This window comes from Euphorbia lathyris, chromosome 9 (genome assembly GCF_963576675.1).
Source record: "Euphorbia lathyris chromosome 9, ddEupLath1.1, whole genome shotgun sequence".
Classification (NCBI taxonomy): Eukaryota; Viridiplantae; Streptophyta; class Magnoliopsida; order Malpighiales; family Euphorbiaceae; genus Euphorbia; species Euphorbia lathyris.
Genome location: NC_088918.1, coordinates 12236640 through 12308728, shown reverse-complemented (window position 1 = coordinate 12308728; position 72089 = coordinate 12236640). Strand labels below are relative to the sequence as shown.

Genomic DNA, 72089 nt, shown 5'->3' with positions numbered 1-72089 from the left:
AGCTGGAAGATTAACAGGTCGACGTGGAGGCAATGGTTGTTGTTGTCTTTGAGGTTGGTTAATGGGTGGAACTCTAGCATCAGAGGCTTCACTATCCCCTATGCCCTCAAGACCCCATCCTAACTCTCTTCTTTCCTCATCTCTACCTCTACCTCTACCTCTATTTAGAGGCGGTCGGCCACGCGGTCGTCTCGGATGCATCTATATGATAAAGACACAATTATAATTATATGTAGATATATGAGATGCATGAATGTCAAGTGTGCAACACAAGAAATACAAAGAATCACATTAGATTACCTATATATCCACTTATGGATATGGATTAAACCTATTCTCTGATACCAAAATGTCAAACCCGACCTAAAATAAGATCAGATAAGACGGTGAGACATTACCACTGACTTATTATATAAACCAGTAGCAGTATCTCTCAAATAAGGAGAAAAATCAGGCAAAAACCAAATTCTAATGTTAAGCTCAAATGACCAACATATGTCATTTCCAGCATAACTTTTTCATACGGAGTCCGATTAAGACGATTCAAAAACCCCTGGAAACGTAAGATAATAATAAAGAACTTTCATTTAGGACTCCATGACAGACTCGGCCTATATCTGGTCGAAAAATGCATCACAAGATTCAAGTACGAATCTGATTTTCCAGCATCACCTATATAGACAAGTTATGACTTACTCATAACCCATATCACAGTATTCCACAAATTCTCAACTTCAGCTAATTATATATATATCTACATGTAGACAGTACAAACCAAACAAAAGGACACTGCCAAAAACAAGTTCTTCAAGTGTCCGTATACTATCCACATATATGTATATGAACAAAATGGATGCAATACCCTAGAGACGACTGCACCTCGTAGCTGTAACCGAACCTCGCCCTAGGATCGAGTACCCCTCTCGGTACCTTGCACTTCTTCGCCTAAAACAAAACATTAAAAACATTTGGAAAACATGAGACAAAAATCTCAATAAGAAACTATCAGCTATAGAAATCAACTTTACTTAACATAACTACTTATATATACATTTATAAAGGATTTAATCAAAACCTTGTAAAATATACTCAAAACTAAAGTTCATAATAGGATCAATGTATTAAACCAAAAACCCAAAATATATAATCTTGTATCCATTCTTGAGTTTATTCCCTGATAATTCAAATCACAATTCAAAACATGTACGAGACGTCTCTTAACATTGCCTATCCCATATGGTCTTACCCAACACTTCACTGACATACCCAATAGGTCTTCAGAGGCCATATTTCTCACTAAATATGGTCTTTAAAATTAAATCCACCATACCGGACTACTCTCAATGGATACCAAACATTTAATTCCATATATATATAGATTGAAACCAAAAACATATATGTATATATGTATATACTTCACTTGATCATAATCAAGTTCACAAGTGTTCAATTCTCCAAAATATCAATCGTTAATCAAATAAAATTCCAAAATTAATCAACCAACGAAACCTCAAATCAATATAACCTAATAAAAGCTGTAATTCATATTTAAACATAGTCAATAGTTCATTTGAACTATAATTTCGCAAGATTGTGAAAAACCTCAATTTTACAAAATTCCAGCATAACCCTAAAATATCAAGTTCTGGAAATTCTTTGATTATATATATATATATATATCTATATACATAAAACTCAAAATATAGTTGATAGTGACTTACCTTAGCTATGAATTGAACAAAATACACCCGTTCAATTCTCCGCTAAATCAGTCTAAGACGTTTCCCCTCCAAACACTTCCGAAATTCAGAAACTCTTCGGTTAGGATTTAGATCTATGCCTAAGGATGCTATAGTTTAAGTTTCAAGTGATTTGGACGGTCGAATCTCCGCAAATCAAAGAAACGGTCGAAGAACGATTAAAAGAAAAAGAAACAGAGAAGAAAAGGAAGGAAAAGACGATGATGTCGAGAGTCTGGAACATTTGGGATTTATATCCCAAATTTGTCAAATATCCCTTTTGGTCCTCCATCTTTATATAATCTTTTAATACTTACCCTAAACTTTTAATTTACACCTAAACCCATCGAATTAACTCCAAATTTTTCCTATAACACCAAATAAAAATCACATACCCCATAATTATCATATATATTAATATCTAGATATAAATTCTAGAAATTTAGACACGGACGTGACAGAAAGAGTCTTGGACGATCTTGAAAAACCTCGCTTCTCAATCCACTCTACCATGGGCTGTAGTCGGGGATTTCAATGATTTACTAAACCATGCAGATAAGAAGGGTTTAGTGGACCACCCCGAGTGGTGTCTTAAGGGCTTTCGAGATACTGTGAGTGCGTGTAATCTGACTGAGCTTGACATGAATGGGTATCCGTTTACCTGGATACGTCACCGTGGCAAACCAAATGAGGTTCAGGAATGCCTAGATCGTGCATTCGGATCTCCTGAATGGATATCCCTATTCCCTACCTGTGTCCTGCTGAACACGGTGGCACCGTCTTCAGATCATTCCCCTTTAGTGCTGCAAATCGAAACAATTACTGCTCAGCCTGCTCACCGTCCGTTCCGATTTGAGAATAAGTGGTTAAGGGAAGAAGGATTGCGGGAGTTTGTCTGTCAGGCTTGGCATAACACCCAAAATTCGCGGATTGAAGATAAGATTGCGTTCACTAGTGCCCAACTTCAGGTATGGGGTTATAATCGAAACAGAAACTTTAAGTTGCATCGTAAACGCCTGCAACAGCGACTTAAACAGCTACGATCTGATCCATCAACGTCTGCAGCAGCGGAGTATGAAACAACTCGAACTGAACTAGTACAGCTCCTTGTCCAAGAGGAGGACCACTGGAGATAGAGAGCCAAAGTAACTTGGCTCCAAGAAGGTGATATGAATTCACGCTTTTATCACAATTTTGCTAATGGGAGACGAAAGCAAAATAAAATCGTACGACTCAAAGATATGAATGGTATATGGGTAGAAGATGTGCAGGGGATGTGTCAGGTTGCAACGGAATACTTCAACACCATTTTCTCCTCTAGTAACAGTGCTTGGTCCGAGGTGACAACTCTACTACCACAATCTGTGTCAGAGGCGGATAATGAGGAACTTCTTGCTCCATTCCATAAAGAAGAATTTCGACAGGCTCTCTTCAGTATGCACCCTGATAAAGCACCGGGTCCTGACGGTTTTAATCCGGGCTTTTATCAACGTTTCTGGGATGAGATTGGCGATGATATTTTTAATGCAGGGAACTCATGGCTCTCTCAAGGATCCTTTCCTATTGGTCTAAATAACACCATTATAACATTGATCCCAAAATGTCAAGACCTGAGCTCTATGAAAGACCTGCACCCGATTGCACTTTGCAATGTTATCTTCAGAATCATCTCAAAGGTCCTAGCAAACAAGTTAAAAAAGATCCTACCTCAGGTTATCTCTGAAAACCAATCAGCATTTATTAAGGGTCGTTCAATTCATGATAATGTACTGATTGCATTTGAAGTGATCCACAGCATGAAACGGAACATTAATCGAAAACAGGGAGATGTGGCACTGAAGATTGATATCAGTAAGGCCTATGACAGGGTAGATTGGAACTATCTACGTGCTATAATGATACAGATGGGCTTCGCTGACAGATGGGTCAATCTCATTATGAAATGTGTTACTTCGGTACAGTATATGGTCAAGGTAAATGATCAATTGGTTGGCCCTATTACTCCTGAGCGCGGCATTAGACAAGGGGACCCATTTTCCCCGTACCTGTTCCTCATCTGTGTAGAGGGCCTATCCGCCCTTCTATTTGATGCTGAAAAAAGAGGAGAGTTGCATGGTTTTCGAATTGGAAGGGGAGCCCCTTCTATCTCTCATCTACTGTTTGCCGATGACGCCTTCCTCTTCTTTTGAGCAGACATCCAGGAATGTCGTCGGCTGAAATAATTACTTATCACATACGAGAAAGCATCTGGCCAAGCAATTAATTATGATAAATCAGGGTTATTATGTAGTAGCAATGTGGCACCGGAGCTGTCAATTGCTATGTCGGCTATCTTGGGGGTCTCTAACTCAATCACAAATGGTAAATATATGGGTCTACCATCTATGGTAGGTAGGAAGAAGAAGGCGATTTTTTCTCATTTCAAAGATAGACTGTGGCAGAAACTTCAGAAATGGAGGGGTCGAACTATGTCTAAAGCAGGAAGAGCTACCTTGATTCGTTCGGCAAGCCAAGCTATACCTATCTACTTTATGAGTGTCTTTTTACTACCTATCTCCACTACTGAAGAAATACAGCGAATGCTAAACTCCTTCTGGTGGGGTAACAAAGTGTTAGGCGATCGGAGTATGAATTGGTTGTCATGGGATCGGCTTTGCATTCTTACACGGTTTGGAGGGCTGAATTTCCGAAACTTCACGGCATTCAATCTCGCTATGTTGGGAAAACAAGGTTGGCGCTTCCTCATGGAACCCAACTCTCTTGCCAGTAAAATCTTCAAAGTCAAATATTTCCCTAAGGGGGATTTCTTGAAGGCCCGATTGGGTCATTCACCTAGTTACATATGAAGGAGTATTTGGTGTTCTCAACTTGTGATTCAGAATGGTATCCGCTGGAAAATTGGAGATGGGAAATCCATAAATGTTTGGAACGAACCATGGCTCAGAGAGGATGGTGATTGGCGCCTACATACCCCTAAAATTGCTGGTCTTGATAATTTGAAGGTGTGTGACTTATTCATCCCTAATTCAGTTGATTGGGATACTGAACTGATGGAAGAGCTATTCTTAGCTAGAGATATTGCAGCTATTACAAAAATTACCACCCCGCGAACAAGGCACACGGATCAGCTTCTGTGGCATCCGGAGACCTCAGGTCATTATACTGTAAAATCTGCATATCGACTGGCTGCCTCGATGGAAACATCCCCCTCTCAGTTCCTCCCTGGGGATTGGAACACGATTTGGAAGCTAAGAGTGCCGTGGAAGATTAGATTCTTTATCTGGAACCTGGTAAGGAACTTGCTGCCAACACGGAGCAATCTTTGCCGACGAGGGATGGTCATTGATAATATCTGTGTACAGTGTGGTGCAGCTGATGAAACCGCAAAACATGTCTTTGAATCATGTACAAACACGAGGAAAGTATGGATGGAGAGTCGGCTGGATTTTCTTCTTAACTCGGGTTTTGATCCAAACGCAGATTTTGGCATCCAAATACTGAATCTTCTCACCCGAATCCCTCAGGATAAGGCGGACTGTTTAGCGGTTATGAGTTGGAGTGTATGGAAAGCGAGGAACGACAAACTCTAGTCGAACCTAGCTACGCCAACTGCTGATATCTGCTACAGGGCTCGAAACACCCTACTCGACTGGCTCCAGGCGCAACAAATTAAAAACAGCAGCAAGCCGCACAACCAGACTCCGCAATCTCACTGTCAGAAATGGCACCCGCCTCTACCGACCTTCTTGGCCTGCGACACCGACGCAGCGACGTTGCCCTCGCCCGCAACAGCAGGTGCCGGTGCTGTTATTCGGGACAACACAGGTCGATTTATCCAAGGGAGAACTGAAATGTTACAAAGTTTGGCTTCAGTGAAGGAATGCGAAGCCGTAGCCCTGCTTCATGCTATGGAATGGACGGCTAGCAAAGGTCTTGAAAAAGTTTCATTTAGAACTGATGCAAAAACAATAGCAGACGGTATCAACCACGGATCAAATGACTGCACCTAATTTGGAGACATTCTCTCGCAATGTCGAACCATTCTCAAGCAACATGACTCCTACTCTGTCAAGTTCATTCTGAGACAAGCCAACGGGCTGGCTCACGCCTTCGCTCGTCACTCCCGATCAGGGACTTGTACTCAATTTTATGATTGTATTCCGAGTTTTGCTTCTACTGTACCTTTGAGTTTTTGCCCAATTGAGGCTCATTAATGCAATTCTCTTTCAAAAAAAAAATATATCCCAATTAGTAAAATTTCACTCAATTTGTATTAAAATTTAACCGAATTTTTATCTCGTACAATATTTTGATACTTGAACTTAATAGATTTTAGTTTAGAATTTAATTTTTTTTTCTTTTTTTACTTAATTATTTCCATATAATGTGGCAAAATTTTTTTAAGAAATATGATGTGTCAAGTTCAAGTATCAAACTTATTTGTCAATGAGATAACAATTCTATTAAATTATCATACAAATTGGGTAAAATTTCACCAATCGGGATAGGTACAGGAGCCAAATATAACTAAATAATAGGTTAGAGGTCAAATGATAAAATTTTGGATTAGATCAGGAATCAAATAATGCTTTTTTTTATATAAAAATGTCATATTTCATTCCATCAAATCACAAAATACAAATACAGCACGATAAAACTTTGCACCCATACAGACTATAAAATGTTTATTAAAAACAGAAATAACTATCTATAACTATTTTAGAAGAAAAGAAAAAGATCAACATATAAGAACAAACTAAGAACAAATAACTCTTTAATATTAGTGGTTAAAGGTTTCAAGTCGCTTAAATTAGATTTTAAGTTCGTGTTCTAACATATGCAGAAAGCTTTAGTTGGGAGAAAGTCCACTTAAAAGGTGTCTGACGAGTCTCGCACCGAGAAATCAGGAAAAAAAACCCTTAATATTGATTCCAGTATAATTAATAAATTGATTTGTTTTATAAAATATTTTTTTTAAAAGAATATTACGGAGTATATAATATAAGTTGTTTGGCTAAGTAAGTGACTCGCAAAACAAGCCAAGACAATTGTAATGAATTTACAAAGGCTTAATACATTGTCTAAAAAGGTTGATTGGCTCCTGAACTTTCAAAGAGTCTCAATAGCCCCCTCAACTTGTATAAAATGTTTCTAGAATAGATGTGAGAAAAAGACTTTCATAAACTTACGTAAAATGTAATCAATTGATCACTCGGTTGCAAAAAAATAAGTTAAATGCGGAAGATGTATTGCACGAGTCTTAAAAAAAGTAAAACGACCAAAATTGGGTTATACAGTTCTAATATTAGAGAAGACAAATTGTATTCATCAAGCAATAACTTCATTTTTAATCTATTTTTGAATTATGTAATAACATTCTAAGATGCGTGTAATACGTCTTCCGTATTTAACTTACTTTTTTGCGACCGAATTGATTACATTTTACGCAAGTTTAGGGGGCTAACTGAATATTTTATGCAAGTTGAGGCAGCTATTGAGATACTTTGAAAGTTCAGGAAGTCAATCAACCTTTTTGGACAAGTTCAAGGTGCAAATAATATATTAGGCCATTTACAAAATATCCACTTATTTAATTATAAAAAATAATGTATCCACTTATTTATTAATTAATTAGTCACAAACTCTTACCTAAATTCCACTGTAAACCTTCATCGAGGTTTGTGGTTTGCCCTGACCTTGGGAGTGGGTAGACCTATCCTTACCTAAACTTTTTCCTACCAAAAAAAAAATAGTCACAAACCCTAAAGTGTAACGGCCCGAACTCATTTTTAAAAAAATTAATCACATCATTCGCTAATCTAGGAACAAGTACTACGGACCATAGAATGAATCGCACCATTCGCTAATTTTGGAAAAAAGCCACAGAAAAATCGTGACAATCACGCAGTAAAGTCCTGATATCATCTACAAAGATACCATACTCTGAAATATCATGGTGTCCCGACAACAAACTTCTCACAATACCTTTAGCGTCCACTTCAAACTAGATACGATCATAACCAAGTGAAAACGTCTATGAAATATTGTCTTTTAGAGCTAACGTTTCAGCCAATTTAGTCGAGACCAATCCCTTTGAAATACCACTGTAGAAAGCCAAAGAATCTCCCTGACTGTTGCGTATAACAACCCCTACCCCGAACTCTAATTTTGTAGGAAAAAGCACAATGTCAATGTTACACTTAATAGTACCTGATATATATATATATATATATATATATATATATATATATATTGCTTGCTCCGTCTTTAAATGAGGATTTTATACAGGGATCAGATCCTCCGAGAACCTCCCACCTAAAATTGATAAGTGCCGTAAATGATGATGTAAGCGACATGTGTTAATTTTTTTATGGGTGGTCCTTGAAGGAGTATGCCCCTGTATAAACTCCGCTTTTAAGAGGAGAAGTTTTAATCATGTAAAATTTAAATAAGTCCAATAGGTATCATTCTAAGCATGTTTAAGGGGTAATAGGACGGTTTAAAAAAAATTAGAGAGTCAATAAGTTAGTTTAAGCAAATATAGGAATAACTAAAATGTTTTAACTTTTCTAGATAAACATGGATCCGCACGGGCGGATCCAGTATTTCAGAAGCTCCACACAACCTTATGGTCCATTTGTTTATAGATTTAAATTTAATAAATACAATTTAATTAATTCTTGATCGAATAATCAACAAAAAAATCAAACTTTTGAGAAAATTTTCAAAAACCGAACCAGTTAACACTTATATTATTATATGATAAGATAGAAATTTAATCCTCTAACTATTGTAGAATGTCAAATTTATCCTCCATTTACCAAATAGTGCACTATTAAGTCTAACATTTACCACGCGGTCCAAATTCAAGCCTCATTAATGAAAGATGAGCTTTTTTTATATGCAATTTCATGTTCTGCCTATCCTCTAATCTCTAGAGTTCTAACCATCTATAAGGTTTGAAATTACACATCTTCGGGGTATCTACTGTTAATGACATTTAAAATTGCACCACCCGATAAATGTTACATTTAAAATCGTACTATTTTACATGTAAAGGCTAAATTCGCTCTCCTCTAATAACTATACGACAAATTTTGTAACTTATTTCTTCCTCCTCCTACCGTTTTTGTTTTTCTGTTTCCGTAGTTACTTTCCTTTCGTTTGTGTCAGTTTTTGTTGGATCCTATATATTTTATCGTACATCTGAATCCGTTTGAACTGCGTCTGTTGGCTAAACTCTTTGTTTTTGTAACTTTTTCTGTTTTAGCAAGGACAGAAACGGTAGATCTTATCCGTAGATCACTGGATCTATGTGGTTGCAAAAGAAAGGACTTAGATCCGAAGGTTCAGAATAGTTCAAAGGCTGAAGATTGGACTACAGTTGCTTTGCGGCGAATTTGGAGTTACGATCTATATATGGTTCAAATGTTGTTTATGTTTGATGTACTTTTAATGGCTTTTTTTGCTTTTAATAGTCATTTTCTTGCTTTTAATAGTCATTTTCTTGCCTTCGTGGATTATGTATTAGGCTTAGCCTATATATATAAGATTTTATTTCTTACTGGTCTTTTGTGTACTTGCAATTTTATGATTTAATGAAATATTAATATTACTATAAAAAAAGACGGTGATTGAAAAACAAATGGAAATAATTTATATTATTGCTGTGGATTTCTCGTTCCATTTTAGAATATATTTTTTGTTTTATATATAATTATTATTAAATTACATACAAAAAAAATACACAAATTAAAATCAAAAGCCCACCTCGTCATTCCTACTTCAGGCCCATCACCTCCATTTTCTTTCCTTTTCTCTTAAATTAAAATTCAATTTTGGTTTATATACCAATATTGTTAGAGAGAGACTCTCTTCCTTCTCTCTAACTTTCTTCTCATTTTTTCTTTTTTCTCCTCAGATCCCGTCCTTACCGCTATCCACCGTCACTTTCTCCATTATAGCTCTCTAAACAGATTATCTTCCTTCTTCCTCCTCCAATTTATGTTTTAGTCTTCGTTTTCGTTTTAAATTACTTTTTCTTGTTCGTTTGAAATCTATATTTCTTCTTGAACTTCTATTTCCGTCAGATCTACAACTGTTCGCTATACTTCTTTCTTTTAGTCTTTTTTCGGTCTTAGCAAGAGCGGAAAAGCTTCATCTTGTCCGTAGATCTATAGATCTGCGTGGTTGCAAAAACAGAAAGGACTCAGATCCGAACATCCGGATGAGCCTAAATGATGAAGCATGGATTACAGAGGTTTTTCAACGGGACTTAACTTACGAGAAGAATATGATTTCTATGTTTGTTGTATTTTTACCTTTTATGGTTATTATTGCTCTTTGTAGTCTTATATTGCTCTTTGTAGTCATTTCTCTTCCCTTTGTGGAGCTTATACTGGCTATAGCCTGTATGGGTTTATTTTCGTACTGTATGTTGTACCTTTTATATCAATGAAATGAGATATGACATTTTTATCCAAAAAAAAAAAAAAAGTTTCAATTTTGGTTCAATCAATTCAAATGTTTCTAATTAGAAATCAAATAAACCATACAAGTAAGTGTCTTTGAACCGTATATTCTTCTCTTAATTTTCAGATTAAAAAATCATTCTCCTCTCTCTTATAGTTCGGCAACACATCTATACGGAACAAAAACCACACTTGGCAGAATACTATAGCTTTAGCTTATGTGTCATGATTATAGAGTTTTAGGCGTAAGTGTAATTTTTAGAGATTTTCTGAATTTTTAAAATTATTATTTTTCTTTGAAAGTGGGTTGATAGATTTCGATCCTTAGGCGATATCTATAGAAAAGAGTATTTGTTGAATCCCTAATTTTCCGCTTTGTGTTTCTATCAATTTCCACCAGTTCGTTGAATCCCTAATCTCCAACTGTTGAGTTTCCATCAATTAAGGATTCCATCTCAAATCTCTTTCTTTCGGTATTCAATTAGGATTTGATCTTTCAGCTCTAACTATCCCCATCTCAAGAGGTAAATTATTTAACGGTTTCTAAATCCCTACTCATTTGATGTTTTTCGGATTCTCATTTTCTCTTTTTCAATTCAAATTCAACAATGTGTTGGCTATTTGTTCACTATTCCATTTCTTCTCAGTTCTTCAATTGGAGTGAAACTGAAATACATAATAGAGAGAAGTAGTGACCAACTATAATTTTGGAAGCTCGGAGAGGCTTCCCAAAGAGATTGCCCTATGCTCCTCATCAGCGCCTCAAGCATTCAAGGAGTCTTCCTTACTGGTAAGTGGCTATATCATCTATAATGGTAATCTCATGGATACTGGAGTTATTCTTAACCTCATGGGTGCATTTTTTTCATTCAAACGTGAAATAAGGTGATTCCGGTGATTCAAAAGTGAAATAAGGTGATCTCAAAAAATGAATACCACCAGAGACGCTCTAATGGTGCAAGTAGAGGATCAGGCTTTGTAGCCTTCTACACAACTCAAGAAGCATCTGGAGCTGTAAGATTAAATTCTATATGTTCTTTTTTAGATTGTTTTGTTTATCTGTGATGTAATTTTATTTATTGTATTTTATCTTTTTAATTATTTCAGCATCCGAGATACTAGAAGCGTTTCTACTGTAAATTCACTTAAAAACATCATAAAGATTTGAAAGAGATTGTAGAAACCATTAAAGAGAATTTCTGTTATAAATTGCTAACGAGTAATTTAGAGTAATTTAGATTTATTACCATGGGATTCCAATCTCTTTTCTATTTATTAAGCCTCTTTTTATTTACGTGTTTTTTCCGTCTTCTCCATCCAGATTTCCATGCTATAGCAAGTAATGGTCTTAATGGAAGTATTAAGACTTGTGATGATAAGGGAATTTGCACTCCTGAAAGTGGAATGGAGTTCTTGAACAATTTCCAGATGGTGTTCTATCATCTTCTTTTATGGTTGGATTTCTTGTGGCTTCACCAATATTTGCTTCCTTGGCAAAAAGGTGAGCTCCTAAATGGTACATGAAGTAAGGCTTGATTAATAGGATAAATATAATTAAGCTAAAGCATCAATTTCTTTCTCAAAGTAAAAGAATAAACCTCCTCACCCATAATAACATAGTAAAGAAATTGGACTATTTCTTACTCAATCCACAGATTTCTCAAATACCTATCGCTAAAACACTGTTCAATTTTTTATTTATTTAAGGTAAAAGATTCCATTCTTTTGTTTTTAGAATGCATTTGAAATTTATATTTCCCTTGAGAATGCATAGCTTATTATCTAAATAGCATGTGTCAATCAGGAGGCGAGGCAGTTTGTCCAAGTTTGTCCAGTTCAGGGTGATATTTGTCCCAAAAAGGTGATTTGGTTGGTTCTATTTGTCCAAGTATGTCAACTTAAGGGTAGATTTTTGTTCCTTTATCCCCCCAATAAAACATAAATATAATGAAACTATCCTATATGATCTTTGTAAGATAGAATCTAAGCTAAATGGAACTCTCGAAAATGTAGAAACAACTATTACATGGGAGAAAAATGGACTGCATGGAATTAAACTGGCTGTTAATATTAGATATTGGAAAGCAAATTTGTTTTTTCCAGGTTTATCTTTAATCAGTGCATAGATGCACTGAAATGAGTCCTTCAGGAACTTTTAACAAAATGAACTCAGCTAGGCCCATGCATTGCAATGGTTCCTGTTGCTTTTCCTAAGGCTAAGGGATTGTGAGCTTTCTGAAAAATCACAAGAAAATAATCAGAGAACAAGAGGTTTATGGAGCAATATGTGCCACTCCAAGTTACAATCTAATGCTGCTTTCTTTTTTCCTATTTTTGTGAAATAGTTATACTCTTAAGTTTTGTTCTGTTGCTTTTTGTATGATTTTTTTTTTTTTTTTTTTGTGATGGTGGAGCTCATTTTATGAGATTTTGTTTGATTTGGTTAGCTAATTTTGTGATGAAGGTGATATATGGATGGATCAAATAATACTATAAAAAAAGAATTCCGAATTAGTCATAAAAAAAGGTTTGTAAAAAGTATATGTTACCTGTATAGGTCCTCCTTCCTTTTGTAGCTTATATATAATGGTTAACATCATAATCATATCTCAACACGACTATTAAGAGGTTATATTTGTTGATTTGCAATTTATATGTTCATTAATTTCTATCCAAGGGCTTTCCTCTTCTGTTTTTCTTCCTTTTATAATTTCAATTTCAGTTGTACCCATCATAGAGCATAGATGAAAACTAAACCTTGAAAGAAATAAAATCAATTTTTTATGGATTTATTTCGTTTGAGGCAACTGATAAATGGGATGCATTAGGTCAGCAATTGGAATAGAGCCTTTCAAGTCAGTATATTTTCAGTAAAATTTTATTTAGTTTCGCTCAAACTTGATTATCTTGGCAGGGAGTGTACTACTAATATCTTTTTTGATATTTTTATAATGTGAATAAGAGATTGGAGTTTATGTTGACCTGCTGAATTTTTTTGGTGCCACAGGTAATTTACGGTGGTTTTTTATTTTCTGAAAATGATGATTTTTTAAGATTTGCCTGTTAACTCATCCTTTTTATCTTTTTATCTTTCCTCAGGCGCTCTACATATTCTTTTTAATTCTGGAAAATCTTTGAAATTTGAAAATAAATTTAATAGCACTGATCTTGATTTAGGTTCAGTTTATCATTGAATGAAGAAGCATGTAGACAGTGTTCTTTGAAACTGGAATTGGATGAGTCTACTGACTGTGAGCTTGGCATAATCATGCTAGAGTTTACGGATATAATTGATAAAATAAGGAATATAGAGAGATAACAGTGGACTGCATGCTAGAGCTTGGCATAATCATGCTAGAGTTTGGATATGAAGAAGCATATAGACAGTGTTCTACTCCTTTTCGGTGACAACAGTGTTATGATTGAGGGCTGAGATTAGAGTTAAGGAATCACTCTCAACAATAAGAGGCTACAATCAAGAGCGAAACGCATCTTTGAAGGAGAGCCAAACCTTCTGTAATTGTAATATAGGAAAAGCAGCAGAAACCATTAAAAGGCTTTTACAATCTCAACAACTAATGAAAATTGTCATGAAGATTTTTTATTTTCTGTAAATTAGATATAAGAATTAATGAAAATTAACAGAATAATTTATAAATTAATTAAATAAAAATATTAATATTTTATCTTCTCCTAAATTTTTAGTATATTAATATTTTAAATAAAAAGTTCACATTATAAAGGACAATAATTACATATATACAAAGTTTACATATATAAAATACAATATATATATAAAAAAAAACAAGAAAAAATTACAAAATAAAGAAGAAAAAACATAAAATTCAAAGTACACATTGTGCAGGCCTTTGACTAGCTTTTACAGTTTTGATTCGTTAATATCAAAAATACAGGAATTTTCACATGCACCTTAATGAGCAAGTGAATTTGCTCATTCACTGTTAGATTTAGGCTTATTAAATCTAAGCTTCAGGATGCTTTGAATCTCCACCTTAGGATTCTAATAAGCTTAGATCTAATGGTGAATGAGTAAATTCTACATGCTTATTAAAGTGTATGTGATCAAGACTGAAAAAAAATAATAAGTTAATTTTAATATTACATGGTTTAATACATAAATGCATCATTAGCTCCTTGAACTTATCTAAAAAGTTTGAAAATTTTCTGGACAAGTTCAGGGGCAAATAATATATTAAGCCATATAATATTTAGCTAATATATAGTGAAATTATATAACCCGTGCAATGCACGGGCTTAAATCTAGTAATAAGTCATGTGGCAAAACATCAATAAAATTAAGGTACGAAGCCAACATTGTTTTAAGCCTATTCTTTTAACAATTCTCAAATTGTATATACATAAAAATAATATTATAAAAAATTTCCGTGCATTGCACGGGTTTAAAGCTAGTGCTTTTTAAAAAATCATTCTCCCTAAAAGTATCATGGGCCGAGTTGGATCAGACCTGTCGGACTTTTAATAAAACCTGACGAGCTCAAACCCAGCTCAGTCCGCAATAAATTGAGTCAGATTTGGGCTCAGACTGGGCTCGGGCCTAAAATATGAATCCCAAGTCCATCCGTGCAAGCTCATCTGTATATTAAAAAAAAACAATTTTTTTTTCAAATTGTGCGCAATGCATTTATATTAAACAAAGAAAAATTACATCAAAGACAAAGAAAAACCCTCTACCCACCCCAACCCATGACCTCTAGGATCATAGATAAGCTCTCAACCAACAGGCTAAGAGCTTCATTAACTAATACTTGATAAGTTTAGAAAAATTCTAATAAACTAATTATCTATCCAAACATCAAATCCAAAATAAATTACAACATAAAATATATAATTAATTTATATTTATAAATTATGAATTATAATATATATATAGTATATCGGGTCGGGCCGGGCCGGGCCGATGAAAAATTCATATAGCCCAAACTCGTCCAGTTTCGGACAAGCTTATACGGATTTGAACCGAACCTGACACCAATTTTATATATCCAAATCCGGCTAAATGGACCTGGGCGGGTCGGGTGGGCTCGCCGGTCCATACCCAAGTCTAAGGTATATAGAATGATTGTTTTTCTTTTTAATTGAAATGAGATTGTGATGCAATTGGCTAATTAGATGGTTATATTCATTAATTCAATACCTATGATTGTGTTTTTGACAAAGAATCATGCATAAAAAAAAAATTCATCGACACATATGAACATAAGATGTTTGATAAAATGTTTGTTAAAATACATGTATATGGGATCTCTAAAATAGCCACCAGATTGCAATTTTGGCAACCTAGGAAGCTTTTAGTTCACCAATTCTTCCTTTAATAAACCTATAGGTTACGGAATAAACAACATAACTCAAAACACTTCAAAACAACCGCATTTTTAATGTAGTGTAAAAATGTACTCTTTAATGGGAAAATGGTTTTTTTTTTTTTTTTATAATAATGCATAATCATTTCATTAGGTGAAGAAGTACAAATACATTATGAAAATAGTAAAGGATAAAACCTTACATAAGTACAGATTAATGTCTAATACAAGATCCATAAAGGAAATAAAAAGATTACAAATAACAAAAATAACTATAAAAGGTACAACTAAAATAACAGGACGATAAATCTTATACTTCTCACGAATCCAACTCCGTATGAAAGCAATTGCAAACCAATCGTCATCATTTAGTTTTTTTCGATCAATCGGATTTGAGTCATTTTTACTGGTGTAACCCCGTAGATCTATAGATCTATGTATAAGATAATACGTTTTCGCTCTTGTTAAACTTGAAAAAAACGTAAACGAAAGAGTTATGGCTGACAAGTGCAAATCTGACGGAGAAAATCCGATGAAAGGTATGGATTTCAACCGAAACAAAAGAAAAACACTGATAAAAACTAGAAAAAGGAAAATAAACCATACATGGAAGGAGGAAAAAGTAAAACAACCTTCCTTCTTTCTCCTTTGAATAGATCTAGTTATGGTTAAACTTTAAAGTTACAAAAGAATTAAGATTTGGAAGCAAAAAGGAAAAGAAGAAGTGAATTAAACAATCCCTTAATATTGATTATAATATAATTAGAAATTGATTTATTTTCTAAAATATTTTTTTAACAATTTTCTAAAATATTTTTTAGTAAAATAACATTAAGGAATATATAATATAAGTTCTTGGATAACCAACTGACTCATAAAACTATAATATTACACCTATGGCCACTAACTTTATCTATTTTAATATTTGTGGTCATTAACTTTACATTTTTTAATACCAGTGGCCACTCAACTTTAACTAACTCCTTAGTTGTGAGCTCCATCACCAGGAAGTCACCTTTTGAGGTTGTATACACAAAGACTCCAAACCATCCGCTTAACCTAAGGGACATTCCAAATGGGTGAAAGAAGAGTGTGCCGGTCCAACACCTAGTCTACGACTACCACCAAATGCATCAAGAGGTGAGACAAAGTATTGAAGAAATAATATCAGGGTCAAGGCTAGGGTGTATGAACACCGAAAGGATCTTCAATTTGAGGTGGGGGACGACGTGATGGTCTACTTGACTTAAGCAAGGAGAGCCTCATGAATGCTCCGAGTAGCAAACTTAAACCGATGGGGTATGGACCGTACAAAGTGATCAAGGTGAACATCAATACTTATCATATAGCCCTTCCAAATTGGCTCAGGAAAATATCACCCTCCTTGAGACGACATGGAACAAGTTGGGGTCCAACTTTTTTGAAGAGGGAGTGAATGATGAGGGCATTTCCGACACGGGCTCGTGTGATGGAGCGAAGGAATACCAAGTTGGAGCAAAGAGAGTCCAAGCAGCAAATGCCCCTCACACGGCGTGCCAGTCAGGTCACACGCCGTGTGAGGCTGTTGCTGGGATTGGGAGAAAACGACTCTCGCACGAGCAAGGATAGAACCTCCTCCACACGTCGAGCCACTATCCCACTAGGCGTGTCACTTGACTCACACCCCGTTTGGGTTAGTTGGCACGGTGTGTGGCCCTGAAAGCTGCACTCCGACCATTTTGAAGGACAATTCTGATTATTACTATTCTTCCACTCACTTTTTACTATTTTGCCATTTGAGATTATTAACCTAAATGCCATTTATCCCTTTTGTTCCTCTATTATCATATACTTTGTTCTTTAGGATGTAACCCTAATGGGGTCTTATTGTCTTTTAGAAGCCCTTAATTTGTAAATGATGCAACTTTTTTTATCAATCAATAAAAAAAATTAGTCTCCATTGAAGCTATTGCTCTTGGTTACTTAGGATTCACTCCTTCAAGTAAAGACTTGAGAATAGCTTTCCTTGTGGAATGACTTATTGGTCCACTAATTTTGCTTACAGTAATTTATTTGTTCAATTAACTTATTTAATACATTTCAATTTGTTCAAATTCTCTCGTGTTCTATCACGTGGACTTATGTCATTTTCAATAAGTTCAGGAGATTAACGAGACACACTATAAATTCATACTAATCAATTTTTTTATTTCTTTTAACTAAGTTGACAGGCTGTGAGTTATTAAGCCAATTAATTACAAGCCAGTTATATATTTATATTTATAGTTTTGGTTTTCCAATTTAAAGTTTTGTTCTTTCTCCATAAAAACTGTACAGGTAAATTCTATTTTAATGAGCTATTCTTAGACTGGATTGCTCACCTTGCCTATATACCCAATCTAGCTCCCACTTTTGTCCAGGTAAAAATGGTCCTTTTCTTCTTTGACAAAACTGCATAGTTTTGAAAATGAATAAGCCATAATGGCACTGATAGACTAAGCAAAAAAAAATTGGCATAATTTATTACAACATCAAGAGGGGTGCTTAGGAAAATGCTCGGTGAAGTGGTAATTATTTGGATTTTGCCCCAAAATAGGGCTCTAAATGAGATTTTATCCTCATTAGGAGTTCGGTTAAACATTTTACCCACTGTGGGGCTTGTTTAACCGGGCTCGAAACCGGAAGATAAATTTCCGGTTTCAAATTGTAAAGAAACCGGAAGTTTATCTTCCGATTTCTAACTTTTATTTTTTTTATTTATTTTAATAATAAAAAATAGAAACTGGAAGCTCCTCTTCCAGTTTCAATTTAATATATATATTTTAAAACCTTTTGAATAGTCCACCTCCACTTTTCAAAAAAATCTCTCTCTCTTTTTTAAACTTTTAATTTAACTTCAATCTTTAACTATTTATTTTTAAATTCATTAATTAAACATTTTCTTACCAAATTAGTTAGTAGTAAATATCTAATTCGGTTAAAAACGTTTATTCTTTTAAATGTGAGTTTGAAATTATATTTTTGACAGTTTAAATTACGGTTTTTACAGTTTTTTTATAATTTCAAACGTCACCGAAAAGTTACGGTTCGAAGTGACAGTTAAATAACAGTTAAACCATTTCAAACTATAATTTAAACTGTTCGAAGTGACAGTTAAATGTTCGAAGTGACAGCTAAATGTTCAAAGTGCAAAAATCATATTTCAAACTGTAATTATAAAGAAACTGTAATTTAAACTGTCACTTCGAACCGTAATATTACGGTTAAGTTTTTAATTTCAAACGTTACCAAAAAGTTAAGGTTCGAAGTTAAACCATTTCAAACTGTTCGAAGTGACAGTTAAATGTTGGCCAAATTTAACTGTCACTTCGAACAGTTTAAATTACAATTTGAAATGGTTTAACTGTCACTTCGAACATTAATTTTTCGGTGATGTTTGAAATTATAAAAGAACTCTAAAAACCATAATTTAAACTGTCCAAAATATAATTTCAAACTCACATTTAAAAGAATAAACATTTTTTGGAAAAACAAAACATTCAAAAAAAAAAAGAATAAACATTTTTAACCGAATTAGATATTTACTACTAACTAATTTGACAAGGAAATGTTTAATTAATGAATTTAAAAATAAATAGTTAAAATTGAAGTTAAATTAAAAGTTTAAAAAAGTACATGGACTTCTTTTTGAAATTTAACTTTAACAATTTTTGAAAAGCGGATGTACACATGAAGCTTTTAAAAAAAATATATATCTATACTATATATAATTACGGAAGCAAAGAGAAATGGGAAGAAGTGTTTTAGAGGTTTTTTTGATGAGTTGTCAACGTAGTAAAAAATCAGATTAAAAATATTTAATTAATTAAAAATAAATATTTAATTAATTAAAAATAACAAATTTATATTTATAATATATTAAATAATTACAAACCTATTAATTAAAATAATAAAAGAAAGCAAGAGTTACGGGAAGATGAAAAAACACAAAGCAAATGAAATCAAAAAGTCACAAATAAACTTCTATATAAAGCATGATAGATAGTATATATTCCACCATTATATTCATTGGTCACGATAGATAGTATTATATTTCTGAAGGTAAATATTCGATTTTTTCATATGTTGTAGTTATTTTGTTCTCAAATATGTTGTTGTTTTATTTTTATTAAACAATAGTTGTTATAGTTTCATCTTTCAGTTTCATTTCTGTTGTTACCCAGGTTCTATATCTCTCGCTATCTTATCCATGTTTTGTTTTTCATTTGTCTTTTTTTTTCAAACTGATAGCTTCAATTGAAGAAATCCGACAGAAATAGAAGATGCATGAACAACTAAAACCGGAAAACACAAAAGTGTCAAAAATTACAAGAAATTCTTATGTTTCTCAAGGTAATTATTCGATTTTTTTCATATGTTGTAGTTATTTTTGTTCTCAATTGTGTTGTTGTTTTCTTTTTATTAAACAATAGTTGTTATAGTTTCATTTTTCAGAGATGAAATTCCATTTCTGTCGTTACCCAGGTTCCATACCTCTCGCTACCTTATCCATGTTTTCTTTTTTATTTGTCTTTTTTTTCAAAATGACTAAAATAATGATTTTGTAAATTTGTATTCTTTTTTAGTATATGTTGCTAGGTGTTATCGTTTCGATTGCTAACTTTTAACTAAAATTTAGATTTTCGGCTTTATATGAACTCAATTTTTGGTTTTCTCAATTGTGCTGTTGTTTTATTTTTATTAAACAATTGTTGTTATATAGTTTCATCTTTCAGAAATGAAATTCCATTTCTGTCGTTATCCAGATTCCATACCTTTTGCTACCTTATCCATATGTTTTCTTTTTTATTTATTTATTTTTCAAAATGACTAAAATAAAGATTTTGTATATTTGCATTCTTTTTTAGTATATGTTCCTAGGTGTTATCATTTTGATTGTTAACTCTAACTAAAATTTAGATTTTTGGATTTTAATGAACTCAATTTTTAGTTTTAATTGAAGTTAGATTAATTTTTCTAATTCGGAACATGTTGAAATCCACTCATTTTTTTAGTTTGAGTTTAGCTAATTGATATGGATTGTATTTTTTATTTTTATGAATTTTAGTACAAATAGATATAAAGTTTCACACGATAGTTGTTCATTGAAGTTTGAGACATATTAAATAAAATATTAAAGAGATATTGGAATATTATACTTACAATGAAGTTTATTTCAATATAAATTATGTTATATTATTATTATTATTATTATTATTATTATTATTATTATCAAGAAGTTATTTTTTCCCAATTTTCTAGACAATGAGATTGTAAGCGTCTAATACGCTTGATAAGATGTTTATTCTTGAATAATGTGGATTATGCTAGATACGAATTCAAAATGAAGGTAAATAAAAATAAATTTTGATGCTCAAAATCCTAAAAATGTACATTAATTATGCATATTGAGATAATTGTTTTTGCAACATTCGCTTATATAATTTTTAACTATTATATTATGGTTCGTACAAAATTGTTAGTATTTCAAGAGTTTTTAACAAATGAAAATGAAATATGATCCTAGGACAAATTATTGAAAAATATTAATTAAGAAAATATTATTATTTGAATCTTTTAAAATTCTCAAATGTTGAGCATAATGATTCTAATTAACATAATTAATTTCACATATTAATTATAAAACGTTTTTTTGTACTGGGTGGTTACAATTGCGATTTAATTCTATTTAACTAAAATTAATTTATGGACTTAATACTTCATTAAGAAAAAATAAAATGTTTAATTAATGGGCAAAAAATATTTTCACTCTCCTCTTTATACGCTTATGTCTCGACAATCTCTCTTATTTTCAAAAAAAAAAAACCCAAGAGGAAGATGGTTCTCTCCTAATTATCTTTTTCGTCCCTTCATTTTTTTTTTCAATTCTTTTGTTTATTTTTCTTACTTATAAAATTCAAGAGTATATAATTATTAGAAAATATTAATGAAGTCAAATAAGTGATATCTGCGAGTCTGGCTGATATTCTATAGAGTGAAAGAATGAAGAACAAATTGATCGAATGTCTTGATGAGATATTACGAGAAGAAAATAGGAGCAATCATCATCTTAATCTGATTCAATTAGATATATTGGGTTATTGTAGTAGAATGAATAATTGAATTCGAATATTTGGTGATCATGAAATTCCATCAACCAAAATAATTATCATCAAGATGAATTTGTGACTAATTCTTACGAATTTTATTTTTTTATATGTAACATATTGAATTGATAAAGTTTCTTCATATGCAACATTAGAAAAGTATTGATTGTAATAGTTTATAGAATAATATATTGATGTTGCTTCCATTTTAACATAGATTGTAATTCTTTTGTATCGTAGATATAATATTTAATTTTAATTGTAGTTTAATTCAATTTTTGTTTAACCTATATTGTAATTCTTTTGTATCGTAAATATTATATTTAATTTTAATTATAGTTTAATTCAATTTTTGGTTTTTTTATTATATTCTAATATATTTTTTAATTAATCTGCTATTTTATTATTATTGTTTCACAGAATATTTGGAATATGAAAATGTATTAAAATTCCTAAAAAGTACAAATCATTGAATTTTGTAAAAATAAATAAATCATTCATTTTTAGTTAAAATTCTATAAAAAAAGTAGTCAATTATTTTTAAAATTAATTTAATTTAAATTATCATTAAAATATATATATATATATATATATTCTACCAAAAAAAAATTAAAAAATATATATTAATTTCAAATATGCATAATATAAATTTTTTTCATAGCATGATATAAAATTATTTAAAAGTAAATATGTCAATTTATTTATTTATCTAAATTATAAAAGTTTCATACCCCGTGCATCGCACGGGTTTTCGACTAGTATATATATATAATAGGAACCGGAAGCTAGTCTGGTTTCTATTTTTTGTATTTAAAAATAAATAAAAATAAAATAAAATTGAGAAACCGGAAGGCTGGCTTCCGGTTTCTTTATCGGAAACCAGCTTTCCGGTTTCGAGCCCAGTTAAACTAGCCCTACAATGGGCAAAATGTTTAACTGGGCTTTTAATAGGATAAAAATTTCATTATAAGCCCCAAAGTGGGGAAAATCCAATTATTTTGGCAATTTTTAAAAGTATCATCGTAATAAAGTAGACTTGTTTATAGGTTGGGTTGGGCCTAACCGGGTTTATCACATAATTACTTTGTGCAAGCTCTACCCAGCCCGCATTATATTTATATCGGGCCGGATCGAGTAAAGCTAAGAGAACTAATTTCCAAGTCCAACCCGGCCCGGCCCAACTAATATCTTTGTATTTTCTAAAAATTAAAATTAAACTAAAAAAATTATACTATAATATAAATAATAAAATATAATAAACTAAATTTCAGAGGATTATTTTAATAAAAATTAATTAACGCAATACTAAATAAAAAATACTCTTTTGATAGTAATAAATAAAACAGTAACAAAAATATGTGCATATTCACTAATTCTAAAAAAATATATGGTTTGAAAATTTTTATGTTGAAGAAATTTAAAATTTTTATTTTTGGAATATAAAGTTATTAAACTATAATTTTTTTTAAAAAAAAATTTACGCACAATGCGTTTACATTAAAGAAGAAAGAAAAATCTTCAGCAGACCCGGGTGTGATTCGAATCCATAACCTCCCTAGTAATAGGTAAGCTCTTAACCACTAAGCTAAGAGCTTCACCACTATTAAACTATAAAATTTATTAAATTAAAGTTATTATTAAAATTTTGGCCGAACTGGACCTCGATTTTGAGCTAAATCTAAAACCCAACTTACTCTGTATTCGGACGTAAGCGGACTTGGATCAAATCGGACCTATTACGAAATATATACGTCTAAATTCAGTTTTTTAAAAACGGACTTGGACGAACTGGGTGAACCAATGGGCTTTTGCACATGTCTAGAATAAAAATAGTTGCTTGAAATTTTCTAATAAAATTGTCACGTTTTTTGCAACTTTACTTTAATATAAAAAGGGTAAATAATTTATTAGTCCCCTAGTTTTTATCTAACACACTGTTTAGTCCCCCTATTTTGAAAAACATATTATAAGGTCCTTATCTTTTACCAATATTAACATTGTGGTCCTTTTATCTATTTTTTTAGATTTTTAACCGAACATATCTTAGCTTTTAGGACAACTATAGTACAATACAAGTTGACTATGTTATTCTATTATTTTATATATATCTATTTATGCTAAAATATAATGATTACAAGTCTAAAAAAACTAGACAAAAGGATCAAAGGGTTAATATTGGTAAAAGTTAGGGATCTTATAATGTGTTTTTTAAAATAGGGGGACTAAACAATATGTTAGGTAAAAAGTAAGGGACTAATAAATTATTTACCCGTGATATGGATGTACTTGATTACTATTTATGCTCTCTTTTTTATAATATTTATAACTAAAATATTTTGTCATTGTGTCAACTTTTTAACTTGATTATTATTGGAGTTTTTTTAACAAAAATTATTAAAAATGACGTGGATAATTGGAGATTAGGATTTGTTAAGTTTTTTTGTACTTTTTAAAGCAAACTCCATTAAAAAGCTGTTAATAAGTCTTGAAAAAAAGTTTAACAGCTTTTTTCTATTAAATTGATATCTGTAATAAAAATTATAAAAAGGATTCACGAAATAACCAATAACTATGACATAATGACATGCTGCAACACCGGTGCCCGCTATGGTTACTTTGCTTTTTACAAAGTACCGTTATTTGGTGTGGTTTTCACCATTGGATGATGGAGCAGAAAATTCATCCAATGGTGAAAACCACACCAAGTAACGGTACTTTGTAAAAAGCAAAGTAACGATAGCAGACACCCTGCAACATCTATTGCAGATTAATTAATTTAAGTTTTAGTTTTCCAATTTAAAGTTAGAAAAATTACAAAAAAAAAAAATGGGTCAAATAGGAGACTCATTTATATTTTTAACTCACTTACTCAATATATTACATATCTAGATTATGTTTGTGCGACTTTCCCAAAATACTCTCAATATGTTTGTAATTTTACGGCGCGGTTGTCTCCCTCCCATCTGACTTCGCGAATCGATGATTTCGCGAAGTATGTGAAGCTAATGTTTGGTTTAATTGATGATTTTAATCCGTATATGCGAAATCTGAACGTGTTTTTAACAAAAATTCGCGAAGTAGGCTATAACAAAAAAGGTCAAACAAAAAGGGATTCTAACATTAAAATCATAAGATTATCAAAATTTACAACAAGATTGTCACAATAACAACATTAAAATCATAACATTATCAAGATTTACAACAAGATTTACAACAAGATTGCCACAATAAACTCCTAACAAATCACTTCAAAGTGAACGTGACGAATCTGCCCGGAAATTTCTCCCTGTAGACTTTTTGGGATGATAAATGGAAATCCAGACCTTTTGGGATGGATGTTTCCCATGGTGCACACCAAGATTGGCACAACATCTCCTAACAAATCATTTTAAAGTAAATGTGGTCAATCTTGAGAGAAATTTCTCCCTATATAGGAAGAAAAGTTATCTCTCCTGCACCCCAGTACAACGCCTTCCAGAAAGGGATGTTATGTATTCAACCACCTTCAGAAAAATTTAATCATGTTAGCCAGAAAAAAGGACGATTTGGCTTCACGAAATGAGGATTCGCGAAGCATGCGAATATAATTGTACAGGAAAGATGATGATTTTACTTAGCGAATCGATGCTTTCGTGAAGTCTGCGAGGTCTGAAACGTGACGATCTACGTCGCATATCGACGATTTCGTGAAGTCTGCGAGTGAAAAATCATGAACTTTTCTACTCGCAGACTTCGCAAAATAATCGATTCGCTAAGTAGATCGTCACGTTTCAGACACTTTCTCATCGCAGATCTTCGCGAAATCATCGACTACGCGAAGTGATTTTCACATATGTAAAAGTCATCCACAATCCATTACTCACTAACTCAAGAAAATAAGCGTGAAAAGTGTCACATTCGGATCTAAATTTCTAGAATTTATACCTTGATAGTAATATATATTATAATTATTAGGTGGGTGATTTTTATTTGGTGCTATAGGGAAAGTTTGGAGTTAATGTGATGAGTTTATATGTAAATTAAAAGTTTATGGTAAATTTTAAAAGATTATATAAAGATGGAGGACCAAACCTGTAATTTGATAGATTTGGATAATAATCCCAAACCTGCCAAGAGGTGGGGTGCGAATATATCTTCTTTTCTTTTCTATGTTCTTCTTTATCTGTTCTTCGTGATTTTTATCGTTCCTGAACCGTTTCTCCACCGTTTCTTTGATTCACGGAGATTCGACCGTCCGAATCATTCGAAATTTAAAACATAACATCCTTATACATAGATCTAAGTCCTAGCCAAAGAGTTTTTGAGTTTCGGCAACGTTTGGAGGGAAATGGCTTAGACAGAATTTAGAAAAGAATCGATGGGGCATATTTTCCTCAATTTAGAGCCAAAGTAAGTAACTATCAACTATATTTTGAGTTTTATGTATATGGATATATATATAATCAAAAAAATTTCAGAAAGTGATATTTTAAGGTTATGCAGGAATTTTGTAAATTGGGGTTTTTCACGATTTTGCTTTTTATTGTGAAATTATGGTTCAAATGAAGCTATTGATTATACTTCTATGTGAATTTCGGATTTTACTTGATTATGTTGATTTAAGGCTTAATTTGGTTGATTTACATATATACATATATGTTTTTGGTTTCAATATATATATATATCTATATTGAACAAAATGAATTTGATGATTTATTACGAATTGTTTTTGGATTGAGAAATCGGTTGCGGTTATTATTGTTATTATTTTGGATTGAAGTCCAAATATGATTTTTATGATACAAAATGGCTAATTGTAGCCAAATGATTTTTGGTTATGAAATAATTTGGAATTTGATTGTGAAAGGATATTTGAGCACGTTATGATTTTATGATTTTATATCCATCGAGAGCTATCCGGATCGGTGGTTCCATATTTGAAGACCATGTTCAGTGAGGGACATGGCCTGTGTACACAGTTTGAAAGACCTATTGGGTATGGCAAAGAAGTGTCGGGTAAGACCATATGGGATAGGCAATGTTAAGAGACGTCTCGATTATATATGTGGTTATGGATTGATACTTAAGGGGAGAAACTTGAGGATGGATACAATGTTTTAAGTTCATTTGGATTATGTTTTACGTTATAATTGATTTTGATATAAGGTTTTACGTTTGATTGATTACGATTTGGTTTGATAAAACGTTTATTTGATTATAATATTTTATAAGGTTTTGAACTCAAGACTGGATACAAGATTATATATTTTTATGGTTTTGGTTTACTACTTTGACTATATATGAACTTAAGTTTTGAGTATATTTTATAAGGTTTTGATTAAATCCCTTTATCAATGTATATGTGTAGCTATGTTAAGTAAAGTTAGTTTTTGTAGCTGATAGTTTCTTACTGAGATTTTTGTCTCACCTTTTTAAATGTTTTGGAAGTTGGCTGCTTATTATTAGAATTATGGTTAGAACTTTGGTATTGCAATTGTAATATAATGATATGTGGATAACTTGGAGAGTCCTAAGTATTGATTATTATCTTTCTATTTCACGCCCGATGCCGATTGAGGTCATTTAGGGTCGGGTGTGACAGTTTGGTATCAGAGCTCTAGGTTAAATTCTTCGGACCTAAGGTTGATAATACTTGAGGAATATCGATATTTGGTAATACCTAAGAAATAATCGATCGTAATTGAGGAATATGAATATTTGGTGATAGCTAAGAAATAATTTGACATTTTTCGAGGATTTCGTGACTAGCTAATGAGGTATAAAAATGAGATTTGATGGTTAGCAATATCTAGGTGTATAAAAATTAGTAAATTATTTGATATTTGGTGATATGGGTTCCATACTTGATATTAAGTATGACTTGGAGTTGATATTTGAGAGTTTAATAGTTAGCTTACAACATATAGCTATAGATATAAAGAATTGTCTATATAGGTACTGCTGGAAAATCAGATTCGTACCTGAACCTTGTGATGCATTTTTAGACCAGATATAGGCTGAATCTGTCATGGAGTCCTAAATGAAAGTTATTTATTATTATTTTACGTGTCCAAGGGTTTTTGAATCGCCTTAATCGGACTCCGTATGAAAAAGTTATGCTGAAAACGGCATATGTTGGTCATTTTAGTGTTAAACCAGAATTTGGTTTTTGCTTTAATTTTTCTCCTTATTTGAGAGACATTGCTACTGGTTTACATGATAAGTTGATCTTCTTAGGAATATGGGAACTTGAGGAAATGATAAAGTGATCAATTGAAGATAATAGAAATGGGATTGAGAAAGATAAAATATGGAGGTTTCATTTAAATGTTTTGGAAGTTGATTAATAATTGGGAGAATCTGAAGTTGAATAAATGAGATCTGAAATTTAAATTACTGTTTTGTTGGTGAACTTCATGGAGTTGAGGTTTAGAATTATTGAGAGTTATATAAATGATGTTTAGAGAGATACCGATGTTAGCGATCAATGAAAAGTAAAGTGGGAGAATATATTTAGAGTTCATGATTTGATGAGTAAATATGAAAATTTGGTAAGCTTAAATAATGTTTGGGGAAATAATTAAGAGATGAATTTTGAGGACAAATTTTACTGATCTTAAGCACAGTTTGAGGTAGGAAATTGAGTGATAAATATGATATAAGAGGATATATATGTTGAGAATTGAAGTTTTGTAGTACATATATTGTTAATAGAAGTTATTCTTAGTTGAAGTTTGTGTGATTATGGTTTAAGTTTATATAAGGATCAAATTGAGTGTTTATAGGTCAAATAAGAAAATCGAATGATTTATATTTATTGAATTTTATGGGTGTAAAGATATTATTTGGAGTTTGGAGGAAAAAAAAACATTGATTATCGTAATTTAGGTACTCTATCTTCCTTGGGTATACGGTTTTATGGTTTGGAGAAGAGATTGAAGTTTCGAGGATTATAGTCTCAATTGACATAAAGATCAAATTGAGTAGTTATAGATTAAATAAAGAAATTGAATGACATTATAAAAATTTTAGGCTTTTATTGTGTTTGAGGATATTGCTTGGAGATTTCAAAAACTTTCACATTGCGATTTAAGTAAATCGTATTTGTTATCCATATAGTTTGATGAGAAACTTAATTTATTTGGAGTTATGAATGAGATGTAGGATGATGAGTATAAGAATGATCTATATTGATTTTTCTTATTATAAGGATTTGATTATAGAGGTTTTACGAAAATAAATAAGTCAAGGTGTTATTCATAGAGGAAATATGTTATCGATATAGGGTTTATATTTGATTGATGATGATGATTGAAGTTAATGATACGAATCATGATTGGAGTGAAAAATTATAGATACAAGTATTATGATTACGAGGAAGTAAGATTCTATCTGATGCAAATCATTGATTCGAATTATGTGAAGTTTAAGGAAAATATAATATCGTACATATTAGTGGTTCAAAAGTGATATTTTTAGAAGTCTATAGAACTTGGAGATAGGTGAAATATATTGGATATATATGCAATTGATGGAATCAATTGTGATTTCGATTTATTAAAGTGAGATTGGGTTTAATGCTAGCAAAATACGACTATAAAGTGTATCATATATCAAATATATGATATTTGAAGTTTCGAGTTATATATCAAATATGATATTTGAAGTTTTATTGTGGATTTATTGTTGATGGAATTAACTAGGTTGAACTTTAGAGTTACTAAGAGTTATGTATAAATAATTGTTATAGTGATGTGGATACGGATAACTCATGGAGTTAATGGAGGGAAACATTAGAATTTGTGGTCTTATGATGATTATGAGAATTTTGATAATGTGAAATAATTTTGTGATATTGGAGATTATTTGAGGAAGAAAATTTAGATTAGAGAACGTGAATTTCGAGGACGAAATTTTTTTAAGGTGGGGAGAATTGTCACATCCGGATCTAAATTTCTAGAATTTATACCTTGATAGTAATATATATTATAATTATTAGGTGGGTGATTTTTATTTGGTGCTATAGGGAAAGTTTGGAGTTAATGTGATGAGTTTATATGTAAATTAAAAGTTTATGGTAAATTTTAAAAGATTATATAAAGATGGAGGACCAAACCTATAATTTGACAGATTTGGATAATAATCCCAAACCTGCCAAGAGGTGGGGTGCGAATATATCTTCTTTTCTTTTCTATGTTCTTCTTTATCTGTTCTTCGTGATTTTTATCGTTCCTGAACCGTTTCTCCACCGTTTCTTTGATTCACGGAGATTCGACCGTCCGAATCATTCGAAATTTAAAACATAACATTCTTATACATAGATCTAAGTCCTAGCCAAAGAGTTTTTGAGTTTCGGCAACGTTTGGAGGGAAATGGCTTAGACAGAATTTAGAAAAGAATCGATGTGGCATATTTTCCTCAATTTAGAGCCAAAGTAAGTAACTATCAACTATATTTTGAGTTTTATGTATATGGATATATATATAATCAAAGAATTTTCAGAAAGTGATATTTTAAGGTTATGCAGGAATTTTGTAAATTGGGGTTTTTCACGATTTTGCTTTTTATTGTGAAATTATGGTTCAAATGAAGCTATTGATTATACTTCTATGTGAATTTCGGATTTTACTTGATTATGTTAATTTAAGGCTTAATTTGGTTGATTTACATATATACATATATGTTTTTGGTTTCAATATATATATATATATATATATCTATATTGAACAAAATGAATTTGATGATTTATTACGAATTGTTTTTGGATTGAGAAATCGGTTGCGGTTATTATTGTTATTATTTTGGATTGAAGTCCAAATATGATTTTTATGATACAAAATGGCTAATTGTAGCCAAATGATTTTTGGTTATGAAATAATTTGGAATTTGATTGTGAAAGGATATTTGAGCACGTTATGATTTTATGATTTTATATCCATCGAGAGCTATCCGGATCGGTGGTTCCATATTTGAAGACCATGTTCAGTGAGGGATATGGCCTGTGTACACAGTTTGAAAGACCTATTGGGTATGGCAAAGAAGTGTCGGGTAAGACCATATGGGATAGGCAATGTTAAGAGACGTCTCGATTATATATGTGGTTATGGATTGATACTTAAGGGGAGAAACTTGAGGATGGATACAATGTTTTAAGTTCATTTGGATTATGTTTTACGTTATAATTGATTTTGATATAAGGTTTTACGTTTGATTGATTACGATTTGGTTTGATAAAACGCTTATTTGATTATAATATTTTATAAGGTTTTGAACTCAAGAATGGATACAAGATTATATATTTTTATGGTTTTGGTTTACTACTTTGACTATATATGAACTTAAGTTTTGAGTATATTTTATAAGGTTTTGATTAAATCCCTTTATCAATGTATATGTGTAGCTATGTTAAGTAAAGTTAGTTTTTGTAGCTGATAGTTTCTTACTGAGATTTTTGTCTCACGTTTTTAAATGTTTTAATGTTTTTAGGTGAGAAAGTACAAGATATAGAGAAGGTTACCGCCCGATTAGGCGAGGTTTGGAAGTTGGCTGCTTATTATTAGAATTATGGTTAGAACTTTGGTATTGCAATTGTAATATAATGATATGTGGATAACTTGGAGACTCCTAAGTATTGATTATTATCTTTCTATTTCACGCCCGATGCCGATTGGGGTCAAAAAGAACTGATCAATGAATTGAGCAAAAATAGGAAGAGTCAGATGAAATTAAGTAGACCTGCCCATTGGTCATGATGGGCCGGGTTTGTGCCGGGTCTACCAAGTTTTCATGCAAAAGTACTCAGTTCAAGCCCAACCCAGCTCACTATTAATTTAGACGGGCTCGAACTGGGCTGGACTCGGGCTTAAAATCAAATCTCAATTCCAACCTATGTAAACCCACCTAATAATTATAAAAAATAGAATTTATACTTAAAAGTAAATATTTAATATATAAATTAATATTAATAGGCGGACCAGGCTGGACCGGCCTGTACTATTTTTATCAATCCCAAGTCTGCTAAAAAATAGATGGACTTTAGCGGACCTGGTTCGGACTGGACCTATAATCTATTTTTATTGTCCAAGCCCGAGCCAAGGGACACGGGCCTGAACAGACCAGGCGGGTATCCAGGCCCGTGGATAGGTCTAAAATCAAGTGATGAGAAGAAGATGAGAGTGATTTAAAGAAGAATGGGCAACATGCACAACACCTATATTCTCGAAAAACACTATAAATAAGATCCAAAGCCTTTATTCCAAACAAAAAAACACATATACTATGTCAAAATTACTCCACACGATTGTTCTTTATTTTCATAAGTTTCTAGCTCTAATTTCATTTCAAAAACATTTTTTTCAATTTAATCTTTCTATAATGGACAAACGGTTGAATAGAATAAAATTAGAGAACTAAACATTATATTTTTTAAATACGGTTGCTAAATAACTTATTAGGTAAAAATGTAAATATTAATAAATTATTTATCATATAATTTAAGATATTAATAAATTTATCATGTAATTTTAAACAATTTTAAATTGAGGGATGACTAGAATGTTTTAGTCAAAGTTTTTATTTTTATTTTTTTTTTATAAAAAAATTTTAGTCAAATTTAAGGGTCCATGACTTAGACAATTTCTAGTGCCCTCTATCTAATAAAGCACACCCATATAACCAATGGTCTAACCCATAAATCACTACCTTAACAAGATCTTTTTATAGAGATCCTTGTCTGGACACTTTTGTTTGAAGCTTTAATGTGTATATATATATATATATATATATATATATATATATATATATATATATATATACACTATCGGGTTACATTGATTTGCACGTGAAGGATTGTAGATTTTTATTGTTAAAACGAGGATCTTAATTGTCGATATTTATAAATCGATGACTTTTAGTTTGATATTATTAAATTTGATCATTATCAAATTCAAAATGAAAATTTTTAAAAATTTAATTATAGTTTAAACAACTTTAATTTTTTATTTTATTTTTTTGTTGTCATTTAGATTATGTTTGGTGAGAGAAAATTAATATTTAGAAAGACAAAACTCCAAAAATTATCATTTTGAAAAAATAAAAAAAAAATGTGATTTTATAGTAATTCGATACTAAACGACTTTAATTTTTGAAATTTTTCATTTTCATATCGTTAACCGCCAAATTTGACTATGTCAATCCAAAAATCATCGATTTGCAAATGTTGAACAAAAAAAACTACAGTCATTCATTTGCAATCAGTATAAGCACGTATTTTTTTTAATTAAACCTACATAAAATTAGAATAAGTCATAAATTTAGTCATTAAGTACTGGGCAAGAGTGAATTTAGCATTTATGTATAAAAAATGATGCAATTTCGGAAAAAAAAAAGAGTTTTTTTTAATTAATAGTATATTATTAATTTCAAATTTAATTAAACGATCAAAACAGTGGAGGTTGTAGGGTGGCCGGTATCAAGGTACCAATTGAAGTAAAAGCCTGAACTTTTAGTTCAAACAGTACATTGACATGGTATCAGAGCTTCTTAGATCAAACAGTCGAGGGTTTGAATCATCGCAATCTTATTAATTGATGGAATTAAAAACACACAATGAGTTGGACCTGTATTGTACACACTACAAGCCCAAAAATGTTTTTGTGTGGAGTGTGTGAAATCTTAATATAAGATCTATGATTGGACCTTAACTAGCCACTTAAACTTTTAATTCAAACAGTTGGATGAAAAACATAAAATTGTATATATAAAAAAAAACTCATTTTTTATTAACATGTGATACCATTATACCGTCCAGTAAATGTTAGACTCTCATTTGTTTGCCGGAAAATATTGTGCAGGAAAATATTTTCTTGATTTTCCGGTGTTTGTTTTCTTAGAAAAATAAGTCAAAAGAAAAAGGCTTAATACATCATCAGCTCCGTGAACTTGTCCAAAATAATAGATTGGTCGTCTGAACTTTATAAGTGTCTCACCAACTCCCTAAACTTGCTTGTTTCGTATTACCAACTCCCTAAACTTGACCATAAAAGTAGATTAGCTCCCTGAGTGTCTCACCAACTCCCCAAACTTGCTTATTCTGTAACAACTAAATACAAAAACCATAATACTAACTCTCAATCCCCATTCATTCAATCTCTCAAACCTGCAACACTAACTCTTATAATAGGTTGAAAGGTTGGAGAAGCAAAAAAATTACCTCTCGAATAGATGAAGACGTATTTTTAGAATTTAGGTGTAATAAATTTTTGTACTTAGTTGTTACAGAATAAACAAGTTTAGGGAGATGGTGAAACACTTGTAAAGTTTAGGGAGCTAATATACTTTTATAGATAAGTTTAGGGAGCTGGTGATACGAAATAAGCAAGTTTAGGGAGCTGGTGAGACACTTGCAAAGTTTAAGGAGTCAATCTACTATTTTGGACAAGTTCAGGGAGCTAGTGATGTATTAGCCAAAGAAAAATTTAGGTTCGAAATATGACACATCATTCATATTGCTCTATTAAGTTTTAATTTCTCTCTTCACGTACAATTAACCGAATTTAACGGAATAATATGAATAACGTTTTACGTTCCATTATCGATGCCTAAATTAGTACTATTTTTTATTTTTTAAACGTTAAGCCTATATTTGCGTTATTTTATACGTGGAGTCTAAATTAATACTTCCCAACAAAACCATATACCTATTTTGATACTTTATCTCAAAAATTTATGAAAATGTGAGGTAAATGTTCATCATTTTTCGGAAAAAAAAAGTAAAATATTTTCCTGAACTTTTGAATTCTACTCTATTTTTTTTTTTAATCTTTTGAAGATTGTTACTATCCACCACTTCTGGTATTGTAATCAAACACCGAAAATTATTTCGTTTTCTAACAAAAAAAAATATTTTTCAAAACACAAAATTATCCGATAAACATAAATATTAAATTAAATCCGCTCTCCCTTAATAATGATCGGGAAAAAAAATAGATCTCCCCTAAAATTTTAACCAAACCGAAAGTTTATACATGATATCACAGTAGTTTTCACCTGATAAGTGACTGACCAAGTGAATTTGGTCGATTGCCGTTAGATCCAAGAGATGTAAATCTAAACCATACGATTGTTTTAATCTCTACCATATAATTTTAACAAGCTTACGGTGACTTTACTGACTGAACAGGTGAAAATCACTTCATGATATCATCCCCTACAAAGAAAGATTCAAATCTAAAACATTGTTTCCTCCTCCTCCTCCATCTTCTCTCTTTTTCCTCTTCTTCTCCTCATCTTCATCTTCTTCCTCTGGTTTCTTCGAAGAACCAGGTGCTGCTGCTGCTCCTGCAACTTGAGTATCTTTACAATCCAGAAGAAAATCTTGAGGTAGAAAACATGGATTCCAAGTCGCAACTCCTGCTGATTCAGATTTCTTCTCTTTTGTTCTGATAATTAGATCACGCATATCTCTTGTGTTTCTGATTAGAGCGTAGAATTTCTCCATCTTCTGTTCATCGTCATCGTCGTCTTCATCGTCTTGATCTTTTCTTCTGTTTTGGTGTTCGTCGTGATTTTCCTGAACTTTCCTCTTTCTTCTTTGATCGCCGTCCATTCAAAAGGAGGAGTAGAAAATTGAGAGAGATTCAAGTCTTTCTTTATAAATGGTGGAATAGATAGAGATGTGTATATATATATGTGTATCATGTTTCACGAGTTAGGGGAAGGAATATATATATTATATATATTGCTTGCTTGGTCTTTGATTTTATGAAGTGAGGGTCAATTTGGGTTGAAGAAACTTTAATGGTCGAAAATTTTCGTTTTGAGATCACTTGGGTTTTGTTTTGAGATCACTTGGGTTTTGTTTGGTTAGGAGATGGAAAGTAAATTTTTAGAGAGAGAAAACTAAAAAAATGTGATTTTTGAAAATAAAAAATATGGTTTCATGGTAAATATCGTTCTGAACAACTTTAATTTTTGAGGTCGTTAACGGTTATTTTGAGGAGCTAGTTAAAATGAGTGGCTATCGATGTTAAAAAGTGTAAAGATCAGTGGTCATACCGTTAAGAATTGAAGTTCAGTAGCCATAATTTTAAAATGGGTAAAGTTCAGTGATCATATGTTTAATTTATCCTTCATTTTCGGGTGTAAAAGGCAAACATGAGATCTCTAACCAAACACTTAAAACTTTTCTTTTTAAAGTGAAAAGACAAATATAAATACGAAAATGAGCAATCAAACACTCTCTAAATCGAACTTTAGGTATTAATTTAATTTTGAAGTTTGTATTAATGTTTGACAAATTTGATAAATTTAGATACAATATAAAAAAAATGAATTAAGTGTTAATTTGATCCTTAAAGTTAATAGAGAAATCTAGTTTAGCCCAAATCGAAATTTAGATATCAATTTAAAAGTTGGTAATACGTGACAAATTAGTCTAAATATATTAAGTTATTGAAATTGATTATTTAGGCTAATTTATTAAATACTATCAACTTCAAGGGCTAAATTGACCCTTAATTCTCTAAAAATTTATTAAAATTTAAACTAATTTGTTAAATATTACCAACTTCGAGATTGAATTGATATTTAGACTTTAATTTGAACTAAACTGAAGATGTCTATCAACTTTAGGAGCTAAATTGATCCTTAATTCGGGATTTTACACTAGGAATCAATCCTTCAAGACATGAATATTCACATGGACCTTAATGATCAAGTGAATTTGGTCATTCACCGTTAGATCTAGGCTTATTAAATCTAAGCCGCATGATGCTTTGAATCTCCACCTTAGGATTCTAATAAGCCTAGATCTAATGGTGAATGACAAAATAGTGCATAGTCAATAAGGTCCATGTGATCAAAACCGTCCTTCAAGAACCACCAACCACCTAAAAATTAACGCAGGAATATTCACATGAACCTTAATGATCAAGTGAATTTGGTCATTCACCGTTAGATCTAGGCTTATTAAATCTAAGTCGTATGATACTTTGAATCTCTACCTTAGGATTCTAATAAGCGTAGATCTAATGTTAAATGACCAAATAGTGCATGGTCATTAAGGTCCATGTGATCAAAACCAAAATTAACGTGTGTCATAAATGATGACGTGAGCGATATTTATCCATTTTTGGATAGGTGGTCCTTAGAGAGCCAGGTTCCTCTATAAAATCCTTTTAAAGTGAAAAGTTTTCTATTTTCAACCAATCAAAAATAAAATGTACAACACACTTTATTGGAAAATTATTAGTGTAAATAATAAAGTTATACAATTGTCATTTTTATAGAATTTCTTCTTTAAAAGTGTGTGTTTTTAGAATAGGCATAGTTCATTTCTCAAAACTTAAATATACATTAATATTTTGAAAAAGTTCTATTTATCCTCTTAAATTTATTTAAAATAATCTATTTAAATCCATGTTGTAGAGTAAAAAAAATTGGACAAATTAAAATGTACCATTTTAAGCAAGTTTGGTGAGCCTCACTTTAAATATATTCATGAATAATAAGTTAATTTGAAAAACAAATAAATTAATTTAATCAAAATTAAGGATAAATAGGATGTTTTTAAAATATAAGAGGACATTTGACTTTTCTTGGCTGTCTCCGGATTCGGGCTGTATAAAATTAAATATTGATGGCTCTTATAAATTGAGGAGTGATTTGGTTTCGGCGGGCGGACTCTGTAGGATGAGCATGACTCCTTCTCTACCAGATTAGGTACTATTCAACACTATTGATTGAAATATGGAGCCTCTATTTTGGGTTGAAATTAGCTTGGCTTAAAAGGCACAGACGAATTGTAGTGGCACTTGATTCTGAAGTGGTTGTTGGATTTCTGAAAGCCAATTCGTCTCCATTCCTACTCTTGGTTGATCAATAAATGTAGGTAGTTTAGAGATAAAGATTGGAATATCAACTTCATTTACTCCTATAATGTGGATAATAGTGCAGCAAACTGGTTAGCGAATTACGCAGAGTCTCTTTTGTTAGGCTATCATGAGTTTGATGAATCTCCTACAGGCGTTCAGGAGGTATTTGGTTGCTCATTTTCATACTTCTGTTTGCCTTTTCACTTCAAAACGGAGAGTTTTAGGTGTTTGGTTAGTGACCTTCTGTTTGCCTTTTACATCTGAAAAGCATCAATAGGTGTTTGGTTAGTGACCTCCTGTTTGTCTTTTATACCCGAAAAGCAGCATTTTACAAAAGCAGAGAATCTCTGTTTTTTGGAAAAACAGCTTTTTCCAACAGCAAACAACAAACCGTAACAGCAACATCAAATATCAAATAGCAAACAGCAATAGTAAACCGTAACAGCAAACAGCAATAACAAACAATAAGTAAAACAAGCGGACATTCAGCATTTTTAGCTAGATGGTCATAACAGATTGAGCTTTAGTCACTTTATTTTAGTGTGGTTTTATTTTGGTTCAAATGCATGGATATCATAATTAAGTATAAAATTACAACTAAGTCATATTACCAAACTTAATTCTTAATATGTCATTATTCTCTATATATTATGATTTTTCACCATAGTTTAAAAATTCTAGACTCCAATTCATAAATCATAAACCCTAGAAAATATATTCTAGATTTTTAATTTATAAATTCTAATCCTTAAAATATATTACAAGTACTGATTTTACTAGTTTGACATAATCCAAAATTATAATATATCATAATTGTAAATAGTTGTTAAAAGATGAATTTATATGTAATTTTTCCTTTTATTTTTATGTTTCGAGGCCTTAGCCTCACGTGGTTTACTAAATAAAAATAAACATAACCACTAAATATGTATTAATAAGTCTTTCGACATATTAATAGATCTACGTGGTTGCAACAAAAGAAAGGATTCACATCCGAATGTTCAGATCGGCTTAAATGATGATGACTGGTTTGCAGATGCTTTTCTATGAATTTGGAATTACGAGAAATATATATTTTCTTGTTCTTTTATGGTTATTTTTGCTCTTTATAATCGTTTAGTGTATTTATGGTTCTTGTAAGGTTTTATTAACACCAACATATAAGAAAAAACTAACCATAATAAAATCAAACAAAACTATGAAGTAACCAATTAAGATTGATTAAAGGGGTTAAGAATCTCAAGTCGCTTAAATTGGATTTCGAGATCGAATTATACCATACATAAAAAGCTTTCATTGGAGAATATCCATTTAAAGAGACTCTAACACACCTCGAACCGAAAAATCATCAAACAAATTTTAAAAAATATTGATTATGGAGTGTATAATGACAAATTGATTTAGGACCGGTTTGCTACTTGTTGTTTGATGTTTGCCTTTTGAAAATGCTGTTTTTTCAAAAAGCAGGGATTCTTTGTTTTGGTAAAAAGCTACTTTTTAGCTGTAAAATGTAAACAGAATGTCTAACCAAACATTAAAACTCTGACTTTCAAAATGAAAAAACAACAGAAAGTGAAAAGTATGTAACCAAACACCCCTTATTTTCTAGAAATGTTTTTAAAAAATAATATTTATGGAGTATAATATAATAATATAAGTTGCTTCGCTAAGCAAGTGACCCATAAAACTATAATGACAACGTCACGTGAGTTCATGATGTATAGTTATTGTTTGGTAGTTTGTCATAAAAAGAACCCAATACAATTACATGAATTTACAAAAATATCCACTTATTAATTATTTAATTAATTGAAAAAAAAGTTATTTAATTTTATTTATTTTTTGGTAGATAAAAAAAAGTTATTTAATTTTTTTTTTTTTTTGTAAGAAAAATTTATTTAATTAATTATGTACAAACCTAGACGCCAATAAATTTTGGGGTTTTCTTAGAAAATAAACTCATTTTTTATTTTGATTTTTCTTTATTGATAAACTTTTTTTTTTGTTCGTAAAGATATCCACTATCGACATCAGTATTTATTGATAAATTTTTGATTGATTTACTGAATAGATTTAGTTTTTTTTTTAGTTTTTTTTTTGGATAAGGTGTAAAAATATCCATAATTTTTACACTCATGAGCAATTTTATTTTTAATATTTAAAATAATACAATTTTACCCGTAACGTTAACAGTTAAGAGTAATTTTACTTCTAACGTTATCAAGTTGAGTCAATTTAAGAAATAATTCATCAAGCTTTTTTCTCAGTCATAAATCCTACATATACACTTCACATGTGAGTCCTATTATTACTCATTCGTAACAAGTTATGAACATATGATTAGATGTAAAAAATTTTTAAACAAATATACTATCTTTTGTACGAGTTTGACAAAAAAAAGTTCAAAATATTTCACCGAATTTATAAATATTAATTTCCAATTCTACTATTAAATCAAAGAAAATATGAAATTTTTTTTAACAAACTAATATGCAATTGTTTAGAATAAGAAACAAAATATCCGTGTTTTATAATAATATCTGAAATTGACCCAACTTGCCAATGTTAGGGTCAAATTGCTCTCGGCCGCCAACGGATAAAGTTCGACCATTTTAGACGTTATGGGTAAAATTGCTATTGACTGTAAACGTTATGTATATTTTTTCAACTTATCCCTTGTTTTTTCTACCTTTATAGATGATTGTGGTATGTCTCCCTATAAAAGTATTATTATATTTTCCTTCATTGAAAAACAGAAGAGTGTTATTTATTATCGCATAGATCTAGTGCATTAAAAGATCACGAAGGCATTCCTCTAAAGAAACAAGGCTATAAAATTGATTGTGGATTTCGTCGTCATGTCAAAAAAAAAAAGTTTCAAGCACTGTTTACTATTGTTTTATCAAAACCTATGGTATTAAAAATACAGATTCAATTTTCTCTAATGTACTTCTAAATGGTAATTTTTTAATTACTTATATCGAAATATATTAGTTGTCTTCTAAAGGAAGCAATTATCCTTTTTAAAAAAACAACCCAAACCTTAAAGCCATGTACTTAAAATTAGTAAGTTAAATGTTTGTTAATTTTTAATGGAAAAATTATAAAATTGGGTGAAATTAGATTTTCATTTACATATTTAGACTAATTACCTAACACATTACATATCTAGACTATTTATTTGTGACGTTTCCAAAATATCCTTCATATATATAAAACAACTTAGAATTTTTTTACTTTTTCTTCTTTCTCTCTTCGTTTCTTTCTTCGTTTGCGAACTTGGCATTCTGTTTTTAATTATCGACTCATATATACGTAAAATATTTCTTCTTACAAACTTGGCATTTCGTTTTTTAATATTTTATACCTTTTCTCCAGGATAATACTTTCCGCATATGATTTTACATTGTATTTTCGCAAACTGCAAAGCATGCAAAGAGAAATACTACTTCGCAGTTTTCGCAAATTGCGAAGCAAATTTATGTACTGAAATAGCGTTTCCCCTCGCAGTTTTTGCTCAGGCTTCACAGTTTGCAAAAAATACGAAGTAGTATATTTTGTTATTTGTCTAAAATATACAGAAGTAAACAACATGTATAGCCAAACCACATCAAAATATAACATTATCAAAATTTATAACAAGATTGCAACAATAATCATTATCGTTTGGAATACAACTAAACGTTAAACTCATGTATAACCAAACGACATCAAAGCAAAACATTATCAAAATTTACAACAAGATTGCAACAATAATTCAAACCCTAAACTAAATACTTCCCCCGTGGTCAGTTCTTCGATCGGTAAGTACACGAGGCTCATTGAAGGAAGTTTGAAGGTGATTAAGGAATGTACCTGGGTTATGCCTTCTAATGCACCAATGTACTACAGTAAACCCTAGTTTGTCCGAATTCTCAATTGAGGCTCGTCAAGCACCCTTTAGGTGGATCATATCCCAATTAATAGAGAGTTTTTCTCCACTCTTATTTGCCTCATTATTTCATGTTTTATCAATAAGTTATTATTGAGAAATTTATTTTTTCTCACTATTGGTAAATATAATAATAATTAATAATTTTATTGATAAAATTAATAAATAATGAGTGAATACGAAGAGTATTATTGAAGATCATATGTCTGTTCTACAATATTTGTCTTTCTAGGAAAAAAAATTTCATAATATATGAGGTTTTGATCCAATCCATGCACATTAATTGCTTTTTATCAAATATACTCATATTTAAATTGTCTTTTTATATGCGGAACAAATAAAAATTTATTAGTCGATGCAGTTAATGTGATGATCAAACTCTAAAGGTGGGACTGCTGGCCATGAAATTTTTTTCCATTCCCAAAGGTGAGGATCAAACTCTGAACTTTTGGTTAAGGGAGGATGAATATTTACCACTCCACCACAACCTCGTGGTTATATTGTTGTTATTTTTAGAGAGTAGATTAAGAGGGTGTTTGTTTCAGCTTTTCGGAGGAGCGTTTAGCGTTTCACTTCAAACCGCAGAAAATATAGCGTTTGGTTAGGTTTATATAACCGCAACATTTAGCATTTTCTCAGGAAATTGTAGCGTTCTGGAGCGTTTCACGAAAAGCTCCTATTTGGAGCTTTTCATAAATAGTTGTTTGTAGTTATATGTTATTGACAAAATTATCATTTTTATTTCCACAAAATATGTTTATTCTTTAACATTATTTATATTTTTACAACATAATTATCGGGAGAACAAGATTTTATTGCGTTCAGTAAATTTTTTATTTTTTATATAGATTATTTTTATTAATTTGTGTAATACATTTTTTATTTTATAATAGGATAAGGTGAAAAAATACCCATAATATTTGTAGCTAGGAGCAATCTTACCTTTAACGTCTAAAATTGTGTAATTATACTCTAATGTTGGCAGTCAAAAGTAATTGTATGAGCATTTTTTCACATTTTTCCTTTTATAATTTCATTGTTGATTAATTTAAAACATGTCCATTTTAGATATTTTAAATCCGAACAGCAAAGTTTAATATAATTTTACCAAACACTAGTAATTAAACAGTTAATAATAAATAGTTAACTGCAAACAGTTAACAGTAACCACAACCGCGCTTAAAAGTTTTTAAAAAATGCTCTAATTAATTCTGAAAAGATCTTGTTTTAATCTATGTTTTTATATTTATTTTTTAAAGAATGTTTTTATTTATTTTAGTATTGAATTGAAGGGGTTGTTGATTACAAAGAGATGAGGGGAGTTGTCAAAAAAAGAGATGAGGGGTATTTTGGGTAAACTAGGAGTGGGTAAGATAAGAAGAAACGTAATCCAAGTGAGCTAACAGAGCTGACGCACCACCGTGACATAACATTATCTTTTGGAATCTCTTTCGCGTTTGTGGGCCCTATGTTCCTGAACTATCTGTAACTGTAAGAGTATTCGTTAAATCAGTCAGTTCAAATTTTCTACTGGGTTGAGATAAAATTGAATTAACTTGATAATATACCGAGTAAAATTGTACCATTTTATACGTTACGAGTAAATACTTTCTAAAAAAAAATATCAGGGTTAAATTTGAATCTTATATTGTTTTAATAAAGGTTTAATATACAAATAACACCCTGAATTTGTCCAAATGTTGCAACTGCCTCCTCCAACTTTTAATTATAACACCCCTCAAACTTGTCCAATTGTAACAACTTACCCCTTAAACTTGCTCAATTGTAAAACACAATCTCAAATTGCTGACATGGACTGCAATTGAAGAAACACGTGAAATACAAAATCGGCAACGCTCGTGGAGTATGATAATTAGATCTTTGGCGTGATACGAATCAGGAAAAACTTTTTTACGGTTGCTTCAAATACGGAGTAAAAAAATTTCCAATTTGGGATTATGTTTTACAATTGGACAAGTTTAAGGGGTAAGTTGTTACAATTGAAAGTTGAGGGGGACAATTGCAACATTTGGACAAGTTTAGAGGGTTATTTGTGTATGAGGCCTTTAATAAATAATGTTATCTATTTTTAACAAACCTCTATTTTAAAAAATATAACAATATTATTAATTAAAATTAAGACTAAACCAACTCCAAGTGATGATTTGACACATGAGTGTAAAAAAATATTACAAAAAGAAAAAATATTTTTTTAATAAATAGATGGCATTATTGGTATTAATCTCTTCTCTTTTTTATAATATAATATAATATAATAATAATATAATATAGTCATTACACCCGTTTGACTTCCAAACTAAATCTTCAAAGTCAATTAAGATCCTAAACTATCAAAATCACCAATCAACTTCCTAAACTAAGCAAGAATCAATTGAGTATATATTCTATCATAAAATCAGAAACGATGGCTATTTGATATAGACTGTAATAATTTTTATGTTGGTTCAAAATGAGTTTGGGGAGAAGAATCTAAAACTGCTCAACTGAACGATTTTTGATAAGATCTCAATTGATAATTTTTGTATAAAATAGGAATTTATTTAATAATTTTTTCTTAATTCAGGAATCTGATTGATAATTTTAATAGTTTACGATTGGGTTAAATACACAATTGGTCACTGAACTTACATGGTTATTTCAAAATGGTCACTCAACTTCAATCTGTCTCAATAAAATCACTCAACTTTGAGTTTTGTCTCAATTAGGCCACTATGATGATTTCCGTGATTAAAAAAACATCGGAATGATGACATAAGTGATACGTCAATATGAGACAACTCATATTTCTAACCGAAATGATACATGACATCTACATATGCGCCATCAGGCTATTACGTGTCGATTATTTTTATGAAAAAAAAACTAAAATTTAGTTTTTTTCATAAAAAATATCTGACATGTGGCTGTCACATTTCATTTCGATCAGAGGTTTGAGTTAACTCGTGTTGATGTGTCACCCATGTCATCATTCCGATGTTTTTTCACCACTAAAATCGACAAAGTGACATAACTGAGACAAAATTCAAAATTGAGTGATTTTATTGAGACAAATTGAAGTTGAGTGATCATTTTGAGACAATGCATTTAATCCGTTTAAGATTCTAATTGATTTTGAAATCCGTAAAAGAATATTATGCCAATAATATATATAGATATACCAATATTTCTTTCACTTAGACCAAATTGATATCTAATAATTTAATTGAACAAGTGTCTCTATTGTAAATGTAGTAGTTGATAGTCATACTTAACTTGCCAAAAAAAGAAAAAGAAAAAGAAAAAGAAAAGAAGAAAATTCAAAATTGAAATAGTATTCAATTATTTCAAGAATACAAATTCAAATTGGACTGTAAATATAGCAGACAATATGTTATAATCTTTCTAAATATATTACATATGGATGACCTACTTCTTGAAAAATGCAATTCTTTCTTAAAAAAAGTACATGATTGTTTAGTTTTAAATGAATTATTATTTTTAAAGAGTTATTTTTATTTTTTATTTTTTGAGGGAAAAAACACTTTATTAGAATGGGATACCTTTAACGTTTACAATGGTACAATTTTACTCCTAATGTTAGTAGTTAAGAGCAATTTTACCCATGATGTTAACAAGTTAGGTCAATTTGAGAAATTATTCATCAAATTATCTTATCGGTTATGAATCTTGTCATCTACACTTCACATATGCGTCATTTTATCACTAATTAGTAACAAAAAAACTAAAAAAGTATATATATTGTATTTTGTATGGGTTGGATAAAAAAAATTCAAATATTTCATCGGATTTAAAAATATTAATCTCCAAGTTTATTATTAAATTACAAACAATATGTTTTTTTAGAACCAATTAATATGCAATTGGTATGAAATAAGGAATAAAATATTTGTGTTTTATAATAATGTTTGAAATTGACCCAACTTGCTAATGTTAGGGGTATAATTGCACAATTTTAGAGGTAGCGATAAAATTGCTTCTGACTATAAATATTATGGGTATTTTGCACTTTATCCTTATTAAAATTAAACACCCACATCTTTACATAAAGCACTCTCTAAGAAACCGGGAACACACAAAAAAAAAAAAAACAATAAAAGGATCAAGAATGACGAGTTAACTCATAGACAACTTCGTTGGCTAATTAAGAACAAACGTCACCGAACAAGCCGAACGATTTTGAAGAAGTTTCTTGATGTTTTAAACTACTCTACTATATTCCGTAAGATCCTTATGACTCAAGCACTAACTATTTACCACTCCTTTTGCATTAACTTCAAAATCGATATTGTTGTAACTTAAGGAAGATGTTCAAGTAATACCATCGTTTATTTTTTCTTGTAAGTGTACTCTTCAAATTTTGAGAAATTGTCTCAATAATAATGTTTTTCTTACGAGTCTCTAAATTTACTTAAAGTGATATGATTAATTTTCTAGTATTACACGAAAGAATAAAGGTCGATAAACTCGCATTATTTTCAGTAAGTTTGGAGGATTATTAAATCATTTTAAACAAATTCATGAACTATTTAGATTACTTTAAATAAGTTCATGAGTTAAATGTTAATTTAAATAAATTGAAAGGATTAATAAGACATTTCTAAAATTTAGCGGTAAATCGATTCTTTAGTCCAAATATATAAAACTTAGTAACAGTAAATAACAAATCAAGCTTATGAACATATTCGGTTATAGTTTCATGAATAAACTCATGAACAATCTCGATTATAATATTCACGAACAGACTCGTGAGCATTGTTGATTCGATTATTTATTTAATAATAGTATTTTTTATAAAGAGGGAAATATAAAACTACGTAGTTTTGTGTGACTTTATTTTTATAGGTTTCAAAACTATATTGTTTTGTGTTAAAAACAATTCAAATGAACATAATTAATACGTGATAACATTATCAGCATATTTTATTGTACCAATTTCTATTCTACCTTTTCAACCGTCATGCGAGCCTCCCGCCGGAGGCCTGCTATGCCAAAAGCGAGAGAAACCCCATCCCTCTCTTTCCTTTTTTCACCCCATTTTGCCACGCGGAAGGGCTACGGGGACGTAAAAAAAGGGGATCCTATCATCTTGGAATCTTTTAATCCAGTCCATATAATGTCTTTTTCGAATAACGAGATGTTCGCGAGCAAAACTCATGAGCAAATAAACGAGCAGCTCGCAAACAGGCAATTATAAAATATTAAACTCAAGTTTGAACTCATCATTTTTCACGAGCCGAGTATAAGCACAGACTCGGCTCGGCTCAGCTCACCGGAAGGGCAATGATTAACCATGAGGGTCAATTTAAAAAATATAAAAATAAAAATAAAAATTGAATGATAAAAATTGAATGATTAATTATGTGGGACCTAAATTCACATGATTCTAACAAACATTGATTGCCATATTCTACCATATTCCAATTATGGGACCATTTAGCTAGACTGGCCAACTCTATCCTCTAAATTATTCAATACCTATTATCATTAGTTGAAGGGTAGGTAAATAATAATGGCTATTACCGCATTTGATAATTTCACCCTTTTCATTTTTTTTTACCCAAAACTGAAAATTCTTTCACTCTCCCGAGCAAAACTGAAATTCTGGACTTGAGAACTTCGAAAATGGACGATTTCGAAGACAAGATAAAAAAATGAACCCGAAAACTTCGGAAATGAACGATTTAGATTTTTTTTTTATACTTGTATTTGGCCTCGGCAGGAGAAAATTCCGTCTGCCCAAGTTCCATCTCCAAATTCGGAGACAGAACTCGTGTTTTTTTTTATGAAACTTTAATAAAAAAACGTAACTTTCCAGTAATCAATCATTTTCCTTTGCTGTAATTTTCCGCCATGGTTCTCGTGAAGGGATTTGTAATTTTTGGAGAGATTAGAGAGAGAATGAGACGTTTTGGTTGAAAAAAATGAAAAGCGCATCAAATGAAGGGCGGTGATAAGTAAAAAGATGACGGTAAATAGCAATCCACATAATTTATTAGTCTCCCATTATTATCTAATACATTGTTTTTTCTATATATATATTAAAACTTTCTGCATATGCTAGAACTCAAATTCGAGATCTAGCTTTAAGCGACTTGAAGTTTTTAACCGCTCAAACTAACCTTAATTGATTCTAATACATTGTTTATTGTTTTGTTCTCGTATTTTTAATAATATATTATAAAGTTATTAATTTTATTTAATTCAACGATTTAATCCTTTATTTATTTAAATAAATGATTTCCCCTTTACTTATTAGAAGTAAATTACAATTTTTATATCTGAATTTTAACATATTTAAACTTTAATGCCTAAAATTTACTTTTTCAATTAAAAACTATTATTTTAAATAATACAAACACACTTTTATATTTATTTGTTTTATTTTTTAAATATATTCCCAACATCTAGATCTCACTCCTCTCCTCTCTCTCTCCCATCTAATTCTAAATAAAAATATAATTCAAATATTTTAATATATAAAAATAAAAATATTCTTTTACAGAATACAAAAGTAGAAATATTAAATATATAAATGTGTATTCCTAATATTTAAAATTAAAACATTATTAAATGTAAAATTGAAATTTAGATACAAAATGATATTGAGCATACTATTTTTTAAATAATGGTATTTTTAAATATTAAAATATTAATTATATTTTTTATTAAAATTTTATAGGAGAAAAAGAGAGAGGGAAACACAAGCCGAAACTTTTTATTTTATTTTTTTTGAAAAAAATTAATATAAAAGTATATTATTAATATTTAAAATAATGGGTTGGTCCGAGTGGTAAGGCATTGAACCTCTGCTTGACAGGTTTGAGGTTCGATTCCCCACTCCAGCCCTCATTGGTAGGTGATCTGTAAATTCCACTGTAAACCCTCATCGAGGTCTGTAGTTTGCCCTGACCTTGAGAGTGGGTACACCTACCCTTACCTAAAAACTTTTTTCTACCAAAAAAAATTAATATTTAAAATAATAATTTTTAAATGTATAAATAAATCCAATTATCAAAATGTAATGCTAAAGTTCGTATCAAACCAGAGATAATGTTGTGTATAAATAAATCCAATTATCAGCATTATCACTCTATATCCAATCTTCGAGTATTAATCTTCAATCCAATCTTTGAGTAGTAGTCGGGTCGTTCCCCAATGGTTTTTAATCAACCCATTCGTTATTGCTGCTGCTACCATAAATGCGAAAGGTCCTAAATCGGAGACCATACTTCGACGGTCGTTATCAAAGGGACAATAATCTCTTTCCTTTTCTTTTATCTTCGCTACGAATTTGAAGAGCAGTGAATCGCAACTAAGGTTTATTTTTATACTTTTCTCAAGATTTATCAGTGTAATATACAAAAACTGATAGACCAATAAATTATCTACCCTAAACTATACAAGTCCAAAATATGCAAATTTAGTCAGAGTACATTAAAGCACAGTAGTTTTTAGGGTTAAGGTGCAAAACTACCCCTAACGTTTGGTTCAGGAGCAATTTTACCTCTAACGTTTAAAATTGTACAATTTTACCCCTAACGTTTATAGCCAATAGCAATTTTACCCCTAACGTTTATAGCCAATAGCAATTTTATCCCTAACGTTGATAATTTGGATCAATTTCACACATTATTATAAGATATTTTTGTTCCTTATTTTGCACCAATTGCATATCAATTCGTTCTAAAAAAAAGAATTTCATGTTTTTTATAATTTAATAATAGAATTGGAGATTATATTTGTAAATTCGGTGAATTTTTTGAATTTTTTTTTGTCTAATTCGTACAAAAGACAGTATATTTTTTTTCACATCCCAACATATATTTGTGATTTCTTACTGATAAAATGACGCATGTGTGAAGTGTAGATGACAAGATTCATGACCGAGAAGACACTTTGATTAATTATTTCTCAAATTGACCCAATTTATCAACGTTAGGGGTAAAATTGCTCTTGGCTTCCAACGTTAGGGGATAAAATTGCACAATTTTAGACGTTAGGAGTAAAATTGCTCCTGACCCAAAACGTTAGGAGTATTTTTGCACCTTAACCCTAGTTTTTACCTGTTCAGTTACTGACCTAAGTGATTTTTGAACAGACCTAAGTGATTTTCACTGCATTAAAGCAGCACAATTCCCATTGTCTCATGGGTGACCATTTCAATTTCTAACACGGTAATATAATTTATAGAGATAATTAGTTTATGATTGGGAAAATCAGAAAAATCCAAATATTTTTACACAATCGTTCACATATAAACCATTCATCAGTCCTGGACCCGGTAAGGCAGAGGATTGATAAATGATCGATTCAACTCTTCAACTTAGCTCGCACGACGAATTCGCTCCTAGCGAACTTAAGTTAAATTAATCCAAAAGTAACACGCGACAACATATGATCCATGTTCTTTTTTCCCCAACAAGTCGTTTTAGACTAAGCTACGTTTATTGCGAGCTAAGTTGAAAAGCCGAATTAAACCATTTCGGGTGCGAATCGTTACCGAAAAGGGTCTTAGTCGTCGGCCCATCGCACCCCGTGTTTTGCCCAAAGATAGTATGCCCCGATCGGACCTCTACCTCCGAGTTCATAGAGCTCTGGCGCAATGTTCTTCTTGTCTATCTCATTAAGAACAGGAGTTAGAATGTTCCAAGCAGCAGCAAGTTCATCACTTCTCATAAACAGATGGTTGTCTCCATCAATAACATCAAGAAGAAGATGCTCGTATGAATCAGGAACCTCCACATCGTACCTATGTATTTACACGGGATAAGTACAAATTTAGCTCTATCGTTATTGGGGGAGTACAGATTTAGATTCTATATATAAAACCGTGCAATGTTAACACTAATATGTTGTAGATGGAGCAATTTCAGACTTCATTAACAACAAATCCAATAGAAATCAATTTCCCGTTAATTTGGTCCCAACTCTGCACCACCTAAAGTACAAATTTAGTCTTATGGTTATTATGAAAGAACACATTTAGACTCCACGTATAAACGTGCAATGTTAGCACCATACAAAACGAAGCAATTTCATACTCCATTAGTGACAAATCCAACTGCGCCACCTAAGGCAAAAATTTAGTACTATGGTTATTGGGGAGAACTGATTTAGATTTCATGTATAAAACCGTGCAATGCTAGTACTAACTTTTTTAGATGGAGCAATATCAGACTCCATTAACAGCAGATCCGACAAATGTCAATTTCCCATTAATTTGGTTTCACGTCTACACCACCTAAGATAAAAGTTTAGCCCTATGATTATTAGGGGAGAACTTATTTAGACTCCACGTATAAATCAATGTTAGCACTAACGTTTGTAGATGGAGAAATTTTAGACTCCATTAACAGTAGATTCAACAAATGTTTGTCTAAATTTAGTTTCACGTCTGTGCCACCTAAAGTACATATTTAGCCATATGATTATTGAGGAAGAACAAAATCAGACTCTACATATAAAACCATGCAATGTCAGCACTAATGTGATCATAGATGGAGCAATTTACGGTAGATCCAACAAAATTCTATTTCTCCACGTCTGGGATACTCAAAGTACAAATTTAGCCTAATCACCTATGGTTATTGGGAAAGAATAAATTTAGACTCTAGGTATAAATAAAACCGTGCAATGCTATGATGCACGGAAACTCTTCATGACAAGCATTCACCGTTTCCGGCAGATGTGGGAAACAGAAACTCTTGGAAATTGATACGAAATGTTTCCGGACACGTTTCCGTAACTACTCAAAATATGAAACCCGTCTCTCAGTTTTTAAACGGTTTCCTCTATCTATTTCGATTAAAATTCTGGAAATTCAAACTTTCTATTTTGCAATTCCTATTCAGTCTAAGATTAGGAAAATTGAAACTTCCTATTTGACTGTTATCCTTCAACTTACCTATATTTCTTTCTACTATAATCATTGTCAATCTCGATTGAGCTTACTTTCTTCATCTTGTTCTTGGTTCTTGTTTTTTTAAATATCTTATTATATTTTTTATATTTACACGTTTCCCCCACTTTTCCGTTTCCTATGTTTTTTAGAAATTATGTTTCCCGGTATCCGTTTCCGTTTTCGTACAACATAGGTGCAATGTTAGCACAAACATTTTGTAGATAGAGCAATTTCAAAGACCATTAATATCAGATCCAAGGAAGTCAATTTCCTATTAATTAGGTTTCACGTTGATGCCACCTTAGGTACAAATTTAGCCGTATGGATATCGGGAGAACAAATTTAGAATTCACCTATACAACCGTTCAATATTAGCACTAACATTTTGTAAATGAATCAATTTCAAACTCCATTAACGACAAATCCAATACAGAAATCAATTTTCCATTAGTTTGCTTCCCCACATCTGCGCTGCAAATTTAGCTCTATGGTTATTAATAAAAGACATATTAGACTCCGCATGTAAAACAGTATAATATTAGCACTAACTTTAGTTACACATGGACACTGGAGTTTAGGTGGCGCAGACATCAAACCAAATTAACGAAAAATGGGCTTCTGTTAGATCTGTCTCCTTAATGGACTCTGAAATTGCTCCATCTACACAACGTTAATGCTAACATTGCACAGTTTTATACATGGAATCTAAATCTATTCTCCTTCGATAATTATATGGATAATGTTGTACTTCATCCCTATTAACATTTACATATTTCATGAACAGAAAACAAGCAACTGTTGGGAAATTGATAGTTTTAAGCATTTGAAGTGAATGAAAGAAGCTAACCTGTCCTTGTAGAGAAGATTAAGTTCAGAAGCATCTAACTGCAAGCCTAGACCAGGAATTTTGTTGTTGATTTTCACCAATATCTCTTCATCAGGAACATCACGCAAAATCAGTTCATTCGTTGCCATATCAATGTTATGTCCAATTCGTTCTCGGTAAAGATTTCCAGGGACATGATTGAATTGTATACGTATCTCCACTCTGCATAATGTAGTAGTTAATTTAATACAATAAAAAATCTTTAGCTTCTACCTACAAAACAATAAAATCGTAAGTTTAATGTTTCAGATGGAACAATTTCAAACCTCGTTAAGGAAAAATGAGTTTTTTCACGTGCAATTTCATGTTCTAAACACGCTCCAACCTCCAGTGTTTTGGTCACCTAATACGCGTTGAAATTGCACATCTTTTGTTAATGAAAAAAACTCATCTTCCATTAGGGTTAAGATTGCACTGTTTACCGCTTTCCCCTGATAACCATAGGGCTAAATTTGTACTTTAACCCATTAAAAAAAGGAGAAATTACATCTATGGTACCTAAAGTTCAGAATATTTTACACTTGGATACCTGAATTTCATTCTTGCACTTAAAAATACTTAAACTTAAGGATAACCTAACACTAAAGTCCATTATGTCCTGCTATCAAATGTTAATTATTAAAAAAAATATGACGTGGCATATTTTGACCTAAATATTTGACTTTTCATGAGTCACACTGGTATTGAAAATACACTTGTACAATATCCTTTTTCTTCCAATTATCGCCTTTCTCTCTCTTCTTGGATGAACTTTTCTCTAATCCTAATGTCTCTCTTCTTTTCTCTCTAGCAGCCACCTCTCTTCCTCCCTAGTCTGAAATCACCGATACTACCTCCCTCGCTCAGAAACCCGACCATGAAACCAAGACTAAGCAATGATAATTCGAAAAGATTATCAATAGAGAGAGAAATTTCAAATGTATCTGAAGTTGTATTCCAAAATGAAGTTCAGCTCAAGTACCAAACTGTGAAACACGCTAAGTTTTAGACACCGGAGTAATTTATCCTTAATAGCAGGTCATATGGACTTCAATGCTAAGTCACCCTTAAATTCAAGTGCAAAAATGAAAGCAGGGACCAAAGTTTGTTAATCACCGTTAAATTCAAGTGCAAAAATGAAGTTAGGGACCAAAGTGTGAAAGACACATCTTGATTGCTAAGAGTTATGTCTTCCAATAAATGACAAGTCTTCAACTATTTCACCATAAAAAAAGAATTATCTGTGTTTACCTGTGTTTGATGAGTCCCATGCCGGTCTTGATCAGAAAAGGCACGCCATCCCAGCGTGCATTATCGATGTATAATGCAGCAGCAAAATAGGTCGGAGTCAGACTGTTCAAGTTTACATCAACCTTGTCATCAGAAATGGCTTTATATTGTCCAAGGATGACATCGCTAGGATCCAATCTGCGAATTGACCTTAGAACCTTTACCTGGAAAAAAGCTTCTCATTAACACCGGTAGAGTTGGTATCCGGGTAACGGATTTACAGAGGGTCACAGAGGTTCGTTGACCTCAGACTTGAGGAGAAATTTAAAAGAAAACGTTTAATATATTAAGGGTTAGTACTAGACCAATAATCCGATTAGACTCCTGAGCTTTAGAGATATCTCATTAGTCTCATGAACTGGTTTAAAGTTATATGGTTCTCTCTATGTCCTACGTGGCAACACAAAAAAGAAATTTGAACAAATTGAAATGTGTATCACTTTAAGCAATTAGGGGCCAATAGGTCAGTTTGAGCAATTTCAGAGAGTCAATGATTCTTTTAAGCAAGTTCAAGGGGCAATAGATCAATTTATGCAAGTTCAGGGAGCTAATGAGATATAACAAAGTTCAAGGGTCAATCTGATTATTTGACGATATTTATTAAGCAAAGAAAAAAAGCTTAATACATCAACGCTTCTCATACTTCCCAGATTATCCGATGGTTATCAATTATCTTAATACATCAGCGCCTCTTGTAGTTCCCTGAACCCTAAACCCTGATGTATTAAGCCCAATAAAAAATTATAATTACAGACAAAAGTTTCCGTCTAAAATGTAAGTTTCTGTCGGTAACTACAACCTAATCAGAATTTGCAAACTGATTTAGTGTTACTGGCGAAATCTGAACAGAGTTGTCCGTCATGTTTAGTCTCTAAAAAATCTGTAAGTTTCAACATATTTTCATCCGTTGATCCCCGGAACATTTTATTCTGACTCTGCCAAAATTGATCAGTATGACACAGGTGGAATTTTCACAATGATAAAGTACCTTTTCGTTTCGAATATCTTCACCATCGAGGCTCACTGGTGGCTCCATTGCAAGTAATGCAATTGTCTGGAATATATGACTATGCACTATGTCTCGAATGATCCCATAACCATCAAAATACCTTCCAGCCTGTACGCTGAGGTCTTCTGATAAAATAATCTGTAAGAACACCATAATACACAATTCTTAGTATTCTATCAGGTTTATTAATTTTAACGAAGCTAAAAGAGAAACAATCACCTGGACATTACGGATATAAGTTCGGCTCCACAATGGCTCAAAAACTAGATTGGAAAACCTCAATACTGTGAGGTTCTCAATGAGGTTTCTTCCCAAAAGATGATCTATCCTGAAATGGGATCGATGTAATCAATATACTAATCGAATATAATGATATTTTACGGATTCAGATATGTAAATCAAATGCTTATGAAGAAGAGAAGAGCGAGACAGGACAAGAGCATGTGAAATGGTACCTATATAGCTGTTTCTCCTCAAACTTAGAAAGCAGGGTTTTGGTCAATTGACTCGAAGATTGTCCATCAAACCCAAAAGGTTTCTCAAATATTACACGATTCCAACCCCTACAGGTTTGAGCTTCATCAGCAAGAGATAATGCAACATCAACAAGTGCTTCTTGTGGCACAGAAAGGTAGAATATCCTGTTTGCTTCATGTCCACCCTGCATTAGATACACTGTTAGAGAATCAGTCACAAAAAAGAATTCGGCTGAAGTGTTTCTACAGTCAAATGCATAGTTATTAAAGGCGCAAGGTGCACTAAGGCAATAGGGGGTCCTAAAGCCCAGGTGTAAGGTAAAGGCGTGCGCCTGAGCAACATAAGGCACACGGAAGAAAAACAAAATCATAAATAACAACAATCGACATTTCTAAAATACAACAGATAGTCAAATACTAAACCATATCCAATTATTCATAATATTGATCATAAATTCTAGCATGGAATAAAATTCAAATTTAACTATTAAATCTTCCATGATCATAATTAATAATAATAGGTTCTAAATCTAAATACTAAAGTTCAACCATTTCCTAAATTAATTAACTAATAGTCTACCAACTACTTATCATCAAGAATAAAGTCTCTATAATCCATATCCATCCCTCATCAAAGTCATCCCCGCTATTATCTTCATTTCCAACATCAAATTTATCGTCAAGGTTATCATTCTTATCTTCAAGGTATTCATCTACAAAGCTAGATTCTTCTTCTTCCTCATCTCTAAGAACTGTTGGAGTTCTTTATCGATCACTAGAAAATGGTGCTTTAGCCTTCTCCTTTGGCCTAGGCCTAGCACTTGAAGTAGAAGTTTTCATAATATTTTTTCCTACTCTAGTATGTATGATCAGCACTTTCTTAAGCCGTAGATGATATAAATAGGGAAAGGTTGAAATTGAAACAACCACGTTTTAACTTGGAATATTATAAAAAATTGTCTCGCTTATATAATTGAGCCTAGGCGCGCCTCCAACAAGGCGCTAGGCTCACAAAGATGCGCGCCTCTTGAAGAGAGTCTACCTTTTGGTTTTTCAGGTGATATACCTGGATCCTAGCAACTTTTGCGTCTGAGACACGCCTTTAATAACTATGGTCAAATGAGAGACCACCCAACCTGAAAGAATAATGTGTGTGTGTGTGTGTGTATATATATATATACAGACGTAAGCATTTGACAATTTCAAGGTATACCTCAATTTGCTCCATTCTGGCATTTAGCTTGGACATGCCATCTATGTTATCATAGCCTCCATTAAGGTAGTATGTCCTACTAAGAAAAGCCTCCATTTTGTCTCCACAGTTTGCTCTGAGAAAAAATTTCCACTTCAGTGATTGAAATTTTATCTGAAGGGTACACAGGCAGAATGACTAATTTACTACATGACACAACCCTACATGTAATTGTCTATAATTTTATTACTAACTGTTACAGAACCACTCTAACCCGAAAGGTAAAAGCTTCAAGAATAGTTTTATTATCTCTAACCCAACTCTGTGATATTGACACGTCTGTGGTCAATCCTAAAATACGTCTCTATTTATGGTTAGTTTGAAACTATTTCTGATCTTGTGGTGTTTTTAGTTATCTCTGCCAATTATAATGGCATGCCAAAGATTTTTGTCAGACATTCAAAGCAGTCGCCTATTTGACAAGCGGACTGGTGGCAGGAGTTGCTCAAAGAGCTGGAGAATCTCGCCACCAGGCACCAGTCCACCTCTCTGACAGCCAGACTGCTTTAAATGTGTGGAGAAAATCTTTCAAACACAATTATAACTGTGGAGTGAACTAAGAACGCCACAAAACTGTTCAATCCACCATAAATAGAGAAATAGTTTAGGGATTGACCACAAATGTGTCAATTACCCCCAACCACGCATGTGAATGCTTTTAGGCTTAAAGGACATACAAACACAAATACAAGTCCTTTCAAACTCCAAACTTCTTGATTTAAAAGACCCTGAGCATGTCAAAACATCACTCCATCCAAAAGATTAATTAAGACGATGGATAAAAGCTCCAAGAATAGTTTTATCATGTCTAACACTAAGAATCAAGAGAATGTGAAGATTTTGTCAATAATCAGTCTTTGACAATGTAAGCAAAGGTCTAACTTACCCCATAAGGTATCTCAAAGGTAGAGGAATCCTTCACATATACAAGAAGTCATATAGCTTTCTATTTAAGCAAAGTGAGATACCTAATACACCTAGTTGGACATTCTAGAGCGTGAAGTTTGCAGGAATGGACATCTGCAGGTGGCCCAATAATGAATATAAGGCTCTAATACCATGTAGCAAAGGTCCAAGTCACCCCAAAATGTACCTTATAAGATGAGGATTGTCTCACATATATAAGGAGTCATATAATTCCTTAATTAAACAATGTGAGATACTTAACACACACCCCTCACGCACAAGTCTTGATATCTGGAGAGTGAAGTTTGCAGGACTATACATCTACGGGTGGCCCATGGGTCTCTAACATTGGACTAGGAGTCTATGATACAGTAAAACCTCAATAAATGCATATCCTTGGGACCGGAAAAAAAATATTCACTAAGCGAGATTATTTATTTATCGATAAATGAATAAATTATTCATTTATCGATATAGATAATTTTTCATTGTAAAATGCATACATTGTATGTGGTAAGAAAAATCAAAAGACATCAATTAAAGTAATTGTCACCTTAAACAACTACTTGCTACAACATGAGCAAAATATAACAGGAGTTGTGTTTGCACTATAAAAAGTTAAGGATGGTGTTCATTTTGGTTTAGGTGGAAAGAAAAAACAATCAACTATAAATGCATTTTTTTAGAAGAAATGACTTCTAGTTGATTGATTGAAAGGTTTTGGTATATATATATATATATATATATATATATATATATATATATGTAATTCAATAATTATTAATTTATATTTTCATTGGGCCCTTAAGGATTTAAATATTTTTATTACTTAATGCATTTAGCGAGGTTATTACTTTAGTCCATTGGCCCAACTCGTCCCAAAAGGCTTCTTGAAGAGGGCGAATGGCCTCACTCTTATAAATGACTCGTTACCTTTATAGCTAACCAGTGTGGGATACTTAACGGACAATTTAACAATCTAATATGTGATTGTGTCCTTTCAACCAAAATTAAACCTGGCAAGCATCAGCAGGCTAAGCTCTCCCTCGAGGTTTCCAGAAAGGCCTTAGAATCATTCTAAGCTTCATTATATCAAGGTTTTCAGTCAAAAGATACTCTTCAAAAATAACAACCATGCAAACAGATTACTTTCTCATGCGTTTTGGTAACCTAAAAAGCACCCACCACATGAACAATTCAAACTAAAAGAAATGTTATCAAGGAAAATAGCCACCATACTCATGATCAATGCGGCAAGTCAAATTTGAAGCTATTATGTTTCTCAGATCTTCATCTGTTGCATCTTTCCTTGAATAACCAAATATAGCTACATCCTGCAGCAATGGAATTAGCAAAATCGTAAGAAGGAAAGTTTCATAAATGCACACAAAAACTGTTAATAACTACTTAATAAGAATTTGGGCTTACCACATTAGGGCCTCTATACTTGGCCAAATAATCCATTTGGCTCTCTGAATTTTGGAGATGTCTCATTAAGCCCCGAACTTGCTAAAGTGACATGATTAACCCCCTAAATCCTACATGGAAGAGTAAAGTGGAGATTTGGACAAGTTGAAGTGTGTATCACTTCGAACAAGCTCAAGGAGCCAATAGGTCACTTTAAGCAAATTCATGAGGCCAATAAATCAATTTAAGCAAGTACAAGAGCTAATGAGATATCGCCAAAATTGGACAATTGGATTATTTGGCCAAATACAGGGATCTTGATGTATTAAGCCTAAAAATTTGCTCGATTCAAATATTCAGAAACTGAGCTATTTCAAATTCTAGGTAACAACTACAGCTTCTGTAGCGCACAAAAGAAAGTACTACTGAATAATTGTATAAAATCAATCTAACCTCAGGCAAAAAACCACTGTAATACAGAGCAAATAATGCTGGAAAAATTTTCCCCCTAGCCAGCTCACCCGTAGCTCCTATGACAGCAATGCAGAGAGAAGTAGCTTTACCACCTTCAATTGGAAACTTCAAAGAATGTGCTTGTGTTAGAGATGGAGCAGAGTCTGCAGACTCTATGTAAGTAGCTTCAGTTGCAGAATCATAATGAAGAAAATCGGGTGAAGAAGAAGAACCTTCTCCAGGTGTTGTTCCAGCAATAGAATCTGTAACCCAAAGCATATTCAATCCTTCATTACAAATGCCAGTAAAGTCTAAATCTTTTCTCAGACTTAAACTGAAAGTAAAAACAAAAAGATAAGGTACAAATTGGAGTATAAGTCGTGCCATGTTAGTACATACGTTTTGTAAATGGAGCAATTTCAGATTCTATTAACAGCAGATCAATTAGAAGTCAATTTTTCATTAATTTAGTTTCACGTCTGTGCCACCTAAGGTATGCCTTTGGCCTCATGATTATTTGAACAGAACAAATTTGGACTCCATATATGAAAACCGTGCAATGTTAGCACTAAAATTTGGTTTCACGTGGACGCCAGTGGAGATTAGATGGCGCAAACATGAAACCAGATTAAAGGGAGATGGGCTTCTGTTGGATCTGCCACTGACAGTCTGAAATTGCTCAATCTTCAAACTGTTAGTGCTAATATTATATTCATAGAGTCTAAATGTATTTTCCCCCACTAACCATAGGGTTAAACTTTTACTTTATCTCTAATACAGAACAAACACACAATCAATGATAATAAACAATTAAAGTCTTAGCAGAAAGCCTTACTGACCACTGAGAACATTTATTTTTGGGACTTCTTCAGAAACTTGTCCTGTAAATATTGGATTTCTTTGTAAATGATTTGTTGAATGATCCTTATCTTGATTTATTATAGTCCTGAATTCCTTTGCAGATCTATAATCTCTACTCAGCTTTCCAAGGTTAAGGCTCTTAAATATTCGCAGCTTTAAGCCACAGAGCCTCCGGAAGAAACTGGGAGCTCCTCCAACAAGCACAAGTCTGCTACTTTCTACCGAAGAAATGTTCTCAAAGGCAACCTGCACACACCAACATAAACAACAATTTTGGATATGCATTAAAAAGAATGATAATTGACTATAATCCTCATCTAATTGTAATAATTAACCATTTTATTTGACAATTTAATTCCGAAAACTAGAAAGTTCATCCTTGATCACAATGAAATTTGCTCATAACTTGTCACAATATATAAAACCTGTACATAAAGATTTAACTCACCCCAAAAGGTACCTCAAAAGAAGAAGAAAATTCACATATATATGGAGCAATATAGCTCTCTAATTAAGCAATGTAAATATTAAACAGATACTCTTCATGCCTCGAACCATCTAGAGGGTGAAGCAAATATTCATGGTGACCCGACATTGAATACAAGGCTTTGATACCATGTAAACAAAGGTCTAAGTCACCACAAAAGACACCTAAAAAGGGAGAATTGCCTCGCATATATATATATAGAGAGAGAGTCATATAGCTCTCTAATTAAGCAATGTGAGATATCTAACACACTCCCTCATGTTTAAAACCATATATAGCGTGAAGTAAATATTAATGGCAAAAGTAACATTGAATATATGGCTCTATTACCAAAATAAAGGTCTAACCCACCTCAAAATGTATCTCAAATTCGGAGGATTATCTCACATATGTATAAAGTTATACAACTCTCTAATTAAGCAATATGAGATATCAAATAAACCCATCTAATCAGAAGTTGAAGAAGCCAGCAAATCTCTTGAAGATAAAGGATCATTTGTCCCTTCAACTTGGTTTGCAAGATCAATTAGCCTGAACTTTCTTTACAATTTTGTGTCAAACCTCAAACCAGTCTAAAATGAATCTGTCATCATAAAAATTTGATGCACCTCATCATATGCTGACACTTCTCAAATTAATTTGACGAAAAGTAACATAATTATGAACTAAATTGATATATAAAGTTCTTCATGAGCCAAATTGTAACGAAAGTTCTGAGCAAGAAGCGATTCTATTAATGGCAATGGGAACAGTAACTAGGTGAATCTCACATCGAAAGTATAGACATGTTTTAAAGGCGTGAAGACCATATATGGTATTAGATCAGACTATTACAGAGATGATCCTAAAAACCAAATTTAGGAACAATCTAACCCTCTACCCCAAATCTCGAAATAGCACAGTTGCATAACTTCAAATTTCCACCATTAGCTACTAAAACACTAATTGGGAAAAAAAAACCAGAAACCTGTTGGATTAATTGCCACACTGAAAAACACAAGCAAAGAGAATAAAAGGTCAAAGCTCTATTCAGTTTTCGAATCAGTAACTTACCGGGAAGCTACGGGAAGAGAATCCAGCACCCGAAGAGGCCGATAAAGGCATAGATAAATGAGAAAATGGCATCGCCATCGAATCGGGTAGTAAAAGGTTTATGAGCTTTATTAGCTGAAATTTTCGGAGGTTCTAAGCCAGTTGGTAGCCATGATCTGGATCGATTGAATAGCTGTTTTGGTGGTTTTTGGATAATCGCCGGCAGATTGGTGGAGAAACTGGAAGTAAATTCCGATCGCGCTTCTGCGATGAAATGGAGTGAGTGAAATCAACGGCGGATGAATGTCCGACAAACAAGACATGACTTCAAGATTCAAAATTTTATTTTGTCGTTTTGTTTCTATCTACATGTCTCCTTGTGGCGGCTTCGCGGGCATTTTTTTTGGATTGGACCTTCTCTTTTGGGTTTTACTATTTACCACCTCTAAATTTACCTATTACCGTCCCCTCTTGGATATTTCTGCCCTTTTCATTTTTTCCATCCAAAAACTTAATATCCTCTCTCTTCCGAGCAAAAATTTGGGATTTTACGAAAATGGATCCGAGCATTCTGGAAGTGGACGATTTCGAACACGAAGTAATATTATGATCCTACAACTAACAAAATTACCAAAATCTAAAAAAATTTAATTTTTTTTTGTTGGTTTTAGCCTGAACGGGTGGCGCACGATGTCCGTCCCACGGGCCGAACGGATGAACTATCTGTTCGACCAGTGGGATGGGCACCGTGCGCCACCCGTTCCACCCATGGAACGGGCAGCGCGCGCCGCCCGCTCCACCTGTGGGACGGGCGGTGCACGCTGCCCGTTCCCACCTAGGGTGAAAAGGGTGGCATGCCCGTTTATCTATATTCTACCGAGTTCCGTCTCCGATTTCGGAGACAGAACTCGTGTTTTTGAACAAATTTCAAGAATTAAAACTTACCGGAATGCCCATTAAGCCTTTTCCCATCCCGTGTTTTGGTGCCATGACGTTTTAGGTCGGGTTTTTGAAAATCCAAAAAAAGCTTGAGAGGTTTGGGTTTTTTGGGTTGAAATTATGTGAAAGGCAAAAAAGTCAAAAGATGACGGTGATAAGTAATTTAGGGGCGGTAAATAGTGACTTTCTTTTCTTGTTTAGCTTCAAGGAAGTTTAAGAATTGGATTGGAATTTTCCCTAAATAATGGTCTTTTGGCGAATATATTTCCTCTTTGAATAATAACAAAAATATACGTGGTTTTACGTTTTCACAGATCGAGTTATACGTGGGTTTTTTTATCTCAAAACAAACTTTGTAGTTTGCATTGTTAGTAAAATCACTTAATATCGTTAAACTCTATGGATATTTTTGGGAAAAAAATTGTGACTTTTTTAACTTTTTAATTGACACTTCTCTCCTTCTTTTCTTTATTTTTTTCCGGAATTCCAAAGAATGGAAAAAAATAAAAAGTAAAATCACATCAGCATTTAACGGTGTTAAGGGATATGCCTTAATTTTGCTAACGGTGCAAACTATATGGTTTGTTTTTGGGAAAAAAACTACATGTATCGATCTGCAAAACGTGAAACTATATGAGTTTTTTTTTCAAAGTATCCCTAATAATAATAACCAATTCCAATAATAATTATAGCATATTAATACATACTGGTATCAGAAAAATATAACTTTACCACATGGAACCGCAAAAATCTGAACCTATTATCTGAAGATAGAATATGTAGCACCTTCTCGTCTTAACTATAGAAAAATGACCGTATGCCAGAAGCTTAACTCGGAAAGTCCCACTAAACCCAGTCAAGAATACAGTCGTTGTCATAATCACTTCTAATCCTGGGAATCACGGGCCAGGTGGCTTTAAGGGATATCAAACCCCGATATCTAGACTCTCTCATTCCTATCAATAGGAGACACGTGCCCCCCCCCCCCCCGCTCCATAATTTGTAAACGTCTTCTACAGCTCAACATGAGTATAAATAGAATAAGATCAAGTCGAGGTAAATATATTCATTCATTTTTACATTAAGTTTACGTTACAGCTTTAGTTTACTGATTGTGATCATCCCTAGTATTTTCCACGAACTGACTTAGGTATCAGAGCACATTCGCCATACAAATGTGCCCTCTTTGACCTTGCTTCCATACAGTTGCAAGTTGGCATATGGATTTTCAGGATTCAACCACATCAAATTGGTGTAGTGAGCATGGACTAATACAATGATGGCTTGTTGATTCAGTGTGTTCACTTAGACTATGAAAATTTCTCTAATTTGTGCACCACTTGTAACTCGGCTATTAATATAAGTAACGGAGTTACTCATGAGTTTTTGGAGGAAGAATCTGGGGACACTCAATCTGATCCTCAACTCCCTATTGAACACGGTGTCAATATTGCTTCTAGGGAAGGCAAAGAGGCCAATTCGTCAGCGTCAAAGAAAAAGGGGGTAAAAGCAAAAAAATGGAGGCTATACCCTCTACTATTATTTAGACAACGATTGATGTTTTGAAGAGCTCGCTTCACTGGCTAAGGGATCTAGAATGTATAATTCCTCGTCATGGGGCAGTGTGTGACATGTTCACCATGAGGTTGTTTTACCATTTACATCAGCCATATCGATATGGGTTTTCAGTATCCATTTTATGAGGTAATTGGGGATATTCTGCGATCGTTCAACATCCCCATTGGCCAGCTTCATCCCAACGGGTGTATGGATGTCATCTACGATGCCTATTTGGGCGTACCCTTCACTCCTCAAATCTTTCGTGCATTACACTCATTGTCCCAACGGCAATCCAATGATCATATGACTATTATAAAGAAAAAGGGATAAAATCCCTTTAGTTCAAAGATATCGAATATCCACGGCTGGGGAAGCAGCTTCTTTTTTATCAGAGAATTGGAAGGTGTACCTCTAGGATTCGTTAATTCCTGGAATTATAATCCCAAGCCAAAACGCGGGCTAAATTATCGATCAAGTCCCGAGGAGGTGAAGATTGTGAAATTGCTTTAGTCGGTTGTTCAATATTTATGGTCTTAGGGCGAAGCCTTGGAGGTTATTTGGGCGGATATGCCTTTGGTGGAATTGCACGATGATGGCATCTGATATAACAACTATAACATTCTTGTAAAAGGTAACAACTTTTTACATTGTGTATTCCTAACGAATGTTTCTTTTATCCCTTGGCGGGGGGGAAAGATAGTGCAACCTCTATATATGCAGAGTGTGCAAAAAGGCCTTGAAGGCTAAGATGGCGCTGGATAAACGCCATTTGGAGGTGGAGGAGGAGGATACGCCTCTTACTAAAAAGTCTAAACCCACTTCCTTAGTTATAGTTGGTGAAGGAACGGATGGATCTTTCCCAAGATCCATCGATCCCCCAGGAAAATTTCAAAGGCCCCCATCTTGCAACCCATTCTAGTAAGATCCATTTACTTCTATTGTACTTTCTTACTTGGCATCTTTTCTGAATGTCCTTTATTTTGATCAGCAAGTAAAGCCACGTCTGGGGAAGTATTGGGCCAGGGCGTATGGTCATGGAACAGGTCTGCTAGATACAAAGGTTGTGGATGACATTGATGAAGCCATTGGTGAACCTCCTCGAGTATAAGAGGAATGGACGAAGTATACGCCTTTGAGTCATGCGACTCGTGCTCTCAAGAAATCTTTGACGGTAATTACTCTTAGTTTTGTCTTTTCTGATTCTTTTGTGAAGATATTAACTTCATCTATTTTGGTGCAGATCTTCAACCAACTTCACATAGTAAGGCCAGTTTTAGCTGAGGTTGTGGTGAACATATATTGGTTGAATTTGTCGATGTACTCTCTTAAGGGTTGATCCTCTCCTTACACAATATCGTACAACCTTTGGTAGGCTACCACAGGTGGGGTACACCTTGTAAATTTTGCATAAAATTCCCGACTTAATTGCTCCCAGCCATCAATGGACGCAGTAGGGAGGGACTAGAACTAATCAAATGTTGGCACTTTGAGGGTTGTGGAGAAGACTTTGTAAATGATTCCTTCATTGGTGTCATATATGTCCATTAAATCTTTGTATTGACGTGCATGGGCTTCAGGGTTGCCCTCTCATTTGTACTATGGCAAAGTGGGATCTTTAAATCTTCAATCTCTTTCGGAACCTAGGATCCGCGTAGTGAATGGCGAATTTCTATTAGTGGGTGGCGTTTGTCTATTGGTCGAATATCCATATCTCGCTAGGGTTTCTAGCACTCGCCTATCAATCTCATCTTATATATGCTCTATGTAAAATGGCTGAGGTGTGAAAGGACCCGTTGTTCCGCCTTGAGGTTCGCTAGTCATCGGTTGGGATTTGATCGCAAAATGGGGGTTCAGACAATCCATATTATGGGGTAGCCTTTGTTGGTCCCGTGTGATTAGTTCCAAGGGGGGGTTAGGAACTAATGTAACTTTTTCGCTTAATTATGCTGACTTAATCAATTCTTTAAGTTACTTAACTTAGTTTAGGTCAGCACAGCCGAGAGATGTAAGACAGCTTTAGTCAGATGCTGACTAGAACTGTTTTACTTGTGAGTTGGGAATTAACACTTGAGGTCAGCTTCAAACTCAGCACCAAGATTACTCAGTGTCAGCTTTTACAATTTATATCCTGAGCAATTTAATCAAGCAACACATACATATATATACTGAGAGAGAGTTAGAAATTACTCAGCAGACTTATCCTGGTTCGGCCTCTCCGCCTACGTCCAGTCCCCATAATCCCTCCGGGCTTTTTCAATCCAATACTGGGCTCTTTAAAGGTAGAGCACAAACCGTTTACAAGGCAGTTGAATATGCAAGAGTACCTTCCTCTATTCGTCTACTCAGCTCCTACTGAGCGCTATAACCGAACACTCAGATTCTCTACCACTGAGTACTTAAAACCGAGTACGCAGCACCACTCTCTCAATTTTTACAATTGATACAAACTTGTTCTTTCTAGATGAAGAACACTTTAGATGAATACAAAATCGATCTAGCTTTTACACAAAAATGGAAATTTGGTGTAAGATCTTTTTCTTGTTTGAATGTGCTTTGTATGTATATCTTTTTCTCTTGTATTTTTCGGCAATTAGTCCAAGTGATGGACTTGTCCTTTTATAGTTGATTCTGAAGCTCTAATGATTTGAATCTGGAAGTATCTGTTGGATTCAAACGGCTCTCTTGCGTCACACGCTTGGTCAGCATTCAGAATTCGCAGGCCAATCCTGTCTTCTGAAATTGGCAGGCGTCAGGCTTGTCTTCTTCCGCCAGGTTCGTCTTCTAGTGCCAGTTTCGTCTTTTAGCTAACGGACAGTTGACCCATGCATCTCAAAATTGACTCTGTGCGTAATTCCAAAGCTTCTGTTATTGGTGCAAACAGTTGTCAGATCTTGTCTTCTAGCAAACGGATCATTCACGCTGTCCTGACGAACACTCAGCTTGACTTTATTGACGTTGCTTTTGTTCTTTATTTATGAGTCATATTTTTACTCAACTTTCGTGGTCAGCTTCGTCTACAAGCTTTAGTTTAGAGGAAGACTTCTCTTCTTTGATACTGAGTTGCGTTCCACTCAGCTTCTTTGGCCAGCTTCATCTTCAAGCGTTTGTTCTGAAGATGACTTTTCTTTTATTATGCTGAGTTGCACTCCACTTAGCTTGTGTTGTGTTCTCATGCTGACTTCGTCCTGTCTTACTTTTTATTTCTGTTTTCATTTATACTTATACTCAACATTGAACAAACACATTAGAACAATTAAATCAAAGCACTTAAATTTAATTGCCCCTTAATCATGGACTAACTTAAATAATTTTGTCAAATCAAAATCATGTGGAAAGTGTTGAAACACCTTTCCACATGATTTTGATTTGACAAAATTATTTAAGTTAATCCATGATTAAGACAATTAAATTTATGTGCTTTGATTTAATTGTACTAATGCGTTTGTTCAATGTTGAGAATAAAAATATATACATATAAGAACAGGAATCAAAGTAAGACATAACGTAGTCAGCATGATAACATAGCACGAGCTGAGTAAAGTATAACTCAATATGAAAGAAGGAAAGTCTTCTTCAGAACTGAAACTTGCAGATAAAGCTGACCACAGAAGCTGAGGAGAACTTAACTCAGAAAAGTCTTCTTTGAAACAATATCTTGCACAACGAAGCTGACCATGGAAGCTGAGTAAAAAAGCAACTCAGTATCGTAAATGGCAACGATCAAAGACAACGGCTATCAAAGTAAAGCTGAGTGCTCTTCAGGACAGCACCAATGATCCGTTTGCTAAAAGACAAAATCCGACAGTGATCTGCGCCAATTCAAAAGCTTTGGACTCATGCAAGGATATGGTTTCGAGACGCATAGGTCAACTGTCCTCTAGCTAAAAAACAAAACTGGCACTAGAAGACGAACCTGCGAGAAGAAGACAAGCCTGACGCCTGCCAAATTTAGACGACAGGATTGGCCTGCAAATCTGAAGCTGACCAGAACAATGTCACATGAAGAGCCGTTTGAATCTAACGGATAAATCCAGATTCAAATGATTTAGTCTTCAGATTTCAACTATAAAAGGACAAGTTCATTCTTGGATCCTAAGCCGAATTATAAAGAGAAAAACAATATACATACATAGCACATCAAAACAAGAAAGAGATCTTACACCAAATTTCCATTTCTGTGTAAAAGCTAGAATGATTTTGTAATCATCTAAAGTATTCTTCGTCTGATAAAAGAATAAATTTTTATCAATTGTAAAATTGAGAGCGTGGTGCTGAGTACTCGGTTTTAAGTACTCAGTGGTAGAGAAAATCTAAGTGCTGGGTTGTAGCGCTTAGTGGAGTTGAGTAGACGAATAGAGGATGGTACTCTTGCATATTCAACTGCTTTGTAAACGGTTTGTGCTCTACCTTTAAAGAGCTCAGTAGTGGATTGAAAAAGCCCGGAAGGATTCTAGGGACTGGACGTAGGCGGAGAGGCCGAACCAGGATAAGTCTGCTGAGTTATTTCTAACCCTTTCTCTCATTATATATCTGTATGTGTTGTTTGCTATAATTACTCAGTATATAAATTGTTTAAGTTGACACTGAGTAAATAAGAGTGTTGAGTTGGAAGCTGACCACAAAGTGTCAATTCCCAACTCACAAGTAAAACAGTTCTAGTCAGCCTTGACTAAAGTTGTCTTACGCCTAACTCGGCCGTGCTGACCAAAACAGAGTTAAGAAACTCAAAGCATTATTTTAAGTCAACATAATTAAAATGAGAAAAAGTATATTAGTTCCTAACCCCCCTGGAACTAATCACAAGGGACCAACAAGTGGTATCAGAGCCAGTAGCTCACTACTCAAAGATAAAACTATCTTGAGCTGATCCCGATAAATGGCTGAGAACAACACTCGTTTCCTTCCCGGAAATCAAACAACACAGATACTCCCTGAGGGATTATCAATTAGTCGGCCACCCTTGTTTTTCGGATCAAATTATACATTTTGGAAAAATAGGATGAAGAACTTTATTCAAGCTACAAACATGAGTGCGTGGCTTGCAATAGTTCAAGGCCCATATGTGCCTTACAAAACTGTTGACAATGAAAAGGTTGTCAGAAGTGAAACTGAGTGGTCAGAAGATGACCTTAAAAAATTACAAAATAATGCTTCGGCTATCAATATGCTTCACTGTGCGCTAGATGCTGCAGAGTACAACAAAATTTCAGGTTGTGAGTCAGCACATGAGATATGGAAAAAGCTCGAGGTGACCTATGAAGGCACAAGCAAGGTCAATGAGTCCAAAGTGAACCAACATATGAGATTGTACGAGCTGTTCGAGATGAATGAAAACGAAGACATCTCGGAGATGAACTCAAGGTTCACCAATATTATAAATGAGCTTAAGAGACTTGGAAAGATCTTCACAGAAGAGGAGCAGGTGAAGAAAATCTTGAGAAGTCTACCCAAGAGCTGGCAAGCTAAGAAAACAGTTGTGGAAGAAGCTCAGGACTTGACCACATACAAATACGACGAGCTGATCGGATCTCTGCTGACTCATGATATCTCTATGAAAAAATTTGAAGCTAAAGAAAATTCAGAGGACAAGAAGCAGAAATCACTTGTCATGAAAGCTGACTCAACCGAAGCTGACTCATCAGATGATGAGGAGATGTCCATGTTCACAAGAAAGATGAAGAAGCTGTTCAGAAAGAATGATAAGAACAGCAAGAGGCCATATAAGAGAGGGGATAGGTACAAAGCTGAGTCCAGTGACAAGTACAAAAAGGACAGCTCCAAGCCTATCACGTGCTTTGAGTGCCATCAAACTGGGCACATTAAGTCAAGCTGCCCTAACTTAAAGAAAGAAAAGAAGGGAAGCAAAAAGGCAATGGTGGCCACATGGAGTGACAGTGATGAGTCAACCTCATCAGAAGCTGATACAAATGAGACAGCAAACATATGCTTCATGGTCGACGATGTTGCTGACCAAAGTCAATCTGAGCAAGCTGACCTCTCTGACGGTTCTGACCAAGAGGATCATTCCAATGAGGTAACATCTCTACTCTTGCTTAGAAATGAAATGGTTAACGCCCTGAGTGATCTATATACGCTGACTAAAAAGTGTAACAAGAAAATAAAGGCACTCAGCACGCGATGTGATGAGATTGAGGAGATCAAACTAAGTGATCTCCGACACCTTCTCCAAGACAACACCAGGCAAGATGAAAATCTGAAAATCATGCATGGTTTTGTCTCGGAAGTCCAAACTGAGTCAAAGAAGCTTAGGAAGGACATCATAACTATATAGAACCAGCTGAGTAAATCGGCAAGGAAAGGGTTCTATCCCAATGCTGAGTTTCAAGTTACTGGTCAGTATAAGCAGTACACTCAGCATAAACGGTCCACTCAGTGTGACTATTGTGGGAAAAGAGGACACACAATAGATGTATGTTGGTATAATCGGCGGATTGTCTAATGTGACTTATGCGGAAAGAAAGGTCATACCACTAAGGTATGTTGGCATGCTCAGCACAATGATGCTGACCAAAGACAAAGTCACCCTAAAAGGGTAACTCATTGTGACTTCTGTGGTAAACAAGGCCACACCATAAATATATGCCGTCATAAACTAAAACATGATGTAGCACCTGTCTATGCTAACCAACGAGGACCCAAAAAGAATTGGGTACCTAAAGATGAATGATTCAAAATGCAGGTGAGTCTGAGGTGCGTGGAGAAGTCAAAGCTCTGGTATATTGACAGCGCATGCTCGAGGCATATGACTGGTGATGAAACTCAGTTCATCAGACTCTGCTTAAATGAGGTGGTAATGTAAGCTTTGGAGACAATAAAAAGGGTAAGATAGTTGGATCAGGTACTATCGGAGGTAACCCTACTATTGAGTCAGTCTCCCTAGTTAAAGGTCTCAAATCTAACCTATTGAGCGTAGCTCAGCTGTGTGACAGCGGTATAAAGGTTGTATTTGATGCCACTCAGTGTCGGATACTCGAGGGAAAAACAAACGATTTAATTCTAACTGCCCCTCGTGTTGACAATGTATACATGTTGAGTTTAGAAAAACAGTTTTCTAAAAATATATGCTTAGTGTCAATGGAGGATAACTCCTGGCTATGGCATAGGAGACTTGGTCATGTAAGCATGGACCTCCTTGCCAAATTAGCAAGAAAGAAATTAGTTGAGGGATTGCCCAAACTTAAATTTGAAAAAGATCAACTATGTAATGCTTGTCAGCAAGGTAAACAAACGAAAAAGTCTTTTCAAAGTAAAAACATTGTCTCAACCAAGCGACCATTGGAATTACTACATTTGGATCTTTTCGGACCTGTCCAGCCACTCAGCTTGGGAGGTAAGAAATTTTCCTTAGTAATTGTAGACGATTTCTCTCGGTATACTTGGATCATCTTGCTGAGTAGCAAGGATGAAACATTTGAGATGTTCACAACATTGATTAAAAAGCTTGAAAATGACAAAGACCTAAGAGTAGCTCATATAAGGAGTGACAATGGCGGATAATTCAAAAACCAATAGTTTGACGAATTCTGTGAAGTCAGTGGCATTGACCATAATTTTTCTGCACCTAGAACGCCTCAATAAAATGGGGTTGTTGAAAGGAAGAACAGAACAATAGTTGAAATTGCTAGAACAATGCTGAGCGAAAATAGGCTTCCAAAGTATTTCTGGGGTGAAGCTGTCCACACAGCATGTTATATACTCAATAGGGCTTTAGTTAGACCTATACTCAAAAAAACCCCTTATGAACTTTGGAAAGGACGAAAGCCCAACATTGACTATTTTTGTGCCTTTGGGTGTAAATGCTTTATACTCAATACAAAAGAAAATCTTGCTAAATTCGATGCTAAAGCTGACGAAGCGATCTTTCTCGGGTACTTGACGAGGCCTCAGCGGCGTTCGGTTCCACTGAGGCCGGCTAAGGGATAAGTGTACCCCATCGTTATCAAGTAATAAAATTCTGGATAGGTCCAGGTATCGTCCACAGGATTTATTTCTGCAAGTATCGAGCTACTTGGTTTCAGGTGTTATCTAGGCTGTATGGGTTTTGAGTTTGTTTTGATTAAGTTAATCTACTCCTAGTTGAATTATGCTACTCCTAGCTAAGTTGTACTAATTCGAACTAAGTTATTCTACTCCTAATTAAGTTATTCTAC

General features: G+C 33.0%; 1 protein-coding gene and 1 long non-coding RNA gene across 6 annotated transcripts; one reads left to right on the top strand and one right to left on the bottom strand.

The window, feature by feature from the left end:
- The first annotated feature begins 9591 nt into the window (after positions 1-9591).
- Positions 9592-13894, top strand: LOC136206758 (uncharacterized). 5 transcript variants are annotated; one of them, XR_010676421.1, is made up of 5 exons: positions 9592-10734; positions 10858-11000; positions 11096-11224; positions 11532-11711; positions 13125-13894. It is a non-coding gene; the product is annotated as an uncharacterized lncRNA (long non-coding RNA). The 5 variants fall into 5 exon arrangements; XR_010676420.1 differs by having other exon boundaries at positions 12015-13894; XR_010676419.1 differs by having other exon boundaries at positions 11532-13217; positions 13388-13894.
- A 35766-nt stretch (positions 13895-49660) lies between these two features.
- LOC136205850 (inactive glucose-6-phosphate 1-dehydrogenase 4, chloroplastic) lies at positions 49661-61739 on the bottom strand. Its single transcript, XM_065996676.1, has 11 exons — positions 61441-61739; positions 59879-60146; positions 59040-59302; positions 58419-58513; positions 56235-56349; positions 55001-55206; positions 54765-54873; positions 54525-54683; positions 53498-53700; positions 52229-52429; positions 49661-50229 (listed from the first exon to the last, which is right to left on the bottom strand). The coding sequence occupies exons 1-11, from the start codon at positions 61516-61518 to the stop codon at positions 49992-49994; spliced, it is 1935 nt and encodes a 644-aa protein (XP_065852748.1). The 5' UTR covers positions 61519-61739; the 3' UTR covers positions 49661-49991.
- Between the last annotated feature and the right edge of the window lie 10350 nt (positions 61740-72089).

Coding starts and splice junctions, on each gene's coding strand:
- LOC136205850 (XM_065996676.1), bottom strand. CDS start 61,518: ATGGCGATGCCATTTTCTCATTTATCTATGCCTTTATCGGCCTCTTCG. Junction 60,147..61,440: donor TCTCTTCCCGTAGCTTCCCG/GTAAGTTACTGA, acceptor TGGTGTGTGCAG/GTTGCCTTTGAGAACATTTC. Junction 59,303..59,878: donor AAAAATAAATGTTCTCAGTG/GTCAGTAAGGCT, acceptor TTTGGGTTACAG/ATTCTATTGCTGGAACAACA.